Source organism: Amborella trichopoda, chromosome 10 (assembly GCF_054954075.1).
Source record: "Amborella trichopoda isolate Santa Cruz 75 chromosome 10, AtrichopodaSantaCruz75HAP2 v2.0, whole genome shotgun sequence".
Taxonomy (NCBI): Eukaryota; Viridiplantae; Streptophyta; class Magnoliopsida; order Amborellales; family Amborellaceae; genus Amborella; species Amborella trichopoda.
The window spans coordinates 32,443,444-32,515,532 of record NC_142345.1 but is presented as its reverse complement, the minus strand read 5'-3'; the positions used below and the strand labels follow the sequence as shown (position 1 = coordinate 32,515,532).

At 34.5% G+C, this 72,089-nt stretch overlaps 4 protein-coding genes and 1 long non-coding RNA gene across 9 annotated transcripts; 2 read left to right on the top strand and 3 right to left on the bottom strand.

The window, feature by feature from the left end:
• The first annotated feature begins 1,438 nt into the window (after positions 1-1,438).
• On the top strand, positions 1,439-9,762 carry LOC18446725 (zinc finger MYND domain protein). Of its 2 annotated transcripts, XM_006856835.4 has the most exons (7): positions 1,439-1,875; positions 3,883-4,023; positions 4,115-4,480; positions 4,756-4,998; positions 6,922-7,014; positions 8,957-9,157; positions 9,291-9,762. In XM_006856835.4, the coding sequence occupies exons 1-7, from the start codon at positions 1,555-1,557 to the stop codon at positions 9,504-9,506; spliced, it is 1,581 nt and encodes a 526-aa protein (XP_006856897.1). In that variant the 5' UTR covers positions 1,439-1,554; the 3' UTR covers positions 9,507-9,762. The 2 variants fall into 2 exon arrangements, with proteins under 2 accessions (XP_006856897.1, XP_088704893.1); XM_088848767.1 differs by lacking the exon at positions 1,439-1,875 and having other exon boundaries at positions 3,974-4,023; positions 4,100-4,480.
• A 12,045-nt stretch (positions 9,763-21,807) lies between these two features.
• LOC148780154 (uncharacterized) lies at positions 21,808-22,476 on the bottom strand. The gene has a single exon (XM_088850557.1). The coding sequence runs from the start codon at positions 22,474-22,476 to the stop codon at positions 21,808-21,810; it is 669 nt and encodes a 222-aa protein (XP_088706683.1).
• Positions 22,477-37,394: 14,918 nt separating this feature from the next.
• Positions 37,395-43,334, top strand: LOC18446727 (xyloglucan endotransglucosylase/hydrolase protein 2). Its single transcript, XM_006856837.4, has 4 exons — positions 37,395-37,630; positions 40,719-40,819; positions 41,946-42,139; positions 42,753-43,334. The coding sequence occupies exons 1-4, from the start codon at positions 37,444-37,446 to the stop codon at positions 43,135-43,137; spliced, it is 867 nt and encodes a 288-aa protein (XP_006856899.2). The 5' UTR covers positions 37,395-37,443; the 3' UTR covers positions 43,138-43,334.
• A 1,959-nt stretch (positions 43,335-45,293) lies between these two features.
• Positions 45,294-51,170, bottom strand: LOC18446729 (polyamine oxidase 1). Of its 4 annotated transcripts, none has more exons than XM_006856839.4 (10): positions 51,055-51,170; positions 50,268-50,517; positions 49,998-50,144; positions 49,679-49,740; positions 49,223-49,548; positions 47,919-48,068; positions 47,543-47,797; positions 47,326-47,407; positions 45,650-45,782; positions 45,294-45,448 (listed from the first exon to the last, which is right to left on the bottom strand). In XM_006856839.4, exons 1-9 carry the CDS (start codon positions 51,059-51,061, stop codon positions 45,652-45,654), a joined length of 1,410 nt encoding a protein of 469 aa, XP_006856901.3. In that variant the 5' UTR covers positions 51,062-51,170; the 3' UTR covers positions 45,294-45,448; positions 45,650-45,651. The 4 variants fall into 4 exon arrangements, with proteins under 4 accessions (XP_006856901.3, XP_088704891.1, XP_088704890.1 ...); XM_088848765.1 differs by having other exon boundaries at positions 50,011-50,144; XM_088848764.1 differs by having other exon boundaries at positions 50,294-50,517.
• An 8,674-nt stretch (positions 51,171-59,844) lies between these two features.
• LOC148780153 (uncharacterized) lies at positions 59,845-71,464 on the bottom strand. Its single transcript, XR_016041984.1, has 2 exons — positions 69,456-71,464; positions 59,845-61,077 (listed from the first exon to the last, which is right to left on the bottom strand). It is a non-coding gene; the product is annotated as an uncharacterized LOC148780153 (long non-coding RNA).
• Between the last annotated feature and the right edge of the window lie 625 nt (positions 71,465-72,089).

Below are 72,089 nucleotides of genomic sequence, written 5' to 3'. Positions count from 1 at the left end.
GACCCAAAATTTAAAGGAAACTTAATATTAAACACATATCACCCCTTTTTTAATCAGTTTGCCTATGACACAAATATTATTTTTTAGCCTTTAAAATTACTCATCCAAGGATTAGGTGATTCTAAGCTTGAATATAAAATAAAGAAAAAAGGTTTATTTAAGGACGAAGACTTAAAACAATCAAATAAATGCGCACCTCAAAAATTCATTAGAAAAGATTTGTTTGGATGCTCAAAAACCAAGGATTCGAAATAGTGCATATTGTAATGCTTTTTCGGACCGTCAATTTTCAATATTTTTCAAATGTTCATAGATCTATTCAATCTAGACTATTTTTGAAGCTTTAAATCAATGTTATTAAATTTGCTTCGTTTTGGGCGAAGAGGCTGAAGCCTTCGGATTTTAGGCATAAACAGAAGAGAAGCGTAGCCTGGTGTTACCATCCAATCAGAGTCGTACCGCTTTAGGCTGCTTCAGTCAAATTCGGACCGCTTCGGGTTTGCTTTGGTCGGCTTTGGCCAGCAAAAAAATAGCTATATAAATGTCTTTTTTAATTTCAATTTTTTTTATTAATTTGTATATATTTTATATATAAATATTTAATTTATTTATATTAAATTAAAAAAAATTCGCAGTCTTTTCCCAAATCAGCCGAAGCACCAAATTGCTTCATTCTCATCAGACCGAAGAAGAATCTGAAGCGAATCTAACAACATTGTTTTAAACTTTATAATTAGATATAAAATATCACAATGTTTATCCTAGTCATTACGATTTTTAAAGTATCGTAATGTTTAGCCTGGTCATTACGGTACTTACTTAAAGAATCGTAATGTTTAGCTTGGTCATTACGGTACTTACTTAAAGTACCGTAATGTTTAGCCTGATCATTACGGTACTTACTTAAAGTACCGTAATGTTTAGCCTGGTCATTACGGTACTTACTTAAAGTACCGTAATGTTTAGCCTGGTCATTAAAGTATCGTAATGACTAGTCATTACGGTAATACGACTAATGTGAAGCTATTTTGATAAAAAAAAAATCAAAATTGAGAAAAAAAGGTGTGGACAAAATTTAGATTTATAAAAGTTGAATTTATTTTTCCAATTAGATAAAAATTAATATATATTTTTGATAATTTCCTTATTTTTAATAGTATTTGAAGGCGCGCCTTATTTTGATGGTTTAGGGCCTCGGCCTTATACAAACCACGCCCATTCCTCTTTTAAGGCGATGTTTTACCAGAGGGAGCAAGTGAATAAAATTCTCCCGCGGAGCATACACGTGCATTACATACATTTTTATGAGGAGTACATGGCATTTCGTTCCCCACGTGGCAACGATCTGTCATTGGTGCAATCCCAAAAGTCAACTTTTATCACTTCCAATTTCAAATCAATTCACCGACTTTTGTCCTCTCTCTCTCTCTCTCTCTCTGAGAAAGAAGAACGTGTCTTCTTTCAATCTCTCTACTCAAATTAGGGCTCCTCCTCCACCAAGATTAGGGTTTTCCTCCATGTGACACACCCCTGTTCTCCCAAGCTGCAGAACCCATGTCTCCTCTGTTGCCAATTTTGCAGAGATGGATTCTTTTTACGCTAATTTTGGTGGTTTTCAGTCGAGAATTAGGGCAAGCATTGAAGGTTCCTTTTAGGGTGAAGGATGTGTTGCCTGTGTTGCCTCGTCAAGTTTCATGGCCTGTGCTCAACACCCTACATAGTGCAGTTGATCTCTTGCCGTATTATGTTGGGTCTGTGACCCCTCAAGGTGAAAAGGTTGAGTGGAAAGGAGCCTGCTTTTATGGCAATGAAGCTCACCTGAAATTCACAGATAGTGAAAAGGATGAATTGGGTGGAGGGGTCATCTATGTGAAGGTTTTGTGCTCTGAATCTTTTTTTGTTTCTGGCTCAACTTTTCTCTTGTTTCGATTATATGCTTTTATGAATGACATCTTCTGTATTTTGGTTCAATTTTCAGGTTTCTTTGGATCATTTGTTTCAATTTTTTGGTTCAATTGTTTGGTTTTTTGTTAAATTGGTTGTGCTACTGTGGGTCAATTTCAATAGTTGTATCGGAAATTGGTCTATGCTCTTCTCCCCTCTTTTGGCTCGGCTATTCTCTTGTTTTTCCAATTGTTCGGTTGTTTGTTGGGTGGATGATGTCGCTTATTTTCCCTTTCAGTAGGTGTATTGGAATCTGGTTTAAGCTTTTTACGGTGACCATGATAGGGTGTTGTTTGGTTTCTCAAACATGTGGAACCTCGCATCATGCTTCTAGGGGAAAGGTGTGGAACTGCCATTAAATACATAATTATTAATTTTTGAAGTGTTTGACATTAAATACCTAATATTGGTGAAATAGTAGTCTAATCAGTAAATATATGTGGGTGGCTTGCCTTGCCATCCAAACATAGTCAATCCAGTAAATGGAATATAGGGTGCAATTAATTTGGACTTGTACTGTCTCTCTGTTAAGAAGACAAACCATGTGGAGCTCACAAACTTGCCTCGGTTATTAATCAGCACCATGAAGCATCTTCGTCCTGCATGTTGTTCATTGTGGATGTCATGGTGTCAATTGCAATATCTTACGATACAATGCCTCTATGATAGATGGGCAATTCCATCAGATTGCATGTATGTCCTTATCTTTGTCCTTGTTCCTAGAGATGTTGTTTGATCTCTTTATACTTTGACAGTGCTGTCGTGGGTAACATTTATCACCATGAGGTTATTGTGACTCTGAAATCAGGTGTTATGCTCCCCCAAAATTAAGGAATTAAAGATAAATTTGCTGGGACTTGGAGACGAAGAATGATAACTTATATTGAAAGAATAATTGAGGATAACATGGCCACTTTGAAGGGAACAGCTACCACCTTAGTGCTTTTCTCAATTTCAAAGCTCCTAATTCGAAAACCCTCTATTTAATTTCTTCTAACCTAAGGAACATAAATGTTTCAACATTCAATCTGTTTTTTAAACCTAAACCAACTCCAATATTATCAACTGCCATAGATTAATAACCAACTCAAAAAATGAATATTAAATAGGTCTCTAAATCAATAACGAGGTCTGTGACACACACACACACACACACTCTCATAGGTACTTTTGCCATGTGCCCCTCTAATGACCATCTTAGAGAAACTGCAAAAGTTTCTCCTCATTTTTTGAGAAGTAATGCCCTTATCCACGTGTTACAAAATGCTTTTGAATATAAATTTTTTGTTGATTTCCAAAGGCAATGCTCATAATACGCTATAAAGTCAGGGATGCAATTTGGCATTCAAAGATGTACCATAGATGGATGTATATGCAAAGCCTTTTGCATGAGCTTTTTATTGTCCATGGCAAATGATAGAAAATGCCCATACCCCAAATTATTTCTAACATTGAGTTGAGGTATTTATGTTTCTTGTAAAAGGTTGTGACTCATCCTAAGTTCACCATAAGAGGTTTGCAAGTTAAGAAATACTATATCTACTGTATGTGTTCGTTACATATGGGGATCTCCATAAGAGGAATGGAATATAAGAAATACCATATCTACTCTATGTGTTCATTACATATAGGGATCTGCATTCATTTATTTGAAATTCTTAGATTCCTATATTAAGTCTTAGTGTCATATAGTGTTCTATTGGAAGAATGGTCTTTTTGATAATAAACTGACGTTGGGGAAGTTTGGTTTTTCATAGACTAGTTATGTTGCTTGAGGCTCTGTTTTTTTTTTTTTTTTGCCGAATGAGTTCAATAATTCTGCTACAAATTATATAGAAAGTTTATTTATTTTGTGATGTCTTTTGAATAGTCCATGCTAATTCAAATTTCTATGCTCTTCTTAAACTTCCTTCTGTTTTGTTTTTTCTTACATCACAGACTGCTGAGGCTCACAGCTGGACCTGTATGGACCTTTATGTATTTGCAACACCCTACAGGGTCACATGGGACTACTATTTCACCGCCCGTGAGCATACACTGAAGATTGAGTCATGGGAAGAGTCTGCAGAGCTCGAATATGTTTGTTCCTGTTCCATATCTTCTCATTTATATTATTTGTTGTAATCCCATCCCATAATGGATGATGTTTCATCAGTCTTGATGTGACCAGGTTAAGCTGAATGGGATATCTGTATTCCTTATGCCATCAGGAATGCTGGGAACTCTTTTATCCATGATTGATGTCTTGCCGCTATTTTCAAACTCTGGCTGGGGCCAGAATGCGAATCTTGCGTTTCTAGAGAAACATATGGGCGCAACATTTAAAAAACGTCCAGAGCCTTGGATTGCAAGCATTCGTCTGGAGGATGTTCACTCTGGTGATTTTTTGGCAGTCTCAAAAATTCGAGGTCGTTGGGGTGGGTTTGAGACTCTAGAAAAGTGGGTCACAGGAGCATTTGCTGGCCATACTGCAGTTTGCTTAAAAGATGAGGAGGGCAATCTTTGGGTGGGTGAATCAGGGCATGAGAATGATAAGGTAAGATATTGATGACCTGGTCTCAGATGGTGAATTCTATCCTCCTTTTGTAAGTTGTGGTAGTTTCTAGCCCTTTATCTTGAAATCAACCTTATTTATCTTGAAATCAACCTTATTTATCTTGAAATCAACCTTACTTTTTTGCTGCTTCAATTTATATTGTTAGTATTATGCATCATAATTCATCTTTGCTCTCATATGATGAAGCTGCTCCGATTATTTCCGTTTTGCATCATGGTTCCAGTGGATTTTATTGCTTGACTTTGCTTATGCAGGGGGAGGAAATAATTGTCGTAATTCCATGGGATGAGTGGTGGCAATTGGCACTTAAAGATAGTTCAAATCCACAAATTGCTCTACTTCCTCTTCATCCTGACTTGCGTGCAAAGTTTAATGCTACTGCAGCCTGGGAATATGCTCGGAGCATGTTGGGAAAACCATATGGTTACCATAACATGATCTTTAGTTGGATTGACACTATAGCTGACAATTATCCTCCTCCTTTGGATGCTCACTTGGTAATGCATTTTATTTGTGGTAGTCGAATGGTTCTAAAAGTTCTATTCAGTATATGATTTTATGAGCTTCAGTAATTTCCTTTGGCTGATGGAAATGCCCATCATGGGATATGCTATATCATAGCAATGCTAGTACTATACTAGGGTTACTCCTAGTTTATAATTTGTTTATGTAGGCTAGTTTTATATTGTTGCTTGGTTCTGGGTTTTGTACTTACATGAAGCATTCTATGCACTGAACCGTGTTGTATGTATTTTCACCTACATGACTCATGTGACATTGATGGCTTTTGTCATTTTCTGTAAGTATTTTCTCATTTGTATCTTAGTATCGTTGAATGGACATGGCCTTGAATTTATGGAAAATAACTGTGGTTCAATCATATAGCCATGGGTTGGTCATAACAATTTGATAAGTTTGTGGAAATTCATGAAATATGAAAATTTGTTAAGAATCATATGGACAAAAGTAGTGAACTGGAGACATTCACCAAAAGAAGGTAGAAATTCATGAAATATGAAAATTTGTTGAGAATCACATATACAAAAGTAGTGACTGGAGACATTCACCAAAAGAAGGTAGTTGCATCTGGGTTATTTTTAGTAAATTTATTATTTATCTGCATTCATATATTTGAGAAATACAATGTAGCAACTGTAAGGACCTGTATGTCAAATCAGTAAATAATATGTAACAGTTATCAATCGGAGATATCTTTAGCTTATCTACGAAACAGAACCCAGTTGTTTCTGTGAGACTTGATGGTGTGTGGCTGCAACTGTTGGTCCTGAAGCCATATTCACCAGTAACATCTAAAGCTTGTATTCTTTCATGTAGTACAAACTTCCAGTGATATTGACTTGGAATCTCTTCTCTGCTCGTGCTTTTTGTGGCCCTGATCGTGAAGTTAGGTGGTCAGTCTGAATACCTACATATTAGCTATTTGGGAGATATTGAGGGCGGTCATACTAACATAGGGATTGTTATCTGCTTTGCCTTCTTAGGGGTCCTCTTTAGCTATACAGTTTGAAATCTCTCTTAAAACATTCTTATCTACTTTAACCAACAGAGAGCACTAACTGACTTGCAAACATTCTGAGGATGTGTACTGTCTTTATCACTTTGGATTTGAGATTAAATATCTGGAGACCGTGTTCTTGATTTTTTTGGTATATTCCCAGGAAGCTTAATTAACTAGAGATTACCTATCCCAGATATGAGTTTCAATAGTCTGTTTTGATCACTGACACCTAGTGCTTGATCCGGTGTTCTTGATTTTGTAATTGCATTGTTGCTCTACTATATGTTTCTGTGTTTATTATTTAATACATGCACACACACATATATATGTTTCTGTGATTTTGTAATTGCATTCTTGCTCTACTATATGTTTCTGTGTTTATTATTTAAAACACGCACACACACATATATAAACGATCAAGTAAGAAAGTTGGGACTGAAGATGAAATTATGGCTTAGTAAAATAATAGTGCGGACCATATAAGCATAGAATCCTAGTATATTTTCATACCTAATGCTTGGACAGTGTAGTTATGTACTCTGACAATGTTACTTTTATCTTCTGAATTTTGGCTATCAATTTTTTAAACAATTTGAATGTTATTTTTTAACTGGCACTGTATTTCCATCTTTGTAGTTATGGACCATGCTAGGTTACTGTTATATTTGTACCCTTATATTCCTAATGCCGATGGACTTGTTCTCAACTGCATGCGTATGTTCATTATGGTTTTCTGTGCTTTGGAATGGTCAGTCCAAGTAGACTACCACTTTCTTTCTATCTTTTTTTCTTATTTTTCCTTTTTTTTCAATTTTTTTAATAATTTGAAAAACATGGGTATACCTCTTTTTTTCAATAATTAGAAAATTTCCTGCACTTTATGATGATTTGGTATTGTCAGGTCATTTCTGTCATGTCAATGTGGACTAGATTGCAGCCGGCCTATGCTGCAAACATGTGGAATGAGGCTTTAAACAAGCGTCTAGAAACTGAGGTATGACTTTGTCTTAGACAATCATGAATCTATTCCTTTGTTTTGGGAATTGTAGAATGCCATTTTCTTTTAGCAAATCTGGTCAAGATGTTTACTTGTTTAAGTATTGGTTTTGTAAAGGATTATATTTTCAAGAGTGAAATTGTTTGCAGATGAGGTTAGTTTTGCAGGATGCTGCAATGATTTACTACTAGAATCTAATGATGCATTTATCACAACAGCATATCATATTTGTACGCCTGGTTCTCTGGATAGTGATAGATTCACTGATGGCCTACAAGGTTGCAGTTTCTGTCCTTAAAAGGCTCGTACTTATACATCAAAAGTGCGCAATATTCAAACCACTGCATACTCGCAAATTAAATATATGTAGGAAAGTAGGGGAAGCTGACTTATTGAGAGAAATGTAGATAGGAAAGGAAACTATGTAAGATTACATATGATAGCAATCTTAGAAATTGGCATCGCATAGTCAGTATCTACTGTTAAGGAAGTAGACCTTGCCCCTAGTTCTTAATTGGAGGCCAAGAACTCCATGCTCATCTTGCTTGGTTCGTAAAGATGATGTTATTTGAAATTTCTCGTGGTGAAAATTTTCATTACAATCAAGTCTGTCGACAACCATGGTAGAATATCTGTGATCTTACTCTGTTTTCACTTACATGCTTTTAACAAAGGAAAAAGTTTATATAGAGCCGAGGTTCTAAACAATCAAATTAGAGCCTATTTGAAGGTGAGCTTTACTTTGACTGTTTGGAGCCTCGGCTCTATACAAACCACACCCTTTAACAAAAGCATTTGCTTCAACTATTCTTGGACTAAACAAGTTTTGTAGTAGGGATAATTTGATGGAACAAAACCTTAAGAAATGACTCCTGATTGTGAAGATACCTTAAAGATCATTGTTTGGTAAAGGTTCTGAGACGCGCAACAACCTTAAAAAGCACAACCTGAAATTGATACAAGTGTTTATAAACGTGCCTCGGGCTTGGAACTGGGCATAGCCCAAGGCTGAGTCAGTGTGTAGTCTCAACAAGACTCGGCCGAGTCAGGAAAAGAGCCCGGGCAAAATTGGTTAGCCCTTCGACGATTAGCAAGTTGCATGCTCGATTCCAACCAAAAGGTAGGGGCGCTCTCCCCTGACCTTGACTCACCCACAAAAAAAAAATGAAAACAAGACTTGGCGGAGTCTATTAAAAGAATCACACAGAAACCTTGGGAAGCAGTGAGATTCTGCTGGTTCCCAAGGTTTCTCTGTATGTACCAGCACCCAGCTGGATCTGAGTAACTCGGGTTAGTCCAAGTTAAATTCCATAAGATTTAAGACATTGATAGATACCTTAAACTGCACTCCTGTTAAGGGTTTGCGACACACAGGCAGCATTCAATGAGCAAGTGGCATTATGTGAAAACTAATATCAATCACTAGAGCCTACTTCAAAACTATCAGATCCTGAAGAACCACTTTGAGGGGCCAGTTATCTCTTCTAAACTCTATTATTTGAAAAGTCATGAATCACAAACCATTAACTATCTTATTTACTAGTCATGAACAACAAACCGTTAAATGACAGATAGGCTATGGCATTCACCCTTTCTTTGTATTGAATAGTCTTTTCATTTGTTAGACTCTTCGACTCAGGCACCATTTGGATGGACTTATTTAATAATGAATGTAGCCCTTTTCCACCCATTTAGGACTTGTTAGGAGTGAAGAGCAGTGCAGCTGGTGACACTTCTATTCACGGTGGAGCACTTTTATAGCCCTGCTTATTAAGAAAATCCACCAAAACAACCTCAATTCAACATAAGAAACATGTTTTTGCATATTTCCAAGTAACTCCCTGCTCTAGTGAAATTGTTGGCTGTCCAGAGGGGCTTATATTTGCTACTGTGTATGTTTTTAGTATCTGTAATTAATTTGATTGTCCACACCTTTCAGGGTTTAGACTTACATGGAATTCTTTTGGAGACTGAAAAGCGTGGAATCTCCTTTGATCAATTGCTTACTATCCCCGAACAAGATGAATGGGTGTATAGTGACGGAAAGTCCACTACGTGTGTTGCCTTTATCCTTGAAATGTACAAAGAAGCAGGCATATTTGGTCCTGTTTCCAATTCAATTCAGGTCACAGAGTTTACTGTAAGTGCTGCATCTTACCACCATAGATTGCAAATATGCAGTTAATTCTTTCAACTTCTAAATGCTCTCTCTCTCTCTCTCTCTCTGTCTCTCTCTCTCTCTCTGTGTCTCAACTACCTGTTTGCCGATGCAGATTCGAGATGCATATATGCTTCGAATTTTTGAGAATAACAGCAGTCGCTTGCCAAGTTGGTGTAGTAACAGAGATACCAAACAACCTCCATTCTGTCAGATTCTAGGGGAGTATCACATGGAGTTTCCACGCTACAACACCGTTGAACTATATGGGCATATGAATGAGAACTGCCCTTCGTTGCCACCCAACTATGACAGACCAGTGGGATGTTGAAACCCAAGTATGGATTTTAGGGTCATCGGCTAATGGTTCAGGTTAGAAGTTAGTCATTTTGTGAAAGACTGTCTTTGTCTCTCTCCCCCCTCCCTCTCCTGTGTCTATAGAAATACGAGGCTAATATTTCTGAAAACTTTTTAAGTTAAAAGTTTATTTGCCCCCATTGTTTCCAAACAAGGGGCTGTTTGTAAATAGAATGCACATCTGCCATTATGGTTGCCAAACAGAATAGTAAAAGTGACAATTGTATGCATGTACTTTGTAACCTATGGCGGTAATTGCAAAATCGAACCGGTTTACCCAGACATGGGGTTGGGGGTTCGAACCGGACTAATCAGTCAAACAGATTTTTTTTTTTCTAAATGGGTTAAAAACCTTTAAAAAAAATTAAAAAAAGAAAAGAAAACCTTAGATTAAGTGTATAATATCTTATTATACACATTTATCTTACAAAAAAAATTGAAACAATTTTTTATAAATTAATATTTGAATACTATGGTCTTGTACATGATCCCAAGCAGGTCACATAAGTCTTTTTGTTGTCTAAGTTAGAATCTTTTTTGAAGATATTTTTGTCATGTAACATCTTCCAAAAATTAACAAAAATTAACAAGTCTTTTTGTTTCCTAGATTAGAATATTCTTTAAAATATTTTTATCATGTAACATCTTTTTTCAGGAATTAACATATTCATCCCAAAGATTGCATGAAAACTTTCTAGTTTCTTTTGTACAAAAATTGTTCACATTAGGGATAGAAGTTTATGCACTTTTTCGCAAATAATAAAAGTAGCCTGATGCTATTAAATCAAACAAAAACGTCAATTAATAACGTCAACTAATAAGAAAATGGGAAGGACCTGAGGATTATTAGTAACGTCAACTAATAAGAAAATGTGAAGGACCTGAGGATTATTGAGGCTAAGTAAATTTCAGAATCCAAGACAAAGATCAATTTTTTTTTTATAATAAAAAGGTTTGAAATTATGCCTCTTCCAATACTACTATAATCCCATTTCCATTACACGATTACAATCTCAATTTCATTATAATCCCATTTCCATTACACAATTACAATCTCAATTTCATTATTACAACAATTACAATTACAATCCCATTTCCATCATTATTACAACAATTACAATTACAATCCCATTTCCATTATTTCAAATATAATTATATCGTGATATCGTGCATTTTTAAAAAAAGAAGAATCGATTTTTTTGTCATATTCATCAAAAAACATATTGTTATTATAAAATCATAATTTTAACAAAAAATATAATTTTAGTAAGCAAAATACTTCCCATATTCATCATAAAAAATAATTTTATTAACTTAATTTTTTTTAAAAAAATTGGTTTCTCAAAAACCTCTAAAACGAGTAACATTTCAAGCAAAAACGACTCTCAATGTTCGGAAAATCGAACAAATCAATACAAAAGCTTTGTAAAGGCTTCAAACGCACCAAATCTAATAAAAAAATATTTGATATTTTTTATTTAATTTAAAAAATCGTAGAAAATTTAAACCTATGAAATTTTCATGATATCAAGCAAGAAATAGATTCATATTAAAAAAATAACTCAATTATAAATTAATGTACCTATTTTATATGACAAACGAAGCCTTGATGAATAAAATTCATAAATAAATTTGATAAAAAAGACCAGTAAATTGATCCAAAAGAAGATGAATTATGAGAGAGTTTGACTTGAACTATTGATTGGATCGTGCAGGTATATGAATTTATCTGCCACATTAAAATTCACAACCAAATGTGTCTTTGTCCAACCACCGCGTAAAGCAGCAAATTTTGAGGTCAAAATCAACCCCAAATATCTTGTTTTTTAAACAAATTAAAACATGGATATGGTAACCAATTCGATTATGATTCAAAATGCTCAACTTTCATCAATAATCGTTACCTATTAAAGATGAAATTAACGAAATGGCGGATCGAATTAGGGTTCTTCGAGTAGCTCGAACATAGGTTATTCAAGCAAATTTTTGGGTCAAAATCAACCCCCTATATCTTGTTTGATGAACTAATTGAAACAAGGATATGGTAATCAATTCGATTATGATTAAAAAATCTCAAATATAATAAATAATCATTACCAATTGAAGAAGAAATTGATGAAATGACAAAAATTTCAAAAGGTTAGAAAATCAGCCGCTTCAATCCCTAGGAACTATTGTTTTTTTATCTTTGATTCGAATTTTGTTGTTTATAGACAGTCAATAATGGTTTACAACACTAAAGCACCAAAAACACCAAAAAATGACAAGGAAGTTGAATAAGAAAAGCAAGAAAATTTGATTCACAGGTCTTGCTGCAAGTAATGGGGTCCATTTCAAAAAACGGCCTTTATTTCATTTTTATTGTTTTTTGCCAAAATAATGTCGTTTTAACATAAAATCGGTCCGTTAGATCAAATCCGGCCGATTAGACATAAATATGGCTGGTTCAACCCCTAAACCGGCCCTAATCGGAGTCGAAACCCTAGCGGTTCCAATCTAACAGGCCGGTTCCGATTCAGACTAGCAGGTTTTGCGAACAAGGATCTATGGTTTAATGGTTTGAAGGCTATTGGAACTCGTTTCTCTTACCGGGCAATGAGGATGTTGTGAGTACAACTTTTAGGTTTAAGGTACTTGTATCTTGTCTTTTCTGGACCGGACTGGCCATAAAATTTGTGAGGAGTTTGGTTTAGTCAAAATCAGTCTAATCGTCAGTTTAATTGGTTAGAACATATTTTGCAAAAAAAACGAAGAAAAAGAAAAATAAATATAATAATTTAATAAAAACATAATTTGTATTAAAAGTTTGTCCAACTTCATTTAACAAATCGAATAAAATCGTCTAGTTTAACTGATTAAAACTGGTCAAATATTAATTTTTATTAATTTTTAACCAAATTTGGTTTTACCTTGGAGGTGTGTACCTTGGAGTAGGTTGGCTAAAGCACGTGACAATCTGATCGGTTCGACTGCTAGTTCGGTTCGGTCTTGACCATAACTTCATTTTGTAGTTGGAAAAACAAACTCATTTTAATTATCTTGATGCACACATTAGCTAGTTCAAAACCTTTTTTTTTTTTAAAGAATAAGATGCCAAAAGATTTCCTACTCCTTGGGGGGTATACTATTAGTTTACTCCCTCGACTAAAATATATGCTAGGGATATTATTTGGATATCAAAATTTGGGGATGTAATCTCTGCAACCCATTGAATAATCTTAAAAAAAAAAAAAATCTAAAACAAACCCTTTATGGACTATAAAAAATTAATGTCTCAAAATTGTATAGAAACGTCAAAATTAATTTCTAACTAGGTTGGGCCATGCATTGAACGGCCCATATCCGCCAAGAGAGCCCAAAATTCCCATATCACATTGCTTTTTTCTCTCCCTCTTTTCCCCTCTCTAAAAACCTAAACCTCTCTCTAAAAACCCTGAAACCTCTCTATGTAAAAGCCTAAAACCTCTCTCTCTCTATAAAGGATAAGGTTTCTATGAGACTTACGTTTTATTAAAACAAAATAAAGCTTTATCTCAAAGCCTCATATGGAAAACACTTTCGGTAATGAAAATCTCCATGATGACTCTAAATTCAATTTCCAATACCGACAATAAAATTTCAAATTAAAAATATGATAAATATCTTGTACATCTATGAACATTTATTTTTAAGGTGAAATGAGGGGTCTAGATAATTCGTTACAATATACACTATTTTTAGAGTTTGAAATCTTAAATTTTTTCCACAACCATAATGTTCAAGCCAAGCCAAGATGATCGATTTAAAAATTTTCTAATGCTTGGCTTGCAATTTTCTATGAACTATGAGATGCGGATTTACTTATTTTGATAGGGCTGCAGCCCTATCAAACCATTTTCCCTCTCAAACATGAAAGTTCTCTTTATGAAAACCTCAAACCTCTCCCTCATAACACACACTCAATCTCTCTCTCTCTCTCTCTCTTTCTCTCTCATGCCCATTACAAAAGTCCTCAAGTAAAGCACGCCAGTACACCAACTCTGTAGATTTGACGTTTTTTTTATTTGACCACGTAGGTTATACCACCCCTGTTGATTTGACTTTTTTTTTTATTTGAAAAATCTTCAAGTAAAACACGCCACACCACTTGGGTACCCCATCCCACTGGGGCCAGCCCCATCGTTGCAACCCTATGCCTCATGCACGTCAAGGTTTTGTCTGCCATGTTAAAGCCCATTTATATTGACTTTTCCTTGTAAAATTTTTTGATGTGGGGCTATTCGATGTCTTTAAAGCAAAGGGAGGTTTAAAACAGTGAGCTTGTCTAGTAGCGTGTAGATAACTTCGATGTAGGATTATTTGACATGAGAATTTATTTCAGGTTGCTTTACTAATTATCCCACATTGCAAATATGAATTTTTTTATTTATTTTTTTAATTTTATTAAAATATGACTGCAAATTTATGTTACGAAATTCTATATTTCTATCAACACTAATTATTATACATTAAATTACAAAAATTATTAAATCTTATATTTTTACTTATTACTTTATTTATATTATAAATTATGTAATGTATTATTTTTTATTATAATAGTAAATTAGATTTTTAAATTAAATGATATTATAAGACAAATTTCAAATTTACTTTTATTTGTATAGTAAAATGATGATAAAATAATAAAATATGAATCAATAATTCTAATTTCAATATATAATATTGTATTTAGTTAGGTTTTAATAAATGTTTGATGAGAATCTTCATACAGTGAAAAAACATTGGAATATTCGTATATTGATGTAAAAAAAATAGAAATTATTAATGTAGTACACTCATTTTTTATTGGATTTCTTAAAACAACATTTATAATAATTTTTAATATTTTTAAATTTTTTTTTAAGACCGAATCCAACTGATTTAGTCGATTCTCAAATCGAATGCCGATTCATCGATTTGGATAAGTTTTTTGGATATGCTTTTTAAATCGCTCTTTTAAATAGTCCAATCCAATGGTTTAAAAACCGGATCGGTGACCCGGATCGGGCTTTTTAAAAACCCATCCGGATCGGCGAATCGGCGATCCGGATCGGCGAATCGGCGATCCGGATCGGAATCGGGTGAATCGGTCAGAATAAAGCTTTAAAAAAATCCGAAAAAATTATTAAAATTCATTATAAATATTGGTTTTTAGGAATTCAATAAAAAATGAGGGTACTCCATTAAGAATTTTCATGTTTTTGAATGAATATGCGAATATTGATATGTTCTTTCCCTGCATGAACCTCCATTCAGCATTTAATTTACAGTATTTCGTGCTCATCCCTACACTGTTGCTGTTGGGACTCGATATGTGAATAATATGGCTGGGATAGGGTGGCCTCAGAATCATCATCTCTCTCGTTTTCTCTTTGAATAATATGGATTAAAAAAAAAAATAAATAAATTTTCAAAAAAATCTATCATGGATTAAAAAAAAAATCACAAATTTTCAAAAAATTCTATCATGGATTACAAAAAAAAATTCGATCATGGATTAAACAAAAAAAATCACAAATTTTCAAAAAATTCAATCATGGATTACATAAAATTCGATCATGGATTACATAAAATTCGATCATGGATTACAAAAAAAAACAAACAAAAAAAACAAAAAATTCAATCGTGGATTACAAAAAAAGAAAAAAATAGTTCGATCATGGATTACAAAAAATTCAATCATGGATTACAAAAAACTCTATCATGGGTTACAAAAAAAGCAAAAAACAAAAAATTCAATCATGGATTAAAAAAAAACAAACAAACATTTCAATCATGGATTACAAAAAAAAAACAAATATTTCGATCATATATTACAAAACATTCGATCATGGATTACAAAAAATTCTATCATGGGTTACGAAAAAAAAAAAAAAAACAAAAAAATCGATCATGGATTACAAGAAAAGAAAACAAACATTTCGATCATGGATTACAAAAAATTCTATTATAGGTTACAAAAAACCAAAAAATTCGATCATGGATTACAAAAAAAATCTATCATGGATTACCAAAAAAAAAAAAAAAAAAAAAAAAAAAAAAAAAAAAAAAAAAAAAAAAAAACCATACGGAATCGCCGATTCACTGTTCGGACTCGCCGATTCCGTACAGTGAATCGGCGATTCACTGTACAGAATCGTCCGGTTCTCTCTAGAACCGGACGATTTTCGATTTTTGGGCGATCCGGTTTCTTTTTCACTATTTCCGAGTCGAACCAGGCGAGTCCGGTTCGACTCGGCGTTTTTTAAAACGCTGGTCCAATCAAACAAGGCACGACATGTGTCCATCCAAAATACCTCAACAATACTTTTTCTTTTAGCCAACGTGCCTACTCATAGATGTGTTGCCCTACAGATTTTGAATTGAAAACTGTGCACGTTCCAAAGTCCATCCATTTTCGAGGTGGATTTTGGACTTAGAATTTCTGGGTTTGATTGTCACACTCATAGCATTCATGGGTATTAAAATATTGGGCGAGGTTTTTTTTTTTTTGAGATTTCAACTTTATACTCCTATGTACCTCAAAACTACTCCGAGAGATGCAGCTTCGGTGCTAAAAAGCTTTGCGATAGCACAAAAATCTGTTGTCATATTTAATTATAAAAATTTAATATTTAAACTTATATGGATTGAAACAAATTTATAAATAATTAAATTTATTTAAAATAAGCGATTTAAATAATACGTTACAAAATGAACTATTTTCATGAATTAAAAATCTTTTTTTTTCTTTTTACATGCACATATATCTCAAATTTGAAATGATCAATTTGAATATTTTTTAGCACTAAAAACCCTTTGTGATGTGTCTTTGAGGTGTGCCTTATTTCAATATTCCAAGGTTGACCCCTTATATAAACGTTTTGTTTTGTGATGTTTGTATAAGGTGTCAATTTTATACTATTGAAGTAGGGCCCAGCTTAAAACCGTACTAAGAGAAGCAGTTTTGGTACGAAAAGCTTGCCATAGCAAAAAATCTATTCACCCTTAATTATAAAATTTAAAGTCTCAAAATAATACGCATCAAATCTATAAATAATTAAAGCCTTTAAAAATGAATAATGAGTTACCCAAAAAATACCTAACCTTTGAACTTTAAAAAAGGTCTATTTTATGCCTTTGCATATTAGCTCTGTTCGCATTCTGACCTGCTGATTTGCTACTGTATATTCCAATGGTTAAGGATCGATCTACTGAGATTTATCATCAAACAGGTTCTGTTTCACCCATTTGATTTTCATTTCACTCCTTGGATATTCTCTCTCTCTAAGTATTGGGTATAAAACTTGTTTTTTTTTAGAGAGAGACACGGCAAAAAAAATTTCTCACCCTTTGCACTGACGTTGCCCTATATCTTGTGCATCCTTTTTTTTTAAAAAAAATACTTATATAGCCACTCTTTTATCCTTTGCACTAACGTGAGGCAAGCTCATCACATTGCAGTCATGAGGTAAAATAGACATCTTCTGCTCGCTCTATCCTTCTACATCAGTAGCTCTTTGTTAAAAAAAAAAACAGAAAAAAATTGTTGTGGCATTCAGACCCGGTTCAATCTATTATTGTCAAATTAGATGGATCAAACTACAATGATTGCTCCTGTCTAATGCGAAGTCGTTGGGAGGAAAGCTTCCTTTCCTTCAGCGGCACAAAGAGAACCGCAAAAGGGTTTTTAGCAACGAGGTTGCATTCTTCCCTAGTGAACGAAGGCTAGGCTTTGGAGTGAAGGTAAAGTGTAGGCCCAATGCGAAGGGCATTAGAAATTAGTGATAAACAATGCCCTAAACCATTAGAAAATCCTCAAGAAAATGAATTTTAAGCTAAACTGGATGAGTGGGAAGTTAGTAATCATAAGTTTGTCGCTTGGATTGTCAATTTTATCTTTCCCTCTATAAGCATGCAACCAGGAAACTTGAAACAGGTAAAGAAGTATGTAATTTTTAGCCAAAAGGTATTTCCGAACTAATTTTGCTCAAAAGTATGAAATTGAAATAGACATATGACACTTGGGTCAAAAGAAGGGACACTCAGTTTCAGATTTTCACTATGAAATGACTAGTATTTGGTATCAATTGGCACTTATGGAAGCTAAATGGACAATTGATGATGAGATCTGTTATAAGTATCATGATGAATCTCATCTAGCACAATTTCTTATGACATTACAAGATGATTTTGAATCAGTGTGAGCCTCTATTCTTTATCAAATTCCTCTTTTGGTTGTTGACATAGCATTAGCTGAACTTATAGCAGAAGAAACACATGATGGAACTATTGACATCTCTATTGAATATGAGTGACTCAGTTTTGGTTACTCCTCTTCTTGCTGCTGCCTCCAATTTAGTAAGAAAGATCTTTATTACAAATAAATAAACCCTTCAATGATATGCTTTAAGTTCGATGCAACTATTGCAAAGGAATTGAGCACATAAAATACAATTGCCTTGTCAAACTCAAGAAGAAGACTCATTCACAAAGTTTCACAGCAACAAAGGCTTCTTCAACTCCTTAGCGAACTCCTTTTGCAAAGACTCCCACATCAGCCATATACGTTACTACTGGAGATGTCCAGGATATGATCAAACAAACTATCTCTAGTATAAGTAACTCATCTATTGCTACTTCTACACTATCTCATGCTTCAAGTAATGCTAACACACATTTTGCTCATTGGTATATTGATTTTAGTACATCAAACCATATGACATTTGCACAAAATCTTTTATGCTCTTTTGTTTTTGTTAACGACCATTCTCCCATTCTCACTACTAATAACTCTGTGATATTCGTAAGTCATGTCGGTACTGTTGAAAGCCCTAATCTCTTAGTTTCTAATGTACTCTTGGTTCCCAATCTTTCTATAAATCTAATTTCTGTTGCTCAATTATGTGAACAAGGTTATAACATCTTGTTTTATTCACGTGGTTGTATTATGCAGGATCACTTGATGAGGATGTGTGTCAGGACAGGCTTTAAAGTTGGTCGTTTGTTTATTGCGATAACCTGAAGTTTCACATTTTGCTAGTACTTCCTCAACAGATTATTGTACCTCAGTCTTCTCTTTGTGGCATAGTAGGCTAGACTATATTTCATTTTCTTGTCTTAAGTTTTTGATATCCTCTTTAAAGTTAGGGTTAGTACAAACCAATAGTTCTCATAATTGTGTTAGTTGCAAAGTAGCAAAACATATTGTGCTGCCTTTCTCTACTACTGAGAATCTTACCACTTCACCCTTTAAACCTATAAATTCTGATGTGCGGGGACTTACCCTTGTTTTTTCAATGGGTGGTACTCGCTACTATGTCCGCGTTATTTACAATTTTTCTTGATAAACTTAGATTTATTTGTTACACAATAGATATAATTTTTGTCAAGTTTGTGATGAATTTTCTGTTGTGGTCAAAACTCAAATTTTCAAAAACATTAAAAACTAGTTCTGACTCTGGTGGAGAATATTTGTCTAAATCATTTAAATTCTCTTGAAGTCCCATGGAATTAATTAGTTATCGTACCCCGATACACCCTAGATGATGTTGCTAAGCAAAAACATCGACACATTATAAAAATGGCTAGGACCCTTCTTCTCTCCGCCTCTATTCCAAAAGAATTTTAAGGAGAGGCTGTTTACACCTTTGCATCTATCATTAGTAAAATTCAATTTTCTATTATAAGGGGCATATCTCCTATGAGAAGTTGTACTCTTCTCCTCTTAAATATGCTCATTTTCGTATTTGGTTGAACATGTTTTGCTCTTCTTACAAAAGTTGAACAAAATAAATTGTCTAAACGGTTTGCTATTTGTACTTTTTGGGTCGTGAACTTCAACAAAAAATTTTCGATGCTATGATCCTATTTCATGAAATCTTCATATCTCTTTTCTAATGTTCGCAAAATCGAATCGGAACGGTTAACCAGTTTTGGGGCTAGGAGCGGTTTGAACCGGAACTAGACTAACCGGGACGGTTAATAGTTTTAAACGGTCAAGTAGTTCTTTTTTTTTTTAAACAAAGGGTAAAAAACGTCCAAAAAAATTGAAAAAAAATCGAAAAACTTAGATAAAGTGTATACTATTATATTACATACATTTATCTTATAAAAAAAATTGGAACAACTTTTTATATAAATTAACATTTGAACACTATGAAGATATGCAAGACATTTTAGAATTTGACATTAATTCAACTAATGAAGTTACAAAGTCCAACTACGAACTGGAACAGTTAACCAGTTTTGGGGCTGAGAGTGGTTTGAACCGGACTAACCGGGGCCGTTAACCGTTTTAACCTGTCAAGTAGTTATTTTTTTTAAAAAAAAGATAAAAAACATCCAAAAAATTAAAAAAAAATGAAAAAAAAGTAGAAAAACGTAGACTAAGTGTATACTATTATATTACATACATTTGTCTTATAAAAAAAATTGAAACAAATTTTTATATAAATTAATAGTTGAATACTATGAAGATATGCAAGACGATTTAGAATTTGACATTAATTCAATTAATGAAGTTACAAAGTCCAACAAACAATGCTAGTAGTAATGAGAGCGGCGAGGGGGATCATAATATTGTTGTGTTTCACCATCAAGATTTACGTGGCGAAAAATCTGAGTAACGATTGGTGGAGTCTGTAATGCCGCAGTTGTGCCCCCTTGCCAGTCAGGAATATTTCTTGTAGTACCCCCTTGGCCAAAGTCTCCTAGACTCGTCCAGCCTTCATGCTCTCCCCTACCATGTTCTGTGTTACCCCTACTGTGTTACTCGCGCCCTGTTCTGTATTACCTCCACCATGTTTTGTGTTATGGCCATCAGCATCTTCAATATTGTTATCATCATGAATAACCAGCTTACGGCGACGGCTACGGCTTCGTCTCTCCCTTCTTGAGTAACTCCTATACCTCAATGCCTGGACTTCCTCCCAAGCCAATCTTATTAAATATTCCTGTTCATCAGGCACCACATCATGTTGCGCCCCTTCACATTCCTGGATGACTGGTTCTTGCCAATTGTTTTCCATTATCCCATCTGTTTCATCATCATGTGTCTTATCTTCATCCTATGTATAATCGTCATCCATGTCCATTGTCATGTCTCCTTCATTGGATGCTGCAACATTCACATTATCATCCATATCGGTAATTTACCTACTAAGAAAATCTTGATCTAGTATTGGGGTCCTTAGTGACACCCACTCATCGGCGAGGTCCCTTCGGAAGATGTGATCAAGGTTGATCGGCGTGTAGTCTGTGGGGGTCCTCCTTATATGTTTCTCTCTCAATTTCAAATTATAATGAACATACACCAAGTTGTGCAGCGTCTATGTCTTTAATCTATTTCGCCTCGGGGCGTGTACCCACTGAAATGTACTCCAGTTTATCTCACAGCCCGAGGTAGCACATGTTTAACTCAAAATTCTAATGGCAATATTTTGCAATTGCTTTGTTCGAATTGTGTATCGTCCACCATTGTGCTGATATAGACAAACATAGAAATTCTTAACAATAGAAAATAAATTGATTTTAAAAAAACCACAAATAGTAGTGTACTAAACTATTACAAGTTTTAACTTAAAACTAACATGGGTGCAATTTTATAGCTGTTTTTTTGGCATTGTTGTATGCAAATTCCCCATTTTTTTTCATGTACATGATAAGGTAGAAATAACAAGATGCATAAACAAGAAATTAGTACTACATAGAAACACAATTCATTATTGTAAATTGAAATTTTATTACAAACACGTTTTGATTAAGTTGCACCTATTGCATACTCTCCATCTGAGTTTCAAGATCAGGTTCAAGCCTGTAGATGCAGTTTCTTTCCCCCTCCATGATATCTGCATCATCTAAAGTGGCATTGGAGTACAAATTTTGTGGATTAAAAAAGAGCCATGCACATGGTTTGTTATATTATTAATTACGGTAACTTTTTTCGGAGTTGAGAAAGAGTCATGAATTGCGACAGTGAATCATAAATTACCTGCTGCATGGATATCCTCGTGCAGTTGGTCTCTCCACCTACGATCAATAATCTCCAATATCTCTTCATTCCATATGTTGTCATCAAATATAGCTTCCCTTGCACGTCCTATTGCATTGAGCAGAAACCCTATTGCGGGTTTATCATCAGAGTCACTTAACCTTAACACCCGTACTAAAGGTTCAGTTACAGAAACAACATGGTTATATAGAGCCCAGAACCTCCGATCGAGAAGAGTGGTTTCAACCTGCCTTCCAAGTTGACTCATTGCTGCCCTAACAGTTTGTCATTCATTAGAGCGTATCCTTGACCTTAATCCTGCCTTGTTTACCAATATCGATTGTATCGTAAGGAACGTTGTAGCGAATCTAGTAGTGGACTCCTTGACAATCTCTCGCATGCAATGCTCCCTCATCAAAGCATGAAGATACGTGTGATTGTATATAAACCTTGTAATCAACTTACTCTTCAAAATACAATATTTAACCCTCTTCAGCTTCCCTATTTTCTTGAGCATCAAATTAATACAATGGGCAGCACAAGGAGTCCAATAAAGATTGAGTCTTCTCTCAATTAGCAACAAGCTTGCTTTTATGTAATTCACAGCAATATCAGTCACTACTTGGACCACATTTTCAGGCCCAACCTCATCTACAATTTTGTCTAGGTGTGCGCATATCAGTCTCCCAGTATATCTCTTTCTTGATAAATCAATGCCAGAGTGGTAAACAATGCCCTTAGGGCAACCTATTAAAAAATTGACAAGATGCCTATTGTCAGACTTGTCCTTCCAACCGTCAGTCATGATGGTCACTCCTGTACCTGGCCAGCAAACCTTAAACTGTGCAATATGCTTATCAACATCATGAACAACAGCTTCTAAACATGGCCCTACAAGCTCCGTCGCAGTTGGACCTCTAACATCTGGCCTTGCCTCAGCTATAGAAGCTACCATTTGTGGGTAAAAGTCTGAGCTTGCAGAATTAAATGACAGTGCATTAGTATACCAAAATATGCTAATCATCTTTCTCGGTTTTTCTATAAATACACTTGCTAACGGAAATTTTAGTTTTTGTTGATGATATAGTGACTTGTGGGGATTAAGTCCAAAGGGTTTGAGGGTCATTGATGACACATTTATGGGTTCATGTCGTTGAGTAGTAGATGGCTGACTATAAGAGGATGGACGACTAAAGAAACTACGTCTCAATCTACTAGATGTGGATCTAAGAAATGAAGGCCCACATCCTCCCGTACCGGTACTACATATTCTTGAAGTTGACAGCTAATGGATACACCATCCCTTCTCCCATACATCTCTTGAATTTTCATTTGTCTATAATTAAGCTCTTGAATACTGACAATCCTAGCGCTTTCCATTTTCGCCTCAAATTCTGCCTCTTGGTCATCTTCCTCATCTATTGGACTTTCGTACCCCCTCCCTATCTCCTCTGCATTCCTTTCTCTCTGCATTTTTTTTCCTTTTCCTTCTATAATTATTTTTATCATTTGTTGATTTACTTCTGGTGGCACTTATTTACAACCAGTGATATTACCCTTTACCCAAGCAAGATGTTCTTTTAGGCGATAAATACCACCACCCATTTCTTTGTTACAAAAATTACATCGAACTCTTCCTTTGTCATTCACTTTTGTATCATACTGCAATGTCACATCTCTCCTTCTCATCTTATAATTTTCGTGTAAATTTTTCTGAACATAAAAGTTCATTAAAAAAATATTTATTTGAGAAAATCACTCTACCAATGGGACCTTGTAAGCATGGATATTTAAGCCCTACATTCTCATGAAAATGAGCAAGTTACAATAACATCCAATAGAAAGAAAAAATTATAATTAAGATGACCATGAATCACCATGCTATTCAATTACTATTTCTCAATAAAAAAACATGTATGTGTGCCTTTAGACCACGAAAGCTGAAAAAGGCATGCATGAGGGGAATGCATTAAGAAATGTGGTACACAAAAAAATGAACAAAAAATAAGTGCCCAAACCTTTCTCAAAGCACATGGTACACAATGAAATTGAATAAGAGCAACAACCTATTAAACAAGAAGTAATAATCCATATAAAGATACCTCAATTCCTGATGAGCGGTTTGCATTTCATGTGATAGTGACCCTTGCCATGAATATATATTCAAGGTAAAAAGTATTTCTCAAAAGGTTCTAAATGGATACATCAAAAGGTAAAAATACATCCACTTTCCAAAAGTTGAATTTAATACATTCCTTGCCATAATTTTAAACTATAAAGCATGCATGGCTCCAAGGAGTTCTACAAGCTAGTACAATAGATCAATTCTGTATGTTGATCAAAACTGAAGATCTGATAAGATATGCTGCCAAAACTGAAACCTCTATAAAAATAGGCTTTAAACACAATTAAAGTTGAACAACTAAATATATCCACTTTTCATAACATTTATGCATACATAAATATATGAAATATTAATTGCTGCATACATAAAGATATAAAATCTTAAGGCTTTATGATACAATTGCATAATGAAGTATAGCCAAAAGGTAGTCTGATACTTAAAGAACACTTGGAATACTAGGTGTTTTTTGAATCAAAATGACTCCACAAAATCAAATCATTCATAAAAAATGTCTCCCTAAAATTTTAAGAATACGGGGAATACAAATATATATATATATATATATATTCTCATATTCATCACAAAAAATATATTTTTATAAATATATATATTATATAACATTAAAAACAATCATCACAAAAAAAATATCAATTTCATTTTTCATTCAATAGACCCTAAAATCTTGAAAATCCCCGAAATTGACCTCCAAATTTTATTTTTTTAAAAAAAATTCATTCATTTATTTTATGCAATCAATAATCTCACACAAATATTGTTTATATATATATATATATATATATATATATATATATATATATATATATATATATTATAACATTAAAAACAATCCTCACAAAAAACAATATCAATTTTATTTTTCATTCAATAAACCTTAAAATCCCCAAAATTGACCTCCAAATTTTTGTTTTTGTTCTAAAATTCGTTCATTTATTTATGCAATTAATAATCTCACACGAATATTGTTTATATATATTCTCATATTTGTCACAAAAAACATATTTTTATAAATATATATATTATATAACATTAAAAACAATCCTCAAAAAAAAAATATCAATTTTATTTTTCATTCAATAAACCCTAAAATCCCCAAAATTGGCCTCCAAATTTTTGTTTTTTTTTCTAAAATTCATTCATTTATTTTATGCAATCAATAATATCACACAAATATTGTGTATATATATTCTCATATTCATCGCAAAACATATATATATATTATATAACATTAAAACCAAAAAAACCCTAAATTCCTAAAATCGAGCTCCAAATTTTTTTTGTTGTTGTTAAAAAATTGTTCTTTTATTTATTGCAATAAATAATACTAGTCAAATATTGTCTGAAAAATCCTAAAAAAGCTGTAAAATTAAGAAAAAAAATTAGGTTCGAGCAAATCTCTCCATTTTAATGAAATCGGAAGTCTTGAAATGTATGTATCTCTGTGAGCATTAAAATCCCCATCTTTTTATCTAAAAAAACTGAAAAACCAGGCCCAAATCAAAGGAATGACGGATTTTTCCTAAAAAACTGAAGAACACCAAAAATCGCATAAAAAAATCACCAACATCGATCTAATCTTGGAGTTTTTAATTCAATATTGATGAATTTATAGAAGATTTGAAAGTATAGTACAATAATTGAACCCAAAAAAACAAAAAACAGCAGGAAAACGCATAAAAAAGCTGCAAAAAATGGCAGATCATGGGTTCTGCCCAAATAACGGGCACTGTTACAAATAACGGCCGTTATTTTCTGGGGCGCCTTTATTTGTTATGTCGCCCGATATAATGCCAAACCTGGCGGTTTTTACAAAACCGGCCGGTTTTGTCAAAAAGTTACCGGTTCAAGGCCAAACCGGTCGTTTTTAGCTGATTTTTTTCAGGACAATGTGTTTTTGTAATAGTACACTAAAACCGAACCTAACCGAAATCACCACCCCACCGGTAACGAGCTAACCGGCTGGTTCTGGTTTTGGTTCCGGTTCCGACAGGCCGGTTTTTCGATCACTGCTCTCTTCATATAACCTTTTGGGAATACATTTCGTTTTACTCTCTTCTTAAGTTCCTCTACCACTCTCTCATCAACTAATCACAATTCATTGATCCCTTCTATGAACCTTCAAAGACTATTGCTTCCTCTACAACTCTCTCATCAACTAATCACAATTCATTGATCCCTTCTATGAACCTTCAAAGACTATTGCTAATCCAAATACTGGGTCATTTGTTTCCCCTTTAGACACTCAGGCAGTTCTACACGGTCTTTGTTCCAAAACCAACAATGGCTAGTCTTGAATGCGCCTCTCCTGAAAGTGATCCCTCTCCTCACCATGTGAGATGTTACTATGAGTACTCACATTAAGCGCTAAAATATCTTCAAGATTTCTTAGGATCATTTCTTACATTTCGTGAGCCTCAATCTCATCGTAAAGCTGTTTTGAATCCAAAATGGAAGAAAGTAATTGAAGATGAGCTTCATGCTCTACAAAAAACTACTACTTTGAATCTTCTTGGTCTCGCTTCTGACAAATTTGTAGTTAGATGCATATGGGTATATAAAGTTAAAATCCACTCTAATAGGACCATTGATCAATATAAAGCTCACCTAATCACAAAAGGATTTCATCAAGGTTATGGGGTAGCTATGATTAAACTTTTACAACTTGTAGCTGGATTTCCTCAAGAATATGGGGTGACTATGAAGAACCTTTTGCAACTGTAGCTCGAGTGACGTCAGTTCAAACTTTAATTGTTGTTGCTTTTATTTGTGTTTGGTTCATATTGTAGAAACGAAAAGTAATCCACAAAAAACAAGAAAGAAGAAACAAACACAACAGAAAGAGACAATCAACCACAACGCAAAGATATACGCGGTTCGGCAACGTGCATACATCCCCTGGAGATTAGAGCTTATTTACTGGTACTGGAGAATAGAGTTACAATTTTAACCCTTAACTTTGGATGAACCCCCAATCACAACGATACATATCGAGTCCCAAATAGATGATACAAATTATCGAAATACCCTTATACAGATATATATCAAGTCTTAGATATATCGAATCCCATGTACGGATATATCCGAAATTTTCCTTGGGGGCTGCCGCCCTCGAACCCCTGCAAGGGCCAAGTCCATCAAATCAACCTATCAAAACAACTCCTCCGAGCCCCAAGCCCTACGAGCCTTCAACCCTCCCAGAGTCGTCTTTTTTAACTCCACCTTAGCAGATCTATTTCCTCAAAATACAAGATATCAATCATCAACACATGTATCAAAGGGATGTTAAAAATAACTTCATCCATGAAGATTTGCATAAAGAAGTTTATAGAATACCTCATCAGTCTCATCAAGTTTGCAGGCTTCAATGAGCCTTATACAATCTCAACGTAAGCACTTTGTGCTTGGTTTGAGAAATTTACTTGTCATTGCTCCCCATAGTTTTATTCAAAGCCACCATGATTTCACCGTCTTCATATGTTGCTCACCTAAGGGTGTTGTTATTGTTATTGTCGTCGTCGTTGTTGTTGTTGTTGTTGTTGTTGTTGTTGTTATTGTTGTTGTTGTTGTTGTTGTTATTATTATTGTTATTATTATTATTGTTATTGTTATTATTATTATTGTTATTATTATTATTATTATTGTTATTATTATTATTATTATTGTTATTATTATTGTTATTATTATTATTATTATTATTATTATTATTATTATTATTATTATTATTATTATTATTATTATTATTATTATTATATGTTGATAATATGATTATCAAATGCAGCGATCATGATGGGATTATAACATCTAACTTTATTTTAGTAGTTGTTTAGAAATGAAAGATCTTGGCCAGCTCCATTATTTTTTAGAAATACATATGGACTCTTCTCCAATTGGCTACGTTTTATCTCAAGTCAAGCATACATCTGAATATCTCTATAAGATAGGTTTAACTGACACTATATTAGTGGATACTCCACTACAACTCTATATTAAACTACAGCCCACTGATAGTGAACTTCTATATGATTCTTCTACATGATATCAGTAACTAATTAGCAGTCTTAACTATTTAACAATTACTCGACTTGATATCAATCATGATGTCTAAATTGCCAGTCAATTCATGTCTACACTCTATTATATTCGTTATGCTACATTACTTTAGATTTTATAATACCTCTGTGCCACTCTATTTTAGGGTCTCTTTCTCTCCTCTACTTCTCGTCCATAATTGTGTGCCTATTCTTTTGTTGATTGGGTGGTGATGTTATGTATCGTTGTTGTACCACTAGATTTCTTATTTTCTTAGGGACTCCCTTATCTCCTAGAAAATTAGAAGCATGATATAGTTCCTCGGTCAAGTGCCGAAGCTTAATGTTATGGACTTGCTAATACTAGCTCTGAGATTATCAGGTTATGATGACTACTCCAAGATAAGGGTGTTTCTCAATTTGGTCCCCCATTTGTTTTTTGTGCTAATAAAAGTACTATTCAAATAGCTTACAATGATATATTTCATGAGTGGTCGAAACACATTGAAATCGATTGTTATTTCACTCGTCATCATGTTTTACAAGGGACCATTACACTTCCTTTTCTCCAGCATACCAAGTATCCGATCTTCTCACCAAGACTCATTCCATTATGTGTTTTTTCTACTTATTATCCAATCTGCAGATGCTCATTATCAAGGCAGTGGGATGTTGAAGATATGGCAAGGAAATATATCCTTTGCGACATATACAAATTTGATCTTTGTATATATTCCTTTGGTATAGATATGTGCAATACGTCCCATATAGCAACCTCTGGTATATTTATATCTTCCTCTGTTAATGAAAAGACACGATAGTTTTTTCCACCTCTCTAAGCTTTATTAGAGCCCACCATCAAAGTCCTAAAAATTCTTGGCTAGTCCCACCATTCCATCAGTGTCCAATATCATGAGTTAAATACGGTGGTGATAACCTCCTGATGACATTAGTGGTGTTCGGTGAGAGTTCAGTTCCAAATGATATGGACTAGACCTGAGTCAGGTCTAGATTTGGATCCATCGTGGATCTTATTTGGTTGGGTTGTGTCCAAGTCAAAGTCGACCTGGTCCAACGCAACATAATATTTATATATAATACATATCTACATCCATAATGTTTTTTTGCATATGTAAGATTTATAATAATCATCTTTCTTTTATCTAGACCTAGACCTTAGGGTCGGGTCCGGATCCAATAACCTAGACCCCATAGGGTCCTAGCCAGTTTGGTTTCAACTAGGACCCAATCAGGTTGGGCCAGGTTGACCCCAAGCCATTAAGTCGCCTACTATTGATGCATGCAGCTCCATGTTTTATTGGGGAATGATAGGGTGCTCCTCCTGAAACACCATATTTGTATTCTGCCTACTTCAAGACCACTTTTCAAAGGGGGGGGCCTTAAAAGTTCAAGATCACTCATGGAAGAAAAGTTTGAAATGCAAATGACTTTCAATTAATTGGATGAAGTATTGTAGGCTCTTGATGTTCATTGTTATGGAGGGGCATCCTGCAATGCAAAGCCATCTTCCTAATGTAAACAAGGCAAACAGAGGAAAAGGGGACACACACTATAGCTGCATTAGAGATGATTGGGGAGATGTGCCTCTCAAAATCAAGTATCCAGGATCGTTTCTTTAGAGTTGCTAACCCACAGGCAAAGTTAACAAAGTTGCCTCAGCTGCTGGTTTTAACTCTTAACCTAGGGGACCCCCTCCCCATTGGACTACCCCACCCACAAGAAAAAAAAAGAAAGAAAACTAACTTGCTGATCTAATGCGGGCATGTGAGATGACGGAATGTTGTCATTGTGGAACTTTCGCAGAACATATGTTTATTTTTTAATATTTAAATTTACTGTTAGACAGAATGATGCCAAAATATTCAAAGATAAATAGAGAATTTATCTCTGAATTTATTTTAAAAAATTCAAAATTAAAATTTCTATTTATTTTTTGATATTTTGGCATCATTCTTTTTAAAATTTTAAAAATTTAAAAATTCAACTATTAAACAAAAAATAAATTTTTTAAACTAAAGAGAAAATAGCACAAAATGTGAATTTCCATCTTTGAATATTTTGGCATCATTTTTTTTTTAAATTTAAAAATTCAACTATTGAATAAAAAATAAAATTTTTAAACTAAAGAAAAAATAGCACAAAATGTGAATTTCCCATCAATCCTATGTTGAAATGTCAAACGGGGGCAAAATTAGATAAAAAAAGGCTGGCAGTAGGAGGGGGTGCTTTCTGTGTAATTTGGCAAACAATATGATCAAATGGTAATATTGGGGAGGAAACCTGGTCCCTACGTAATTTTATCCATTCTAAATGGCCAATTCGAATCTAAAAACTTACCTTTAACGTGGTCATAAAATCATAAAACAAGTAAAAATAACTTTGTTATAAAATCACTGAGCAAAGTGCTTAAACTATCTTGAAATAAATCAAAGTATTTTCCAACACTCACCTACTAACACATAAAAAACTTTATGTATTCATGGATGGGAAAGGTTTCTATACTTCCCCTACAGCATAAAAGATCCAGCCGTCCAATATTGATTAAGTGAGCCACTCACCGTTTGATCTTAGATTCGACGCTTCAAAGTATTTTATTATTAATTTATGTTATAAAAATTGTATGAATATAAAATTTGGTACGTGTCATCTTCCATTGATGTGCACCTACAAAAAATATTAAAAATAAATTTTTGATAAAATATAATGACCAAAATACCCTTCAAAACTTTCAGGGGTATTTTGGTTATTTTACTTTTAAAAATATTGCTTTTATATTTTTTGGATGTACGAGTTTAATAGAGGATTGGATGACCAAAATTTAGTGTTAAAATATCTCATAGAAAAAAACTTAAAAATAAAATAATGTAGAGATGTGACATTGTGATTAGAGCCATTTTAGCCCTCCATTCAAAATGGACGGTTGGATAAAGAGAAGCATATACGTTTTATGTGTTAAAGGAAAACATAAAAAAGCTTGCCCTTCATGGATTAGGGAAAAATAATAGCCTGAATCCCTAAAAATGGTACATCTCGCACAATTTAAGGAGCTCCGAATCCGCTTTATAGGAGAGGAAATGGATTTTTAGTCTTTTCATGTCGAAAGTGGGAAGGATGAGGTTTCTCCGGCTTACACACGCACACACATGCACAATCGGAGAAATAACACGTCTTCTCTCTTATCCACACGCGTGAGCAAGCATGGCATTTGTAATATCTTATATAAACATCACATAAACTGTCTCTTCTCTCTCTCTTGACGTGTTAACAGACAAAAATGAAACCCCATGGCAACAGTGATGTTTTCCATGGATCATCACAATGGTCATGTCTTAACTCTTAAATAGATCTCTCTCTCATCCACGTAAGAACTATATTTGATGCTTTACATGTATCTGTCTATCAAGGGTGGCAGCAGGCCGGGCGAGGGCGAGGGCGAGGGCCGGGCCAGCCTTGGCCCTGGCCCGGACCTTCTAACCCTAGGGCCGCCCAAGCCTTGCAAGGGACGAGCTGGCTACAAAATAAAAGAAGGAAAAATAAAAAATTAAGAAAAAAAAAGGAGGGTCCACCAAGATGGACCAACACTAGCCCTAGCTTGGACCTTAGACCACAATTTGTAGCCCAAAACCTGCTTTTATAGAGCTGGGCTACCTGCCCATTGCCATCCCTATCTAGGGGTGGCAATAGACACGGACCCAACCCAAATATTATTATTATTTATATATTATTTTAATAATATTTAATTTAATTAATATTAAATAAGAATAACTATATATTTTAATTATAATATTTAAATAATATATAAATATATTTAACATAATATTTCAATATATTTAACTATATATTTTTTATTTTTAGTTCGGGTTTGGTTCTAGGTCTAGTCAAGTTCAGTCGGGTCAGGATTCCACAAATTTTTTTAGTCTAGATACGGGTTCGGGCCTGGCCCGACCCGTTGCTACCCCTTACACTATCTTTATTCACATATACAACTTTCATACTCATTTGGCACGCCTTTCTGTCAAAGCAACCTACAGCGAACCTACTACCAGCATGCATGCAAGGTGCATGACTATGCACACACACACACGAGGCAAGCTTTACTTATGGGTTCAGTTTAAGCACAAGGAGATATACGGTCATGGACATCACATTATCGACTGAGAAATAAGCATGCACCAGCGACCCGGATATTTTTCAAATATATTAGGATGCATTGATTCATTAATTTCCTTTCCAAATTGACATAGAGAGAGCGAGAGTAAGATCAAACCCGCATACGTGTTTGTCAAGCACTGAACTTGGACCTTCAAGGTCCAAATTTGTCCCAAAAAGACTTCGGGCTTTGAAGATGATGAGTTGATCATATACTTGAAATGAAGCCCCTGATTTTTCCAATAATAATTTTCAGACTTAGGAGGTTCGAAATTACCCTGCACTTCAAAAACAACCTTTTGACTTTCTTAATCAAAAGTTTGTACTTACTTCGCTTTTCTCTTTGGGAACCCAACAAATGTTTATTGGAATAACTTTGTACCATCAAGGCTCGATATTTGTTTTTGGAAAAAATAGTTACCCCAAAGTTAAGTTTCAGATTTAAAGGTCTGAAATAAGAATAATGTTAGTCAAAAGAATTTTTTTTTAAAAAAACAAGCATGAATATAAAAACACAAATTTAAGAGAGATTTTTTAAGGGAAATTAGGGGGAGATGTGTGTAGATTTATCAAAGGATGAGGTTTGTATAAGGCATCACCTTGAAGCAATCAAAGTAAGGCGCAACGCAAAACTATGCCGAAAGAAGGAGTTACGGTACTGAAAAGCCTTGTGATGAGATGAGAATCTACAAGTCCTAATTATAAAATTTAAAACTAAACAGATGGTGCAAATTGAGCATTTCGATAAACAAATAAACATTTGAAAATAGATGATCTAGATAATATATTATAAGATACTCTACTTTTATGGCCGTAAATTATTTTTTCCTTTTTTCATACCCATATATCTTGAGGCCGAGATGATTAATTTGGGGTTTTTCTAACATCATAACAAACCTTTTCTGATGGTTTTTGAGGTTCGCCGAACTTCAATGGCATAAGGTCAACACTTATAAACTTTTTGAGTGATTTATGTATGGACCCTAACATTTTAGGTAAAATTCAAAATGCTCTGCTTATAGGTAGAATTAAAAGGAAGGTCGGCCAACCCACCTATTTTTTATTTTTTTAAAATTGCCCTTAGATCAACCTGATTTTTTTTTTATAGTTTTTTGTTGGTAAGGCAGTGCCCCAAGCTTTAAGGCACTGCCCTACTAACGAGAAAACTAAAAATATATTAAAAAAATAAAATTCAGGTTGACCAAGAGATAATTTTAGAAAAATAAAAAAAGTGAGTTGACCGGCCTTCTTCGTGATTTCAGCCTATAAGTGGAGCATTTCATATTTTACTTAAAATTTTAGGGCCCGTACATAAATCACTCAGACTTCTTCCTTCTCTGTACTAACCATGTTATTTGACTTAGATCAACCTTTTGTTGAAGGACTTAGTTTGATCGAACAGATCAGGCCAAGGAAAGGGAGGCGACAGCCCTCCTCTCCAAGGAACAAGGGGTCAAAAAAAAAAAAAAAGACAAGAGAAAGAGTAAAAGAAAAAAGAGAAAGGAAAAGAAGAAGAAGAAAAGGAAATGCATTACCATTGAATGGAATAGGCATGGTCACCAACAAAAAGTGAAGAGAGAGTTGCAATGCAGAGTGAGAGGTTAGATCCTGTCTGGCATTACAACAAAATAGTTGGAAAGGGGAAACTAATCCACATGTTCTCCTAACAAACTCAGATGTTCGCCCCTCACTACACTAACGCATTTGCTTTAGAAGTTGCAAGCCTTTTCCCAGGGGGGGACTACACATCATCCTAACCAAATACGTATCCTAACCAAATACGTTTCCTTGGATAAGACCATGGACCATGAGACTTGAGGGTTGGGTCTGGGCCGGGCTATTTTTTCCTGTGAGGCAGGCCTAGTCCGAGGACCATGGCCACTGAACACCGGTTCTGATCTAACCGGCTGGTTGTGAGTTGTTTCGGTTTTTGCGAGTTTGGGTGATCCGGCTGAGTATTTAAAAAAATTATAAAAAATACCAAAAATTAAGGAATTTGTTTGTAATGCATTTATTATTATTATTATTATTATTATTATTATTATTATTATTATTATTATTATTATTATTAGTACTATTATTATTATTATTAGTATTATTATTATTATTATTATTATTATTATTATTATTATTATTATTATTATTATTATTATTATTATTTATTTTTATCATTTTGACAAAGGTTGGAAAGGTTGTTTTTGCCATAAATACTTATTTTACATTATCCCATATATTTTTTTGAAAATTTCATTAATACTCTTGGACACAAATCGATTTTTAAAATCTTATCTTTCACTGATTTAAATTCAATTGGATGTTTTGTTTAATCATGCTTTAAATATATTTTTCATAGTTTTTTTGAATTTTTTTATTTTTTTAACACTCTTTTGACAGGCAAGGACTTGTCCGGTTAGGCCAGTTAAACCAGCCGGTGTACTGGTTACTCAAAACCAGCCCTGGTTTTCAAGGCCAGTTCGATTTTTCGTACACCAGTTTAGACACAAAATTTTAAATAAAATTTCTTGAATGTTGTGACACACTTTCATCTAGTGGATTTCACATAGCTAAAAGTGATTTGTGACCTCTTTATACCAAAAAATCAATGGTCTCAAAATATGCAATCCCCTTCTAATTTATGATAGGCCTAGCATGGCCTACCCCGTCCAAAGCAGCGCTAAGGACGGGTCTTTGCTGGGCCTGAGCACCCAGGTCACACCGGTATCTAGCCCGATTCTCTCTAGGAATGTCAATTGGAAACTTTCTCTCCCCTCATAGAATGTCGTTCTCTCTTTCTTTTTCTTTTTTTTTTTTTGGTTCCTAAGCTATACACGCATTATGATACTCAAACTTATGAGACATTAATGTAGGTCAATTCTCAAATCCAAATGCATTATTTCCACTTAAATGACATATAAAAGCACGAGCGTTGCATGAAATTGGTATTTATGCCCGCATAACATTGAAGGATGCAGATTCTGTGATTGTTTCTGATTCGTTGTTTTAATCTTTGATTCGTTATTTCTCTATGATCTAATAAAATTTATTATTCTTTTCAAAAATAAAAAGAAGCATTGAAGAATGCAGGCGGCGTAGGGGTGGCAACGGGTCGGGTTGGTCTGGCCGGACTCGGAGCTGAAAAAATGATATGGGACCCGGACCCAGACCCAAACTCACCTGAACCGAACCTAGACCAAAAAATATAGTGTGGGACCTAGACCCAACCCAAAAATTAAAATACTTATGTAGTTAACTATACTTAATGTATTTTATATATTGGGACCTGAGAATGTTATTGGACTTGAACCAGCACCCGGACTTGGACCCAATATGCCAGGTCCAATTTTTAGACCCATACCCAAACCCAAACCCAGATCAAATCTATCCCTCAGGTCCTGAGTCAGATCTGGGTCCATTGCCACCCTAGCAGCAGGCCTGTATTTATATGTATACATGAGAAGCGACTGGATAGCGCATGCGCATGCACATATGTGCGCCTGATACATGAACCACCGGGATTGCTCTTAAAAGCAACCTTCTAAAAATGTGCCGTGAATCGTTAGTTCCACATTCAACGGGTTTGAATAGGCAATTCCTGATCTGGATCAGCATTATGTACTCAATATAAAATATAAAAAATTATCTTAATTAGAAATTTCATGAACTTAATATAAACATAAAAAAAGTCAAAAAATTTCCGGGTCAAATCCGTGATTTTTAAACAACAACAACAAATGTGAAAAAATTTTCTGTTCATCCATGAGCATACTGTGTATTTGCTCTCTCAAATAAAATCCAAGAATATCTTTTAGACATTAAATTTTGGGGATGTAACCTCTAGAAACTACTAATAACTAACCTCAAAGAAAAAAAAAAAAAAGTTACGTAGGACTCTTTACATGATTCAAAAAAATTAACATCCCAAGATTAAACAAGAATCGTCCAATATTTGAAGTGCAAGATCTAATATTTCAGAACTTAAAATCCAATTCTTTTTCTTGGAAACAATCATCTCCAATTCTTTAGATGGATCCCAAGATTTTGGATCAAAAAGATCTCCAAAGTTATTCTTTTACTCAAGGGAATTGTTGTCCAGTATGCCTTGTAGAAACATGCTATACGCACACATATGTGTATGTATCGTAGGGAACACATATTCTCTTGTCAAAAAAAAGAAAAATTGCGGGTTGTTGATCCGGTTCGTATTTTTGGTTTAGGACCAGTTTCGCAAGGGAACCGTTAAAATATTGATCCGGATATTTTGATTACATGCAGAGAGACGTACCCTTGCCAATCTACACTAATGTAGTAATGTGTGCCTGACTCGGTTCCCACTAAGCTATGTTTCTATACTATTGTGGGAAATTAGGCCCGGCCCTTGGCCAAGACGTCATCTCAAGTCCAATCAAGGCAAAAGAGTTCAAAAAATAACAAAAATCATCCAAAAAAAGAAAAATGTGTCTATAGTAAAATTAAACATAACACATCTAAATGAGGTAAAGAAAGTAGTGAAAAAAAAAGAGATTTTGAAAAAATCAATTTGACAGGTGTATTTTAAAAATAATCCAAAAAGAAGAATAAAAATGTATAAATAAGTATTCATAGCCAAAACACTATCTAATCTTTATCAAAATGATAAGAGCCATAAAAAAAAATATTAACAAAAAAATGTTATCTTTTTAGAATTTTTATAATTTTTTTTTTTTTAAATCACCAAGTCGGACCACCAAACTTAAAGATACTCAGACTCGCTACGGTGGCCAACGCGAGTTACTAGGGTGAGTCCGAGTTGGCTATGTGTAGCCTCATGTATCCCATTCACGTGTTTTGATGTGAGAGAGAGACGTTACATAAACGTACAAGTGGTTAGATACTTAGATATGGTCATACACGAGAGAAATAGACAAATGGATAGAAAAAACAGTACCTATTGTACAAGAAGGTCACAATTGTTTATAATTATGTGATATGAAAATTTGGTAGCTTGGGTGTATTGTGAGAGAATTTAGAAAGTATTTGCCAGTGTCTATGAAGTATACATGGTGGAATCTTCATTTTTCAAAAAAGTGATTTAGCGAGCCAAAAATACAAATTAATAACAAAACCATTTCACCAAAAGGTTATTATTATTATTATTATGTTATTTATTTATTTGACATATTACTACAAGTTTTAGGGCGTATTGGATAGGTATTTAACATTTGTTATCAGTGTAATCATTGCGACCTATGTTCAAATCTCATAAAGGGCTACCTGTGGAAACAGCTACCTACGAAAAGATCTACCCGAAGAAATAAAATCAATGTGAGAGCCACCAAAGAGTGAGAGCGGCTGAGGACGTCAGCTATGGAGCATGATGGCATGTTACGATCCTAGGTGGTTTAAGGGCCTAACTTTCGGCATTTCAATCACCCAAGAGTTTTGGGCATATCGATCAGGTACCTAACATAGTAGGTCAAGAATTATTGGGTCACACCATTTGTGCTTCTCTCCCAACTTCACACCTATAAAAGGAGTAGTTGCTCCATCACTTCTATTCATATTGCTTACAATACTTTTGTATGTGCACCATCATCTGGTTTTCATGGCTTTGCTCATTGTGGTTTTCTTTCTCCTCAATTTGAAGGCTCTTTATGCCCATTCAGTAGAGACCACAAGCTTGAAAATTTCAAGTGTTTTTGATGATAACTATGCTGTTACTTGGGGGAGCAACCATGTCTCTTTCTCCCTCCAAGGAAGAGAGATCAGGCTTTCCATGGATAACACTTCAGGTTCTCTCTCTCCATAACGGATTTCTTAAATCACTGGATGCATGCCCCTCATTCTCTCTCTCTCCAAAACGAATTTCTTAAATCACTGAGTGCAGGCCCCTCATTCTCTCTCTCCATAACGGGTTTCTTAAATCACTGGATCCCACACTCTTCATCATCACTAGCAAATAAAAACAAGGAAAAGAGCGAGCAACATAATATAAAAAGATTGGAAAGTTTGAGAATTTCATATAATGAGATAAGGTATGGATTCCAAAAAAATCCATTTTGTGACATCGACATTTTTTCTTTATTTAAAGGCCTTTAGCTCATACCAAGGTTTCATGTGTAGAGGCCAAAATGCTCTCCTTTTCTTTAGTGGTATTTGGGAGAGGTTTAGCGAAGGTATGCAATATTCATCATCCGAGTCTTATTCTACCAATTTGGGATTGGCTACGAATTTTTTTTATGTTGTTCCGTTTTATCAAGGGTCATACCATCAGTCACTCCATAGGTCACCATATCTTTTCTTATTATATCTATTTATACCGATTAGAGCATCTCTCTTGCCCTTTTATATCCGTTCTGTCGAACCAAATTATCACTCTCAACTAGTGCTTTTTTAAGTTGATGCTACACATAAATAGATCATCTAAGTCTACTTGCTCTTATTTTATCGCGTACTGGAGCAAACCCTATATTGCCAATGAAGATAGATAGTCTTTTCTTTTAAATAAAGGAAAAGTTTATATAAAACCAAGGCTCTATTAGAGCCCACCTCAAAAAGTTCACTAGAAGAGGTTATTTTGATGTCCAAGTATACTCAAATTGATCATTTTGACATCAAGATGCATGGAAATGAGAAAAAAAAATAGATTTAAAGTTTTGGAAATAGTGCATCTTGTAAGGCATTTTTGGACCGTCAAGTTTCAACATTTTCAAGTTTTCATAGATCCGCTCCATCTACACTATTTTTAAAGCTTTAAATTTTATAATTAAAGATGAAAATATATTTTAAGGCTATCACAAGGATTTCTAATATTGAAACCATATTTCTTGATACTATTTGAAGGTGTGCTTTAGCTTGATTGTTTAGAGCCTCGGCTGTATACAAACCCCACTCATTTGTAATTGGGAAGCATACGATACGACATTTTTCGCAAACAGCAATGAAGGCATAGAGTTGCACTAGTATTAGATGGCCTGCTAGTATTCACGTGTGCAGCTCAAGATTGGAACCCCGCTTATTAGCAAAAAGTTGTCAATATACGGTCTTCGAGCAATGAACTTTAAATAATAATAATAATAATAATGTACGGATTGGATTTCAACGAGTTTATATGATATGGGTCATATTATTACAAACATTATGCAAGGATTACCTCATCTTGTGGCCGTTTTTTTTTTTCTAGACTTGCCCACATGTTTGGCAATCCAATACGGAGCAGGTGGGAATATTCAATTTTTTGGATATATATATATATATGGTTTCTATAATGTTGCAACCTCAAACAATCCAGTTAAGACGTACCTCCAAATTTTATCATAATGTATAATTTTGTTGTAAAAAATTCTTGGGATTATCTTAAAATCTATTTTCATATCTAATTAGAAAAAATTAAACTCCAAAAATAATTAAAATGAAGGAGATCCATAAACATATGAAAATCTTCAAAATGGACGGTCTAGATAATGTGTTGCAAGATGTAACATTTCTAATACTCAAAACCTAACCGTTTTTTTTTATATATATATTCATACATCTCGATGTCGAGATGATCAAATAGAGAGTTTTTCAACATTAAAACAACCTTCCCGATAGAATTTTGAGCTGCATAAGTAATTCTATATTTTAAGGTTGTAACCTTATATAAACTTTTCCTTATATATATATATATATATATGAGCCGAGGCTCTGAACAATCAATGTAAAGCGTACTTTCAAATAGTGTCAAGAAATGTGATTTCAATACTAGAAATCTTTGTGATAGCCTTAAACTATATTTTCATCTTTAATTATAAAATTTAAAGCTTCAAAAATAGTGTCGATCAAGCAATACTATGAAAACTTGAAAATCGTGAAAATTAACAGTCCAAAAATGCGTTACAAGATGCATTTTTTCCAAAACTTGAAATCCATTTTTTTTTTTTTTTCTCATATTCATGTATCTTGATATTAAGATGATCAATTTGAGGATATTTGAGCATCAAAACAACCTCTTCCAATGAAATTTTTGAGATGGGCTCTAATTTGATTGTTTAGTGCCTTGGCTTTATATAACTTTTCCCATATATATATATATATATATATATATATATATATATATATATATATATATATATATATATATATATATATATATATATAGAGAGAGAGAGAGAGAGAGAATTTATATTCTTATTCTGAAATTACAAATAAAAATGAAATAAAATAATTGAAAATGTAATTAAATATTTCTATCTATTAGATATTTCAGAATAGAAAATATTTTGTTATGCTAAATTCTATTTCAAGAAATTTTATTGAAAGCAATATATTCATATACAAATAATAATAAATAAAATAAAAAATAAGTAAAGTTAAACACATTACATAAGTTCTATTATACCAATTAAATAGTAAAAATTTAAATAACAATAATTATTTATAATAGGTCTGTTAATTCTAATGTGGGATAGCCTAGGAAGCTAAGTTGTCTTATATTACAAACACCGTGTTTGTAGTATTGGACAGCCCTGAGTAAGGGATATTTTGTAAGTTGAGTTGTCTGGTATCACAAACGCATAACATCATATCTATTTCATGTTGGTAGCACCTAACTGGCCCTTACTACTAGAGAAAAATGAAAACTTGCAGGATTTTCCATCCGTTCGGTGATGAAAATGCCGGATAGGTGCGAAATTCTGGTTATGGCATGCATGCCATGAAACTGGGTAAAGTTAGTCTAAGATAGCATTACCAGGACATGCAAACAAGGTCTTAGACTTCAATTAAAACATGGTATTTTGATCATTCAAATGTTTATTTTCTTCTAGAGAGAGGCTTGGTTCTCACAATTCCTTGTCATGGTTTGTTTTTGTTTTTTTTTCGTTTCTCTCTCTCTCTTAGGTTCTGGTTTTGGCTCAAAAGCCATTTACTCAACTGGCTTCTTCCATTTGAAGATGAAGGTACCCAACAGGGATTCAGCCGGAGTTGTCACTGCTTTCTATGTAAGATTGTAAAAATCACAGTTTTTTCTTTCTTATAAACCCAATATCACTGCTCAAGTTTCAACTATTTGTTTACTCATACTCAGTTTTGAGAAGTCATTAGGTTTATGTAATGGCTAATGGTTTACTCATACTCAATTTGAGAAGTGATTAAGATTATCTACATCCAAATCTTAAACTAACCTTACCTACTAAGTCACATTGTTTAAAGAATCACCTATCGGACTTGGAACTCCCCGGTGTCAGACTGGATCGGGAGGCCAGACAATCCAGAATCACCAGAGTCTCCTAGTTTTTCTATGGTCGTCTAAATTTTTTTTATTACAGATCCTCTGAATCGGACAGGGGGGCTTGGGCATGGACCCCTTTAGAGTCGAGCCCAGTCTAGACTTTTTTAACACTGCTTACTGAGAATCACCTTTGGGTTAATGCGGAAATATCTTTTCAGATGAGCCCTCCTTTAGTGTGTGGTTTGTATAAAGCTGAGGCTCTAAGTAATCAAAGTAATGTATACCTTAAAGAAGTATCAAAAGATGTTATTTTAGTACTAAAAATCTTTGTGATGGCTTGAAAATTTATTTTCATTTAAAGCTTCAACAATAATGTATATCAAATAGATCTATAAATACTTGATAATCTTGAAATTTGGCAATAAAAAAAAATGCATTATAATTTACACTATTTTTAAAACTTGAAATCCATTTTTCTCATGTCCATGCATCTTGAGATTAAGATAATCCATATGAAGATTTTGAAACATCGAAACAACTTCTTCTAGTGAATTTTTGATATGCGCCTCACCCTTATATAAACTTTTTTCCTTTATTTAAGCCCATTGGTGTAATATTCTTTTGTGAAGGCCATGGGGTTGAAATAAAGCCCTGATAGAGCATGAAATGTGAAATCATAAGTGGAGGACTCTGTTTATCTACCATTGGCTTTTCTTTCAAATTCAAAGAATGATTAGATGCTTATAAATCCATTGCATCTCCATGTTTCCTCCATTTTTCTCAAGTTTCATATATGTCAAAAAATGGTTCATTATTTCCTTAGTTTTTTTGGAGATAGATACTTGTGCTGCAATAACATAGGGTGAAGGTTTACTTATGCTGGATAAGTGTAACAGTTGTCTTCCCACTCTAATAACCACGACGAGCTGGATTTTGAGTTCTTGGGTAACCTTGAAGGTAAGCCTTACACTCTCCAGACCAATGTTTTCGTTAATGGTCATGGGAACAGAGAACAGAGGTTCCATCTGTGGTTTGATCCAACTGAGGACTTCCATGATTACAGAATTCTATGGAACCCTTACCAAATAGTGTATGCTCTCTCTCTCTCTCTCTCTCTCTCTCTCTCTCTCTCTCTCAAAGCATCGCACAAACACACATCAGTGTTCAAATAAATGAACAAGCCTTGAAAACCGGCCAATGGTTGTTTCCGAGTAACTGGGAAACCGGCTAGTTTAACCGGCCAAACCGGGTAGGTCTCAAACAGTCCAAAAAGTGTTAAAAAAAACAAAGAATAAAAAAATGTGAAAAGTCCGGCTAAACAAAGCACGTCCAAATGAAAATGAAAATTAGTGAAAATAAAGGGATTTAAAAAAATCGATTTATGTCTAGAGGTACTTTTGAAATTTTTAAAAGATGAAAAAATATAAAAATAACTATTCATGGCCAAAACACTGTCCAATCTTTGCCAAAATCATAAAATCCTTAAAAAACATATTACAAACAAGTCTCTTATTTTTTTGGAGGACTTTACATAATTTTTTTGAATTTTTAAAATTACCGGACCACCAAAACTGGATCGGTCAGTGCCCAATTCCGGTTTGACGGACAAGTTCCCAGTTGGACCAGCCGACGGCCGAGTTTGATAACACTCACACACACTCTCTCTCTCTTTCTCTCTCTCTCTTATATTTTAGAGCTTGTAGGTTCTTTGTGGATAAAAGGCCCATACGAATTTACAAAAACATGAGAGAAGCAGGAGTAGAGTATCCCTCTCAACCTATGCAGATCATAGCCAGCTTATGGGATGGTGATGATTGGGCAACTGATGGGGGAAAAGTAAAGACCAATTGGACCTATGCACCTTTCTTTGCATATTTTAGAGGATTCAATGTCAATGGTTGCCCTGTGCATGATTCCAACCCTCAGGACTGCTACTCTTCCAAATATTGGTGGAATTCAAACAAATATAGAACCCTAAGTCCTCCTCAACAAAAGCTATACCAACGTGTGAGAGACAAGTATTTAAAATATGATTATTGTAAAGATAGAAAAAGGTTTCCTAAACCACCTCCTGAATGCCCTCAATAAAACCACTCTTTGGACTCTCTTGAATTTGGGGACCCATCTTCTTTCCCCAAAGTTGAATTGCATGATTTCCTCCATGTATAAGGAGAGCTTCATCATGAATGATGAATTATCATTTTGAATTATGGGTTGTGTAATAAACTCATGAAAATGTGCCACATCACTTTCTGAAATTGATGATTCCTTTTGTTTTGTGTTCATGGAGGTATGGCTAAGCTTCTTTGGCTCGATCTGGTCCTCCTTTTTTCGTTTTTTTTTTTTTTTTTTTTTTAACTCATTTGATTTAATGTTTAAGGACTTTTTAGTAACAGTTATTGTTCCAGATTCATGTAACCATGCCAAAAGAGAGATATTATGGAAAAGGGCTTCACAATCTGTAACATAAACCATGTCGAATACGTACAAAACAAAGGGTGCAGTTTGCATACGGACGCATCCGTAGGCATAGAGGTAAGGTGCACCTTCAAATTTTATGATGGTATATAATTTTGATGTAAAATGTTGTTAGGATTATCTCAAAATCTGTTTTTATATCTAATTATAAAATTTAAAATTTTAAAAATGGTTAAAATCAAGTAGATCTATAAACATATGAAAATCTTGAAAGTGAACGTGTAGATAATATGTTGTTGTAAAATACATTTTATGAGACTTAAAACCTTTTTATTTTCATGGTCATACATCTCGATGTAGAGATGATCAATCAAAAGGTTTTTCAATATTAAGACCACTTTTTCTGATGAAATTTTGAGGTGCATCCGCTACTACATTATAGGGTTGCATCCTTATATAAACTTTTTCCCAAAACAAATTCAAGAAAGTGTTGTCATCAAATAAAACTTTCACCCCTTCTCCTCCATAACTGAAAACACATAAAGACCCATAAAAGAGAAACAAAATGAACATGATAACATGTGGGCTATTTAGAATTACACAATTTATAAATTCAACAAATTTTCTCCTTTATTTTTCTATTATATAAGTAAATTCTACTAACAAAGTACCAATTACAATACAAAACATAAAATAAAACCAACTACAATCTATAGGTACACTCCTACACCTAATTACATGGGGGAGTTCTTTCATGCGAAAACAAGATTGAGGAGAGAGAAGGAAAACGAAGCCATCCAAGCCATGGATCACTAGTTAACCTTGCTATGAAAGTCCTGTAACAGTAATCAGCCGATGAGTTAAGAGCATTAGAGAGCCCCAAAAGTTTCGTGGTTCTGAAAACTCTACCAAGTATTCCAAACCCATTAGGAAATGAAAAATACAAGGAAACGAGATAAAACATCTCAATATCAAAGACCCTATCAAGACCCAATTCATAGTTTTCTTCATCTGATCCCCCAAAGAACAAATGACGAAGCTCCAGCACCCTCTTCCTCATCTTTTTTTGGATCTCTTTTTCATTACAAAGAACCAACTTATTCTCTGAAACTACATTTTCTTCTTTAAGTTCTTTGCAGTAGCCATCTCCCCATCCAAGAACCAACTCACTAAATTTCAAGCTCGAAATTTGCCAGAAAATGGCATACTTCCAGTTAAATTTGGAGAAATGGTGGCCTTCAACAAGATCACATAGGGTTTGGAAGGTTGATTAGGGGACAGAGGTTTAAAAACAATGTCTTTTTTAAATTTGTTCAGATCAACAAAATTAATAAAAAAAAATGAATAAAATATGAATAATAGAGTGAATTTCTGTGTAGTAAGATAAGTTTTGCAACCTTAAGTCAATGAAAAAATGAAAATTGAAAATAAGATTTATGGAGATATTTTTCTTTTTTTTTATAATCCCCCTAACATTTTTAGTTGGCTTGTTTCACGTGCTGCATTTTTTGTCCAACACTTTAATCTCTCCAGTCCTTATGAAGTTGTTTGTTATCCAGGAGATCATACAAATTTTTTTCCTTTTCTTGAACCCTTGTGCACATGGTTTTATCTTAATTTTAAAGCATGAAAATTCGGGTTCAGATTTAAACTATAACCAAACAACTGGTGGGATTTGGGTAAATAGTTCTTTCTTTTTTTTTCTTTTCTTTTTACTTTTCTCCCCTTTTTGAATGTGGGTCAATCCAACAATTCTTTCCAAGACAAGCTTGCTTTTATCTCCAAACTATCATCTCATGACATGCATCTCAAGCCACCCATGAATGTCCCTCTCAAACTGGACTGAATTTATTTATTTAATCATGGGATTCCACAGGAAATAAAAGTATGTAGCAGAGTACATTTCCGGGATCTCAAGCAGCAGGTCTGAGTAGCCAGTAAAATGAGATCTCAAAGCTATCATGTCTGCTTTCCTCAAATCCTGAATAGGCAACAAAAGGTTATTAGATATGTACGACTCTCAATACAAATGCTATTATCTAGTCATACATCAAAAATATGTAAACATGCATATACAAATACATGGATCAGCATGCACACACAGACGACCCATGCATCTATGCATATGGACAAAAAAAGTCGCGTACTAAAAATTGGATGTGATCTCTAACTGTTTATTTACCTTCATTGATAAGGCTGCCAACTGCTTAAGCTACGGGTTCTACCAAAAGTGCGATCCAGGTTTCTCCTCTTAGGGTCGAACAGGCAGAGGTTATATTTTAAACATTCCAATAGCAATGAAGCAGTATCAATGCCTGTCCAGAGGGAAGAAATGCTTAATTAGAATAACACGAGTCTGTGTCGACAATGCACATGAAGTTAGCATCAAATGGTTTCCACTCGAAACAACAATGGACTAATAGAAATGGAATGCCATGAAATGCACATGTTCCAGAATGTTCATCACATTGACTAAGATAATACTTAATAACCAGTCCCCTTCTACATGATTAATGGCACACTACAGTAATGGAACACTACAGAAAACAACTATCCATGGTATTAAGTATTACATGTTCAACAAGGAAATAAACAGATCATCCTCTTATTCCAATCAACTATCTAATATAACATTATGTTACTACATTATTCAGGTTTAACAACATATGTTTAATAGGAAAATTTGACAGAGAAAATATATTGAAATAAACGCCTGAGTCATATCTAAAACATATCAGATTCCTTAAATAGCTAATTGTCAAATGACAACCATGCCCTCCATCAGTTACTGCTTGATGGATCTCTTCATAATCAAGGAACAGACTCTAGAGAACATTACAATCACGGATACAGAAGGGGCTACTGTTATTCGTCCAAGTCCAAAACTTTCACGAGATAAACGTCATCATAGTTGGCAGGGCTTAGACTGCTTTGCAGATATTGGTACTGCTTCCTAGGATCATGTAGTCTTTCCTGATATGGGTTAGCCCTTCGAACTCTGGGTGCCATCTATAAAAACTTTCCCACTGATGAACACATGTTTTGATTTATCGATATACTTTTGTTTCATAGGACCTCTAGATTAAGCAGTGAAAATAAAAATTTATGTATTGCCTACATACCTCTTATAAAAAATATATATAGAACATAAAAAAAACTTGTAACAAACCATGCAACAGATCTTCAAAAGATGGGTTTGAACAACTCCAGAGGATTAATATTTTTAAATTACAATAGAGATACATCCACTTTCCAACTAACACATTTTCATGGTCACCAGATCATAAGCAGATACTGCCAATCAGATTTGTAATCATTACCCATATAATAGTAATAGGTACACGTAATGTATGTATTTGATGAAACAAGTTACCAAAAATAGAATAGAGTTGATCAAAAACAGAATTGAACGATAGGAATTAAAAGAACTATAGAAGTGTAAAGGAGAAATTTAAAGATAAGTGAAGACCAGTACTCTGAACATGAACAACAAATGGAAATCAGTATAGGCCAACTGAGAAAATGATGAATAGTAAATGGAAATGAGGGCAACATGGCATCAGTTGACCGTAAATACCATCACTCTTAAAAACTGAAACAAATTTTCAAATAAAGAATTTCAGTGTGTACAGGCCCTCGAGTGCCAGGATTTAAAACTGAAATTCAAATCCAAGGACCAGATTCGATTCAGATAAGAGTTAAGATGATGGTAAATCTGAGTCAACTCAGGCATTAGTTAATAGATTTTAAATTCTTGATTCCATGAACATCGTAAAATTTCTTATGCCATTTTGGTTCATAAGGATGAAACCTAGAACAAGCCCTAATTCCAAGGACTACTGCAAAAGTGAGACATACCTGAAAAATATGCACCATGGACATACCCATTGAATTTCTTGCTGGTATGCTCCCCAGTAAAGTATAGGGGACCAACAGGTGCCTACAAAGACAGATCATTATATCTCTTAATTCAACCATGATTGATGAACGAAATTGTTCAAGTATTTTACAAAACTAATGGCTATAGTGCATACTAAAGAAAAAGAAAGTGAAAAAATGAAGGTATCTAACTCACCTTCAAGTCGTCAAAGTCATCTTCCGTAACCCCTATAGGCCAATTGGTATAAGTTCCTCGATAAAGAGGATCACTCCCCCATCTTGGAATGAGAATTTCCTCAGCATCAGGAATTTTACTTCCAAAAATCTTTCGAAGGACCACCATAGCCTCCTGCTTGGTTAAGTGGTCAGCTTGCCTCTCAATGCGCCTCGACTCATCATCAGTGACTACAGCCATAAGCATATTCGAACCCGGGTACTGATTCTCTAAGTTCTTTGGAAAACCAATAATGACAGGTATTCAGTCACTTCCAATCTTCAACAATATATGCTTACTTTAACTCACATATTAAAGATAACATTAAAAAGCATTGTGTCTAGCAGCATTTGCTCACCATCCAATAGGTAAAATAACCCCTTCTTTCACTTGCATAAGCAAAAGCCTCTGTGCCTGGACCGGTCGGCCAGAATTTGTACGGGAATTTGAGGAATATCTTAGTGAAGATCGCCATATCAAACTTGAATATTGATAAGCGCTTCCATCTCTAAAATAAATTTCATACATTATATTAGCCAGATTTTGTGTGGGGATAAAGAAATATAAGAAAGATTATCATATCAAACTTGAATGCTTATAGGAATTTCACCTCTAGAATCCATTTCAATGAAATTCCCATAACAGATAGCATGTGCACAACTATATGGATGAATGAAATCACACACAGACACATGACATAATATGTTTCATCTTGCTAAATGTGAAACTAAGTTCTAGGAAGATTATACTATTAAAAAACTTTGCTGATTGAAAAAGAATTACCAAATGCTCTTGGTAGAATGTCAGTAAAACCTTTACTCTTTTAACTCCCCCTTAAGACTTGGCTGAGGTCAAGGCCTAAACCCTTGAAGTTTATCCCAAACAAGCTGACCACCATTTTTTTTATTACATCACTAAAATCCAAGAAATTCAGGGGAACTGTTTTGTCCAACAAAGATTGAGATATGCTTTACGATATTCAGAAACCCAAAAATAATCAATAAATTTCCTTCTTGTCCCTAGTATCTAAAGTGTTTCCAGTAATTCCACAATTCACATCACTCTAGTTTCCAAATAGATAAAATATCATTAAAATGGATAGATGACCAAAAAATAATTGAGGTGGTCAAATCAACTAATTTATAAATAAAGTGGTAAGTTGACAAAGATCATTTCACTCAAGTACCTGCTCAACCATTTTTTTTAAAATATTATCCAAAATGTTCCTGTTCAGGATTTGGAGTCCCGAAGGGTATTTTTTGTAATTTCACCCAACTTGAGCAGCCAAGCCAAATGAGAAGGTATTTGGCTGAAATGATCTATTACAACAACCACTCTGCTAATGAATTCGTTGATTTGACTACTTCAGCAATTTTTGAGGTTGTTTGACCATTTTAAAAGGTTCAAAATATGACTAGATTATGAATAATTACATAAAATGTTTGACATCATGTAATGAAAAGCTTTTACAAAATGAACTATCAGAAATTATCGGGCATAAATTTAATGCTTAATCAATTTTACTACATTTATTCGTTATTAATAGTCAAGCACTGGTCTTCAGCTACCATCACCAGATATTTCATTTTCTTCTTCTTGGTTGGTTAAACTAACTTTGCATTTCATTTTTCAAGAAAATAAGCATGCAAAAGCATCCCTTACTGGCAATTCAGGTTTGAACCGAATAAGCTTGCTTTGAAGGACACCAATGCTAACGGATAAAATGGCATGATCTGCATTATAAACACTGCCATCTTCAACCAAGATAGTCACACCACTTTCTCCATACTGGATTTCACGAACAACCTTCTCTAAATGGAGGCGTTTATCAGTAACGTTCCCAGAATTTGTTTCCATGAATTCCCCTGCTAATCTATGGACAAGGTACTCATATCCACGTTCATCTGCAACAAACTGTTCATCTTCCCCATAATATGACATGGTAGAAATAGGTTCCACATTCTTTAAGCTTGTGATTCTCGGGGGCTCTAATTAAACAAAAAAAAAAGGTCAGAAGAATTTTAAGAGTACTTGTCACAGAAAAGGAAATAGGAAGTATAGGGGGCAAAATGGCTAGAAAATACAGCAGTACATAACATGGTATGAGAGTCTGTGGACCTGCAATTTCTGCATCATAAGACAAGTAGTCTACAGCGATTTCCAAGGGTGTTTGGGGGACACTGCAAAATCAAAAAGGCATGTTACAGCAATTACAACATGCAAAATCCAAAAGGCATGTTACAGCAATTACAACAAATCTAGAGACCGATAATTTCAACATCCTAATCCACATAGTTTACTTCTATGTGGACTTTGAAATTGCTAGTTCCATGAAGAAACTCCAATTGAATAATTCCCCAAATAAAATGGAAATTGCTATTTATTTTCCATCATTAACAAAAAAGGAAGAAAAGAGAAAAGATGGATAACAGCTTACTATCCAAACATACGTTGTGCAGCAAATATTGATAAATCTTCTTCATTGTTTTCTCTAAGTGTTGCAGCCAAGGCAGCACTGAAATTTGCAGCAGCTCGTTCAAGATCAAAAGTAGCAGACACCACAGATTGAGGAATGTGGGTACCACTGAAATTCAAATTAAGTATCAGTAAACTTACATTTGGCAATTTACAAGCTGTTTATTGTATAAGTAAATAAACAAAAGCAGACACGGGTTTTGAAGGAATAAAGATGACAAGTTAACTGAACTCAGAATCATAGAAATTTGCAGAGACATTGGAGTGATCGGTAAAAAAGGTTCGAAGACTGCAGTTCTTCGCAAGCTCCCAAATTGGGTTCATGTGAGGACCACCAAGACCCTCAACCCAATTGGCCCCAATCTCAATGGTTGTTCCTGCAAAGTTTTTCTTATGCATCCTCCCACCTATCCTATCACTCCCTTCCAATATCAAGTAGTCATCAAAACCACTCCTAGACAGCGTTTTTGCAGCCATTATTCCTGCAAAAACAAGGAATCCAAAACAAACTGTCTCGATGAAGAAATAGAAAATTTTAAATTCATAGCATCAAATAAAGATCCCAAAAATGTAACAAGATGATAGAAGTCATGCTTCAAAAGAAATCTCCATGAAATGAAATCCAAAAGACACTGCAAACTGTAAGACATGGTCCCTTGAAAAATATCAGAAAGCAGAGGAGCTATCTAAGGGAAGAAATAGAAAACTTTCAATTCATAGCATCAAATAAAGACCCCAACAAAAAAACATGATGATAGAATTCATTCTTCAAAAGAAATTCCATGGAATGAAATCCAACACAAAGAAACGCATGGTCCTATGATACCGCAAACTGTAAGACAAGGTCCTTGAAAATATCAGAAAGCAGAGGACATGACTAAATCCTGAAGAACTTCATAACTACAAAAAAAAATATCGACCTTTGCAAATAAAGTGTAAATGATCAAGCAGAAGGAATACTGAAAACTGAAAAACAGATACGAGAAAAGGAAGAACAAAAGAAAGGATGAGAAACTAACCAGACATGCCTGCACCAACAATGATGACTTTGGGAGAATTTGCAGCTGCATGATGATGTTGGGTGATGAAGAGAGAGAAAATGAAAAAACTCAAGAAGCAGAAAGAGAGAGAGAGACGATGGGCGTACTCCATTACTACTGTTCCTCACTCTTGATCGTGAGTAGATAAGGGCGACGTCGTTGGACCCTGCTGTTTTATACATTTGCTCCCGCCGGAGCACAGATTCTTTCTCCTCACTTTCGGCTCGGCCGAGTTACGCCGGCCGCTGATTTTAAGGACACAGGGTTTCTATGAGTCCTAGGACTCATATGTAGATATGCAGCCCTTCCTTTTTATCTATTTTTAGATTGATTTTAGACCTAAGTTTTTAGATATATATAGTATCTAACATGGAGATTATTAAATACGTAAAAAAAAAAATTAAAGCTATAAAAATAATGTTTTGGAAAACTTTTACACAATTAAATTTTATTCTTTTAAGAGGGACTGCAACTTTACATCCATCTTAAAGATCGCAGATGTAAAAATGTGTTCCCCAACTCACATAATTCAAAATTTTAGAGAATAACCATTTTAAGCAAGTAGGAACTCGAAAAAATAAATAAAATTTTAAAAATAGATTAAAAAAATTTCGACATAGTTTTAATAACATAAATTTTAAATTTTCGAAAAAAAAAATAAAATTTTAAAAATAGATTAAAAAATTTTCGACATAGTTTTAATAGCATAAATTTTAACTTTTTTGGGGCTACCATTTTTTAACATCCATCTCCAAAATAAATATTACGCTCGTAAGAGGACGCAAATGAAGAAGTGTATCCCCTAATGCACGCTACATTTCCAAATTTAAACTTGTCAAGGTTAGGAGATCAATGTAACATAGGCGTGCTAATTGATACGCAAGTGGTTAATGGAGGGTAGCTTAAATAAGGCATTAATAAGATATGAGAATCCTTTCATAAAATGATGCACCATAATTTTGAGAAAGGGGGGAAATGATAGGTTCATTCATATACTAAGACAAGTAAAAGGGAAAATCAAGAATACATATCCATTGTGCATATATTTAGTCATTGTGCATATCTTAAGTCCTAATAGTAATTAAAAGTCCTAATAGTCTTGGACTTGTGTCACAAATATAAATGGACTTTATTGCAAATATTATTGTGTCTTCAAAATAAAAGGGAACACGTGGGCTCATAATCTAATGTTTTAGAACTGATATTGGAAGGCCATTAAGTGCAGGCAAATTTAATGTTTCCCTCTCCCTCTCACCAAAAACTTGGCCTCTCCCTCCATTTGTCCCTACAGTACCTCCTTGTGCAATCTCTCTGTCTCCCTTTTTGTCCTTGCGCGATCTCTCTCTCTCTCGCTTTTTGCTCTTAGCTGATTTTTTCTGGTTTCAAGTTTATGATCAAATTTTACTAATTTGTAGTCATTGGTGTTCTCTCGGAAGGAAGGTGGGAACTGAGATAATGTTTGAATCAATGTAAGAAAAAGTAGGCGGTTTAAATTCTATTCGCCTAATTAGACTCAGTTAGATCGGAACTGGCACTGGCCAGTTCCAATTTTGGCTAGTTTTGGTTAACTGGCTGGGTATTTAAAAAAAATTATATAAAATCTCAAAAAATAAGGGATTTTGTTTATAATGAATATTTTAGTATTTTCCATCATGTTGACAAATATTAGAATTTTTTATTTGGCTATTAATACTTATTTTTATATTTGTCCATCTTTTTTAAAAAAAATTCAAAAATACCCTTGGGCACAAGGGATTATCTAAATTCCATTTTTCATTAATTTTCAACTTTATTTGGATGTGTTTTATTAAATCATACTTTAAATATACTTTTCATATTTTATTTCATATTTTTTATTTTTCAATACTTTTTTTACTGTCCGGGACTTGCCCGATTAAGCCGGTACAACCGGCCAATTTACTGATTAGGCTAATTGAACCATTTTCAGCCCCAATGTTTGGCTAACTATTCTGGTTCGATTTTTCCTTTACGGGTTTGAATTCCATATTTCGAAGAATACTTTTGACTGTTAGAATTCCCATGACAGCTCCTAAGGCTCTTCTCGTATTATGCAGTTGAATAGTCCCTTTCTTCTTTCATAGTTTCGAAGTTTGAAGTTTTAGGTGGGACGATAAGGCGAGTTGGATTCGGATAGCCTTTCTCTCACATAGGTTTCCAATTGTTATCTGGCTCGAGCCTCTTTTAGACTTTAGAAGCTTTCAAAAGGGGAAGGATTTGGGAAACACAGACTGCTATCGGATTATGATTTAATGAGGCAGTTAAAGTTTTTGAAATCACAAAAACAATGTTTTGTAGAATCCGAATCAAGGTTGTTCTTGAGATGGAGTTTGAAAAACTAAAAGATTAAAAACCAAAAAAAATTAAGAATGGGAGATTTTTAAAATGGGGTGGTCAGCAATTTTTATTGATACATCCATCCTTTTTAACTAGTTAGAAAGTTTCATTAGGTAGGAGATTTTGTCTTCACAAAAATCTAATTAGAGAGCTAAATTTTGAAATTAAATTTCAGCCCCTTATGCTGAGAATTCTTTAAGATTTTGATTTCTTTTGGAGATTTTCCCTTCTGATAATATTCTTAATTAGAACTAAGGCGATTCTAAAATGGATTTGGGGACTATGTTTCCTTGAGCTTTCTTTGCCCCTGATCGATGGTCCTTGCCATTACAATCTAAATGGAGATATTAGGGTTTTCAATCGAACCTAAGCCTTGAAAAGTTATTGACACTGCAGCCCCTAGGGCTTCGGTTTCTTGAATATTACAATATTTTTGTCTCCCCACAGTTTGTTTTTTTTTTTTTTTTTTTGGATTCATTTGTCACAGCTGCACAAGTGTGCTCTTTAGGTGTTCAACCTAGCTCTGTTTTTTTTTTTTTTTTTTTTTTTTTCTTTTTTTTTTTTTTTTTCACTTTGGTTATTAACGCAAACATCTACAAGTTATGACAGGAGCCGAATTGGGAGCAGATCATAGAGAGAAGTTGCTCGAAACATGGAGATTGCTGAATTTTTCAAAAACGGCCAAAAAATAACCATAGCTCCTTAATTTGTGGAGTTTTTTCTAAATTTTCTATCAATTAATGCACGGATGATTCCTCAAAGTTTCATGGTGATGAGTCATCAAATAATGACCAATAAAGGGTAAAACTTGAAAGAATTTGAGAGAAGCATGAGAATTCTTCCAGTTTTGATACAAAATCCACAAATTTGAGCATATAACTCCTTCAAATCTTGGAGTGTTTTTATCCAAATTTTTTGTAGAATGATCATGGTAAGATGCCCAAAAAATGAGAAAGAAAATCGAGCAAAAATTAAAAAAAAGCGCATCAAACAAAGGGAATTCGACTTAGGCATGAGAGAAATGCAATTCAATGGCAAATGAATAAAATTTCCCAAGTTTGGCCCTCCCAAAATGGTCATTTTCAGTAGCTCAAGCTAAGTTTTGATAAATCCACCGACCAATGAGGCCCACTATTGATCATCCACCCATGTCCTCAAGCCTTCAATATAAGCCTATGAACCCTAATTTTCATAATGGTATGAAACTTTTGTTAGGGAATAGAACTTGTGAGAGTGCGTAGGAACTTAGACCTACAGTGAAAAGAAAATGCCCATACCCAAATTACCCTCACTCAAATTCCAAGAATAGTCTTAAAAAAATAACAAGATATTAAAAAATCCACAAAAATAAAAAATACTCAAAAACCTAAAATTCATTTACTGCCCCTAACAAATCCCAAATAAACAAGTGAACAATATCGAAAACTAGAAAGACCTTCTAGAGTAGATCAACCTCGATACGGAAGATTCATTGCTGTCTAGATCTTCAAAATAAATGCTTCTTATTGCTCCCAATAAATAGTGTCAGGTCTGGAATGGTCCTTTGTTCTAACATTTCTTTTGAGAAAAAGTTTATATAAAGCTGAGGCGCTAAACAACTAAATTAGAGTTTATCTCAAAAATTTCATTAGAAAGAGTTGTTTTGATGCTCAAATATCTTCAAATTGATCATCTCGATATCAAGATGCATGAACACGAGGAAAAAATAGATTTTAAGTATTGTAAATAGTGTACGTATTTTTGGACTGTCAATTTGCAAATTTTCGAGTTTTTATTGATATATTCGATCTTATACTATTTTTTAAGTTTTAAATTTTATAATTAAAAATGAAACTATATTTTAATGCTATCACAAAAATTTCGCGTATTGAAACTACATTTCTCGATACCATTTGAAGGTGGGCACTAATTTGATTGTTTTGAGCCTCGGCTCCTGCGAACCGCACCCTTTCATGCAAATTGATAACCACGTCATGCAGCTTGAAACCGTGTAACCGAATGCATGAACGTTGTGACCCGTACATTACGTGGCCCCTAAATTTGGTATTGAGAATTAAGAAATAAAATTGCTCTTAATTTCCATAGTTTTGATATCAAAAAATTAGAAAAACAATCTAACAAATTTTAAATATATTGATATTACAGACTTTGAATATTTGAAATTTTGGATAGTAAGACTACGTTCCATTTTTAAAATAATCAAATGTTATTTCTACTTATGTAACTTTTTTTCTTCTAATTTTTAAATATTAAAATATAAAAATAAGATTCTAAAAAATGACATAAATCTCGTAAATGGCACACTTACAATTGTAAAATAAATAATGAGTGAGAAAATAAATCTGTACAATAAATTGTTTCTTAATTTCATATTTTCAAGAACAAAATATTTTAAAAACCTTAATTTCTAATTAGAAAATATCAAATTTTCAAAAATAACAAAATATTTTGGAATTGGATTTCCAAAATAAAGATTTATTTATTTTTTAAAAATAACACAATTCTTAATTTTTGAATATTTTCTTAATTTCAAAAAGGATTCAAACATTAGAAAAATATCAAATTTAGAGTGAAACACATAAAACTTTGGCTGCAAATAATTAATTAACTTTTTTTTTTGATAGACATTTAGAGTTATTATTAATCAAGAGATTACAGAGTTTGAGACCACAATCTCTGGTAAAGCAGAGCCACCTTTCGCAAGACAATCAGCCACAACATTAGCCTCACGAAAGATATGAATACAAGAACAGGAAAAGGACATGGACAGGTCGCAAATCTGCGGGGTGGTCTTTGGATCCTATTACATTAATTGATAATATTAAGCGAATCCCCTTCAACTACACACTGAGAACCCACCATTGTATCCACAAAAAGCTTCAGACCATTGAAAAATGCCATCAACAACTCCATGCCAATCTCTAACCACACCTCCAAAACCTGCAATAACCGGTTCCCAAGTGAACTTCCATCAAAATTAAGTTTGAAAATCCCTTCCGCAGGTGGCACCGAACGACCCTTTGATCTCCACTTTGCTATTCCCAAATGAAAGAGGTTCATTAAGTTTCTCTTAACATCCACCTCCAACAAATCCTTACCCACTTTAGTAACAGAGCAAGAATGCCACAGAGAATGTAAAAGTTTCTCTAAGACTCTCTCAACTGGCAGGCCAATACCATCGAAGACTCTCCGACTTCGGTCCTTCCAAACTTCCCATAATATCATGCACCTAGCAATCTGCCAGAGCACCTTACCTATTTGAGGCAACCAACTCACAAACAAATTTGAAATTACCCCACTAACAATGGCAGGCATTATCAGATTGGTCCTCAACTTATCAAAAAGCCAATGCCAAATTTTGCCAACGATAGAACAATGGAGAAACAGATGAGGGCATGTTTCTCCATCATTCTTACACATTAAGCATACATTCGGTAACACTCTTCCTCGTTTGATGAGATTATCCACAGTGAGCACCTTTTCTTGGACGGTCACCTAAAGAAATGCCTAAACTTTCAGAGGTACTGGCCATTTCCAAATACTGGCAATTTTAGGCCAAGCCCATCTCCAGCGACCATGAAAAAGAAGGTGGTACATAGACTTTACCGAAACATGCCATCTAACTCAATCTCCCAAACTATTGCATCTTATGCCTGACGCGGCACATAAATACCTTGCAAAAGGTTAAGCAATCTCACATATTCATCAAAAATCTGCTCAGTAACTCTATTATAAGGAAGAGAAATGTTCCAAACACTCTGATTATCCCGTCTATCAAGGAGGTCAACAACAGTGGCATGAGGATTCTCCACCCTCTGAAATACCATTGGAAATAGGTATTTCAAGGGTGAATTTCCCACCCACTTGTGGTGCCAAAAGGAGATATTGCACCCATTGCCCAGACTCCAATGAATATCCCTATGGATTAAGGGCTTGCAAACATTGATGGCTCTCCAAGAATAAGACATACCCCTAGTTCCTTTCCTCAGCCCAGCCCACATATCATAGCTATCTCTGCCATACTTCGAGACTACCACATGGTACCACAACTGATATTTGAAGTTTAAGCTCCACACAAAGTAAGGCTTGGTTAACAAGTTTTATCTTCCTAATACCCAAATCACCTTCCCTCCTAGGTGTGCAAACTCTATCCCACCGAATGAGATGATATTTCTTGAGGTTATCATTAGACCCCCAAAGGAAGCCCCTCATAAGAGTTTCAATTTTTTTCCATACCCGAGGAGGAATTTGTAGCAGCGAAACTTGATAAATGGGCAAGTTTGACAAACAAGCCTTCACTAATGTGATCCTTCCTCCAAAAGACAAATATTTGTATTTCCATAAATCCAGCTTCACTTGTATCCTTTGGATTACTTTATCCCATACTACTAATGGAAGACAACCATCTGAAATTGGCAATCCTAAATAAACAATTGGAAAGGATACCTTACATCCCATAATCTCAGCGAACTCCTGCAACACAGAGTCAGTACAATTTAAGCCAACAACTGCAGCTTTAACGAAGTTGACCTTGAGGCCCAAAGGCACTTCACAACACTTCAAAAAGATGGCAACATTGGCAACATGAGCATGTCTAGCCTCACAGAACAGTAGAGTATCATCTACAGATTGAAGATGTGAGATACACGGACCACCGTTAGCCAACTGGAACCCCAAGAAGTGTCCTTTAGCCTCAACATTCTACAATAAGAAGTTAAAGCACTTAGCATAAATGGTGAACAAAAATGGGGATAGCGGGTCGCCCTGGCACATCCCCCTAGAGGCGTGAAAGAAGCATGATGGGCTACCCTTAAATAGCACAGAGAAGTGGGCAGACGATAAACACCCAAAAATCCAACTTTGTCATTTGTCCCCAAAACCCATGTTTTTCATAATCTCTAGGAAAATGCTCCATTCCACTCTATCATATACCTTTTCCATGTCCAAATTAATAACAATCCCAGCTTCACCAGTCAAAACTTTCGAGTGAATGCACTCCTGAGCAAACCAGCACACTATCAGTTATCATCCTATCCTTAAAGAAGGCAGATTAAGGTCCAGAAATGATAACCGGCAGCATTACTTTAAGTCTCTCAGCTATGACTTTAGCAATAATTTTATAGAGACTCGAAAGTAGACTAATAGGTCGATAATCCCCTAGGTTTGAAATGACAGTCTCCTTTAGGATGAGCGCAATAAAAGGCAAATTAACTCCTTTAAAAATCTCACCATTGCTCAAGAAACTTCGCACCATCTGGAACACCTCGTCACAAATCAAATTCTAGAATTTATGGAAAAATAATAAGGGGAAACCATCAGGGCTAGGTGCTTTATCACCAGGCAGGAAGAAAACTGCTCTTTTAACTTCTTCCATCGTCACCTCTCTTTCAAGAGATGTAACTAATTCTGGAGCGAGACATTTAAAGCCCACTCTAGTTAGTCTAGGTGTAACCCTCATCTCAGTAGTGAATGCTTTTTGAAAATGACTCAACTGCACTAGCCATACCATTATCATCATCCGGGTCAATGTCATTTATTAAGAGGCCAGAGATATCATTTTGTCGTCTCTTGGCATTTGCAATGGCATGGAAGAATTTTGTATTCATATCCCCTTCCTTGAGCCACTTGACCCTGGATTGTTGCTTCCAATAAACCTCCTCAACCCTGCGAAGTTCCTGTAACTCCAGAGATTTAGAACTTCTCTCTAAAATCAATTCCTCAGATAGAGTTCCAGAACATTGAGCAATAGCATCCACTTCCTCTAAACTTTTAAGAGCTTCATCAATTTTTTGTTTGAGATGAACTCACGTATCAGATTTCCGTGCAATAAGCTTGTGTTTAACATTCAAAAGCTTCTTATGCAATTGGAAATCTATAGAGCCAATTGTAATAGAATTCTCCCAAGCACTTTTGATCAAAGCACACACCCCTTTCTCTTTTAACCAGCCAGCCTCTAATATGAAGGGCTTAGGACCGCCAGAAAGGACTTTGGTACATAATAAGATAGGGGTATGGTCAGAAGAGAGTCTAGGCAAAACTCTAACTGCCGCCAAAGGGAAGGACTCAGACCAATCTCTACTCACCAAGAATCTATCCAATTTGGACATGGACAAATTTGTCAAGCTACCATTTATCCAAGTAAAAGTAGTGCCTGAGATAGGCAGATCAAGCAAAACATGGGACTCAATAAAATGATTAAACATTCACATGGCAGCAGTAATAGAGCCCCCAAAGGTACTTTCATCAGGCCACCTGATAAAATTAAAGTCCCCACCCAAGCAAAAAGGGCAGAATAAACTGGAGATACACTCAGACAAATCATTTTAAAAAACCTCCTTTTGGCCCACAGAATGAGGACCTTAGACATTCACCAAACCCCACTGAAAATCAGCAGGACCCTTAAAACCAACCATCAAGAAATTGTCTTTTTTAAAAGAACAGAAAGAAGTCAAAACAGTGAGATCCCACAACATCCACAAACCCCCAGAGGCACCCACTGCAACCAAACCCAAAAATCAACTGATCCAGATCCCCAAACTTCCCTGACACCAAAGATAGTAGGACAGGGAAGCTTGGTTTCCTGGAAAATCAAAATAGCAGGTTTAAAAAGAGAAACTAAAAATAAAACGTCATTCTTACGATTGAGGCCACCCAAACTTTGAACATTCCAAGAGAGAATATTCATCAGCAAGGTTTGGAGGAGGATGAACCTGGATCATCCTTGCTAGCACCAAATAACTTCTTCTCCAGAAAAGCATCCTTCTTCATCAAGTTGGCCGAAGCTTCATCATCGTCCGAGGAAGGATCCGTGCTGGTTTTAATGATCCGGTCTTCATCAATCCCCACCCCTCTAGCAGTCGGGGCAAGCCGCACAGGACCACTGGCCTACAGGCTAGCTGATGATGTTGTGCCCTTCACCAGTGATTTACCTTTAGCCTTCGACTGTTTCCCACCACTCTTGGGGGTCTGATCCGGCAGTGCAGCCTTCACAACCTCCTCAGCCAATGAGTCCTTCTTCAATTTTACTAATTCCTCTACCTTATTTTTTGCAAGAATTTCTTGAAATACCACTCTTATGGGAACCTTGAAATCCATGCCACTGTCAGAGACAATGGAGGATATCTGGCGTAAATCAACTTCCTGCAGAAGAGCACCACAAGAAACCTCCACTGGGGACAAGCCAGGAGCATGACTCAGTCATACACCACTCTCCTCTAGAATAACACCAGGCGACACCACCATCAAACCAGAGCCACGAGCAGGAAAAGCAACGGTACTCTCATGCAAAGGAATAATAGAAAGATGAAGAAGTAAAGGGCGATCTTCCTGGTGGATGATATTGAGTGGAATTGTAACATCCACTTCCTCCAACACCTGATCAAATGCAGCAACCCCTTCATGGGAATCTACACACCCATGGCCACCATAAGTCTCCTTCCCAGTAGGTGAATGAATATCCCTGTCACGCCCCAAGAATTTACAATACTGATATTCCTGAGATGTGACAGTCAAAACATAAATACATCTCTTGATGAGACAAATTTACAGTGGTGAATTCATTCAAAGTAACAAAAGAAAGTTTAAGTACAACTATAATATCTTCCAAAGTTGATCCTGATGAGCACCCAAAATGAAACCGCAGTTATCCTGAAAAATGTTTACCATATTTTGATGAGTTTGTCTACTCAGTAAATGATCATTATAATTCTAAAAATAATCATGGTTGAAAGATATCAATATTTTCAAAAAGGAGATCTATTAACAGAAATGCATTGACAGTTTCACTTTAAAAAATGCATAATTAAGTATAATCCGAATAATTGAAATGCATAGAATATTTTAACGGCAGTGCATAATTCAAAGGATTTCACAAATTACCCTACTGGCGTCCCAAGTAGGTCACCTATATACTCCATCAGCTTCCTGATGGGTCCACTTAATCCCTATCGACATCCCAGATAGGTCCACTTAATCCCTGTAGGTCCACTTATACCTCACCAACGTACCGGATGAGTCCACGTAATCCCTACCGGCGTCCCAGATAGGTCCACTTATACCTCACCGGCCACTTGCATACTTAAAGTATTTCTAAATCTCTTTAAACATTCGAAAGCAGCAATATCATGTACTGAACATATCTGAAACCATTAATAACAATCACTTTCAATAATATTTCTAAAATAACCAGTCAAATATTTTGGGCTCAAATGAAGAAAGGTAGCAGTTTGTAAAGACATTCTAGCATAATTTCCAATCTAATATGTATAGAAAAACTCTTATAGAAATTCAAGAATACAGAATTATCACAATTTATGGGATGTCAATTTGCAAATAAACATTTCACAGATAATGCTATAATTAAATGCAAAAATATCAGTTTTCAAATAATAAGGAAATCATTTGCACATGAATTTTACAATGTCTAAATATTTAAAAACAGTAGAAAGAAATCTCACAATTTTACTAAAGCAGAAATATCACATTTATTTCTAATAATTTTACAGTATCTAAAATTTTCTAACAATAGACAAGAAAAATAAATAAATTTATTTTTCTAAGAATTTACAGCATTTAATATTTCTAATATAGATAAAATATCACGATTTTATTAAAAAGATTATTTTTCAAAATAATGAGGTCTCTTGCGCATAAAATTTATCAGGCCTAAAATTCATGATAATAAGAAAAAGTAATTATTTCATTTCATTTTTAAAAAGAACGGATTATTTTTCAAGATAATGAAGTCACTTACATTAACTCCGAAATTGGGGGAGCATCAGTTCCATCCCACACAAAAACATCGGTACTTTCTATAGAGACTCGATGTGTATAAAGAATCTTTTCCAGGGAAAGAAAGCATATAAAATCAACTTAACAGGGATTGTGATTTACAGGAGCAATTGCATAAACTGGCCTTCACCCGGAGCAACCATCATCACACTCTTTGGGTGGGTTTCAGTTGCACTTCTTATCTCTTTTTAGCACTGCTGCTTCTCGAGGGTACACACTTGTCTTCAAGATGTACTGATATAAGGCATCTGATTGTAACAGGTTCTTGTGACCTTATACAAATTGTCTGTTTGTAATAGGCTCTAGTGACCCATTTCCAATGAATACTCAAACTTTGCTTCTTTCATGACAGTGAAGAGGAGAGAGAGAGATTGTCGAATAACGTAGAAACACCTGAGATGCAAGGTGCTGTACAAGGAGTGTTAACATAAAGTTTTAAGATGGTGGACCTAAGGTCCACCCAAATAAAATTGAACCCTCAAGTATATTAACAATAATATCGTTTATTTATTGTTAATATAAAAGTAGCAATATCTTAACGGTATAAAATGATTATTATTATTATCATTACTAATATATAATTATCATTTTATTTATTTATTTTGTATTTATTTCTGTTAACACCATTAATATTATTATTATTATTATTTTGTTCCAAAAATTTTAGATCGTCACAATCTCCCCCCCTTAAAGAAATTTAGTCCTCTAAAATTGTGTACCTGATTATTGAAAAAGATAGGGATATTTTTCTCTGATATCGTCTTCTCGTTCCCAAGTCGACTCCTCTCTTGAATGGTATTGCCATAATATACGGACCAAAGGAATCTTCTTGTTACGCAACACTTGTACCCTTCTATCCAGTATCAAAATTGGCTACTCAATGAAGGATAGGTCATTCCTGATCGGTAAAAGTTCATATTTCAAGATATGGAATGGGTCGGGTTGATATTTTCGTAGGGATGATACATGGAAGACATTATGGACGTTTGCCAATTCGGCTGTAAGGCAAGTCTATAAGCGACATCTCCGATTCTTTTCAGGATTTCAAATGGTCCGATGTAACATGGGCTCAGCTTTCCTTTCTTGTCGAATCTCATAATGCCTTTTATTGGAGAGATTTTTAGAAAAACTCGATCACCTTGCTCAAATTCAAGATCTCTCCTTCGTTATCGACATAACTCTTTTGCCGACTCTGAGCTGTTCTGAGCCTTTCTCGAATTAATGTTATCTTATCTGTGGTTACCTGAACAATTTCTGGCCCCAAAAGCTTTCTTTCACCAACCTCGTCCCAATAGATGGGTGACCTGCATTTCCTTCCATACAAGGCTTCACATGGTGCCATCTGAATAATGGCTTGAAAGATATTATTATAAGCAAACTCAATCAGGGGTAAATGGTCATCCCAGCTTCCTGTAAAGTCAATGACATAGGCCCTCAGCATATCTTCCAAGGTTTGGATGGTCCTCTCCTATTGTCCATCAGTTTGGGGATGAAAGGCAGTGTTAAGGGTGAGTCTCGTCCCATGGTTGACTATAGCCTAGCCCAAAATTTAGACCTAAACCGGGTATCCCTGTCCGATATAATACCAACCGAAACTCCATGCAACCGTACTATTTCCTTAATATACAACTGGGCCAATCGATCCAAAGTGTACGTCGTGCAAATCGGAAGAAAATGGGCAGCTTTGGTCAGCCGGTCCACAATGACCCAAATGTTATCATGTCTTAAATTTGTTCTAGGCAAGCCAAAAACAAAATCCATAGAGATGTGCTCTCACTTCCACTCTAGCACGAGTAAAGGCTGCAACAACCAAGCGGGCCTTTGATGCTCAGCTTTTACTTGCTGGCATGTTAGGCACTTAGACACAAATAGTGCTACCTCTTTTTTCATATTATTCCACTAAAAGGTTTTCTTCAGGTCCTGATACATTTTAATACTTCTGGGATGTATCGTATAACGAGAGTGATGTGCTTCTTCCAAGATTTCTCTCTTCACACTTTCATCATTCGGAACACAAATCCGACCCTTGAATCTTAGCAAATCCTCATTACATATAGAGAATTTGTCTCTCTTTCCCAGCTTCACTTCTTCTACAATTGTTATAAGCTGATGGTCTTTCTTTTGTACCGATCGAATCTGTTGGATTAATTGGGGTTCTACATTAATGTTGGCAATCATACTTACCACACCATTAATGGATGGAGCCAGATGCCAATCCATTATTTCTTCTAACAATCTCATTTCTTGGATCTTTAGATGAGCTAAGACTCCTGTAGATTTTTTACTTAGAGCGTCGGCCACAACGTTAGCTTTTCCTAAATGATAATGAATTGTACAATCATAATCTTTTAAGAAATCCATCCATCTTATCTGCCACATATTTAAATCCTTCTGAGAGAAGAGGTATTTCAAGCTCTTATGATCTGTGTATATTTCGAATTGCTCACCATATAGATAATGCCTCCACATTTTCAAAGCGAATACTATTGCAGCCAGTTCCAAGTCATGAATTGGATATTTTGTCTCATATTCTTTCAACTGTCTGGATGCATATACCACTACTTTCCCATATTGCATTAATACACAGCCCAAGCCTTTATGTGCAACGTCACTATAAATCACAAATCCCTCACTCCCCTCAGGAATAGCTAAAACAAGTGCTGAAGTTAATCGAACTTTTAGTTCTTGAAAACTCTCCTCACATTCACTTGTCCACTCAAATTTGACATTTTTCTGTGTTAATCGAGTCAATGGGGTTGCGATTCGAGAAAATCCTTCTACAAATTTTTCGTAATATCCTGCCAATCCCAAAAACTTCGAACTTTAGTCACATTACTTTGTTGTTTCCAATTAACAACAGCTTCAACCTTTGAAGGATCAACTGATAGACCTTCCTTTGATATGACATGTCCTTAAAATGTCACTTGTTCAAGCCAAAATTCACATTTACTAAGTTTGGCATACAATTTCTTTTCTCTTAATATTTACAATACCATTCTTACATGTTGCTCATGTTCCTTCTGATTCTTGGAATAAATTAAATATCATCGATGTATACCATAATAAATTTATCCAAAAAAGGCTTAAAGACCCGATTCTTCAAATCCATAAATGTAGCTAGTGCATTGGTTAATCCAAAAGGCATGACTAAAAATTCATAATGGCCATACCTTGTTCTGAAAGCTGTCTTGGGAACATTTTCACCTTTAATCTTAAGCTGATGATATCCAAATCTAAGATCAATTTTTTAAAACACTTGTGATCATTGTAATTGATCAAATAAATCATCAATTCTAGGTAATGGATACTTATTTTTTACTGTCACTTGGTTCAACTGTCTATAATCGATACACAATCTCATGGTCCCATTTTTCTTTTTAACAAACAATATCGGAGCACCCCAAGGTGACACACTGGGCCTGATAAAACCTTTATCTAATAATTCTTCCAATTGTTGTTTAAGTTCCTTAAGTTCTGCAGGTGTCATTCTGTAAGGTGCCTTAGAAATTGGGGCTACCCCTGGCAATAATTCAATAGAGAATTCAATTTCCCTATCAGGCGGTAATCTTGACAATTCTTCAGGGAAAACGTCGGGAAATTCTCAGATAACCGGAGTGGTATCCAAATTTATCTCTTCCTTCCTATCTTCTTTGATATAACCAAGAAAGCCTTGACACCCTTTTCGAAGGAGGCGATTAGCTCGAATACAGGAGATTAAATATGATGGGGAGTCTTCTTTGATACTATTGAAGTAAAATACTAGTTGATTTGAAATACTAAAGGTAACCATTTTCTTGCAACAATCAATACTTGCATGGTATGTAGAAAGCCAATCCATGCTTAAGATTACATCAAAATCTTGAATTTCTAGGAGTATTAAATCAACCAACAGTTTTTTTTTCTTTTATCTTTATTACACAGGATTTGTACACTATATTGGTGTCACTTGAATTTCCCATCGGTGTGGCTACCTCTAGAATGTATTCTAATTGTTCTGGTTCTACCTTTAAGTGGCATGTAAAGTGTGGTGACACAAATGAATGAGTAGATCCAGGATCAATCAAAATATGAGCTACTTTTTGAAAAATAATAAGAGTACCTTGGATCACTGATTTTGAGGCCTGAGCATCTGGCTGGGTGATCGTAAATACTTATCCCTTCATTTGAGGCTTTTGAGCTATCTCTCCTTACTTTGGAAGATGGTGCATTTGTAAGCTAGGACATTCTATAATCTGGTGCCCCAATTTTCCACATTTAAAACAGGCTCCAGTATTCCAATAACAAGGGCTCGATCCATGCTTTTTCCCACATTTTTTACATGGTTCTATTGGGCTTTGAAGTGGCAAGAGCCTTGGCTTCTTGCTTGCCCTTTCAAGCTGTTGTCGATTAGATGGTGTGGGTCTAACCTGACTTTTCTGATTTTTCATCTTTTGGAAATCTTCGAAATCTTTTTCGATAATTTGGGCTCGATCCACTACTTCAGCATAAGTTCTCAATTTTAAAACTGATATTCTGCTTCTAATAGCTGATCTAAGACCCCTTTCAAAAATTTTCACCTTTCTTGCCAAATTGTTAATCATATGTGGTGCAAACCTGGCCAATTCAGTAAACTTGGCCTCATACTATGCTACTGTTCGATTTTCTTGAATTAATTCCATAAATTTCATTTCTTTTTGGTCTCGAATAAAATCTGAGAAATACTTTTCATTAAATGCTTCTTGAAATACCTCCCAAGTCCAGGGTTTATTTTATTTGACCAATACTCTTTTTGCCATTTGCCACCAATGTTATGCTTCTCCTTCTCATATAAAAACTGCCAACGCCACCTTCCGATCATCAGAACAATTCATTATCTCGAATATTTTCACCAATTGCATAATCCATCCCTCGGCTTCCAGTGGGTTTACAGCACCCTTAAAAGAAGGTGGGTTCAATTTCTTAAATTGTTCGACCTTACTCCCACCATTTCCCTTAACTGACTGCCAAGGTGAATTGCTTTTTTCCATCTGATGTTGCATTGGAGCAACCATATTTTTCAAGGCTTTTTGAATTCCTTCCATATTAGCTTCAGCTATTCTGGATCTTGACTTCGTCTCGGTCTGTACACACAATAAATGTGCTTTTAAGTATATTCTTTTTAAATTTCCTAAGAATCTTAAACCTATTGCTCTGATACCATAATTGTCACGCGCCAAGAATTTACAATACTGATATTCCTGAGATGTTACAGTCAAAACATATATACATCTCTTGATAGGACAAATTTACAGTAGCGAATTCTTACAAAGTAACAAAAGAAAGTTTAAACACAACTACAATATCTTCTAGAGTTGATCCTGACAAGCACTCAAAATGAAACCACAGTTATCCTGAAAAATGTTTACCATAATTTGATGAGTTTGGCTACTCAGTAAGTGATCATCATAATCCTAAAAATAATCATGGTTGAAAGATATTAATATTTTCAAAAAGGAGATCTATTAACAGAAATACATAAAAGTTTCACTTTCAAAAATGCATAATTAAGTATAATCCGAATAATTGAAATGCATATAACATTTTAACGGCAGTGCATAATTCAAAGGATTTCACAAATTACCTTACTGGCGTTCCAAGTAGGTCACCTATATACCCCATTAACGTCCTGATGGGTCCACTTAATCCCTATCGGCGTCCCAGATAGGTCCACTTAATCCCTGCTGGTCCACTTATACCTCACCGGCATACCAGATGAGTCCACGTAATCCCTACCGGTGTCCCAGATAGGTCCACTTATACCTCACCGGAGAACCGGATGAGTCCACTTGCCTACTTAAAGTATTTCTAAATCTCTTTAAACATTCGAAAGCAGCAATATCATGTACTCAACATATCACTTAAATTAATTTCACTGAAACCATTAATAAAAATCACTTCCAATAACATTTCTAAAATAACCAGTCAAATATTTTGGGTTCAAATGAAGAAAGGTAGCAGTTCGTAAAGACATTCTAGCATAATTGCCAATCTAATATGTATAGAAAAACTCTTATAAAAATTCAATAATACAGAATTATCATAATTTATTGGATGTCAATTTGCAAATAAACATTTCACAGATAATGCTATCATCAAATGTAAAAACATCAATTTTCAAATAATAAGGCAGTCATTTGCACATGAATTTTACAATGTCTAAATATTAAAAAATAGTAGAAAGAAATCTCACAATTTTACTAAAGCAGAAATATCACATTTGTTTCTAATAATTATACAGTATCTAAAATTTTCTAACAATAGACAAGAAAAATAAATAAATTTATTTTTATAAGAATTTACAGCATTTAAGATTTATAATATAGATAAAATATCACGATTTTATTAAAAAGATTATTTTTCAAAATAATGAGGTCGCTTGTGCATAAAATTTATCACGCTTAAAATTCATGATAATAAGCAGAAGTAATTATTTCATTTTATTTTTAAAAAGAACGGATTATTTTTCAAGATAATGAAGTCACTTACATTAACTCTGAAATTGGGGGAGCATCAATTCCAGCCCACACAAAATATCGGTACTTTCTTCAGAGACTCGATGTGAATGAAGAATCTTTTTTAGAGAAAGAAAGCATATCAAATCAACTTAACAGGGATTGCGATTTACATGAGCAATTGCATAAACTGGCCTTCATCCGAAGCAACCATCGTCACACTCTTTGGGTGGGTGGGTTTCACTTCTTATCTCTTTTTTAGCACTGTTGCTTCTTGAGGGTACACACTTGTCTTCAAGATGTACTGATATAAGGCATCTGATTGTAACAAGGTCTTGTGACCTTACACAAATCGTCTGTATTTGTAATAGGCTCTAGTGGCCCATTTCCAATGAATACTCAAACGTTGCTTCTTCCATGATAGTGGAGAGGAGAGAGAGAGAGATTGTCTAATAAAGTAGAAACATTTGAGATGCAAAGTGTTGTGCAAGGAGTGTTAACATAAAGTTTTAAGATGTCCATCTAAATAAAATTGAACTCTCAAGTATATTAACAATAATATCGTTTATTTATTGTTAATATAAAAATAGCAATATCTTAACAATATAAAATTATTATTATTATTACTATTAATATATAAATATCATTTTATTTATTTGTTTTATATTTATTTATGTTAAAATTATTTATTTTATTTTTTATTTATATTATCTTTTATTTATTTATTTTTGTCCTAAAAATTTAGGTCGTCAGAATTCCACCCACCGTCGTCCACATCAGAGCCATTCAAATCGTCATCCACAACGACCAAAGCCATTCAAAGCCTCATGCGCAACCACCATTCCAAATGGATTCACAGACAGAGGGTCGAACGCAGGTCATTGAATTCCACGCCCTACCTCGATGAAAAAGAGGAAACATCTTTCGCACTATAACCGACAACAACTGGACAGCAAACCTCCTCCGAACTTCTGTACGAAGGATGAGCCACAAGAACCACCACCGCCTTCCTGCTAGAGACACAGAATGGGGACAACTTCCAACGCTTTCCCCCAAAATTCCCCAACGTGAACACCGGCCTGGCTGCCACGTGCTCAAACGCTTTGGGCAGCACCTCAGAAGACTTCCTATCCAAATTGCCAACCGTCCCTTCCCCTTCCGAAAGAAAATAGGCTGAGGTGGTGATACCTCGCGGACTACCCCAGTCCGATGGTCCACACCAGATAAGCCTGTACTAACATTAGCAGGAATATTGGGCACCACGATCTCCGATGTATCCGTGAAACGCCTAACCAGTACCCATATTTTCGAGTCTTTTGAATTTTGAACCTTTCGCTTCTTTTTCTAGACTTCCGACGGTGTTGGTGAGTTGCTACACTTTCTCCTGGAGAAAGCAATACCGGTTGCCGACGGGAAACTTTTCTCCTCAGAGATGATACAATCGCCATTACCATTAGCAACCACAACAGGTTTAGGCAGCAAATCCCTTTTAGCTTCAGAGGAGATAGTAATGGAAAAAGACTCATGCCCCACCATAAGTCGGACCTATTTTGGGATTGGAATCCCACTAAATTTCCAAACATGAATCCTTAAATGACGAAGCTTAATCCCAAACAATGACTCTCTATTAATATCACATAACTCACCCCAACAATTTGCCAGCAAACGACAAGTTTCATCCGATCACGCATGGAGTGGAACACCTGAGCATCTGATCCATCCTCAAATAAGAAGAATGGGAAGAAGGTTTTCATTGATCTAACGAAAGCTGCTTCCCACGAATTCTAACGAAACGATTTGATAGGGCCCTCAATGAATCCTCTTTCGAGCGAAGGAAAAAAACCTATCTTATTCTTCCCCAAAACTCTGACCGTCGGGGTATAATATAGACGCCAGCTTCTCCTAGCCCAGTTGCTCAACCCAAAAATATCGTTTGACAGTGGGGAGAAGGAGCCTACCACTGAAAGCTCTATCTGAAAGCAAACCAGCTGAGAGATCGAACCGCACCGCTGCTACCCGTAGCAGAAGACCATCCTGTTCATCACCATTACCCTCTCCAGCCTCCATCCTGGACAATTGGTTTCATAACCTTTAAATTCAACAGATGAAGCTCAAACTTTATGCGCTATAATTAATTAACTTTGAATGAGCAAATATGCACACATCCTAAAACAGTACCCGTTGAATGAGCCTTTTTTTTTTTTTGGTACAAGAAAAGTTTTAGAGTGAATTCCTTAAATTAATAAGGCAATGAAAACTTCCATTAAATAAAAGTCGTTGAAATCCTTAAAGATAAGCCCTGCAAAAAGTTTAAATATTTCATTTTTACGTTTTGATAATTAGTATGCGGTAAATTTACAAAATGTATTCTTTAACTTTTGAAGAATCTTTAAAAATAAATTATGAAAATTATTTAAAAAACTAAAAAAACGAACTACTCATATAAATTAATGTTTTACTACAAAATTAATCAAAATAAGACAAAAGGCATATTTTTAAATTTTGAAAATCCAAAATTAAGAATTTTTGGTTTTCTAAAAAAACATAATTCTTAATTTCTGATTTTTCAAATCAAATAATTAGGAAAAGTTTTTTTTTGTTCTGATAAAATTCATACCAATTTTTTTAAAAAGATAGATTTCTAATTTTGGCCTAAAAATAATATAGTGAAGTATCAAATTAATTTACATTTGTTCTTCCAGAAGTTAACACTTTTGGATTTAGGATATTTTAAACAAAAATTTCAAAAATCCAAAATAAAAAATAAAAAAAAATAAGTTTTTCCAAAATGTCGGATATTAAATTTCCAAAGTTAAGAAATATGATAGAAGAAAATTCTTTATTTACAAATTTTCAAATTATGATCATCAGAAATTGAAGAAATCTTAATCCAATTTCTTGCTTATTCAATATAAGCTAACTCCAAATACACGGAACATACTCATTTAATTTAAATTCTCGGTTCATTAATTATTTATTGTTGTGCAATACTTGTCTATAACTACCAAGAATTATTGGAATTTAAATGTGATAAAGAATAACATGTTTAATTTTTTTATTTTATGATTATAAAATAACTTAATTTTTATTTCGGATTTTCCAATTTCATTTTTTTTCTAATTTTTTAATAATGAAATCCAATTAAGTTATTTTTATAGTAATATTGGGAATACAAAATAAGAAAAAAAAAATTAAGTTTTTTCTTAATTGGAGATATTAAAATTCCAAAATTAAGAGATGTGCTAATTTTTTAATTAAAATTCTTAAATGTAAAAATTTTAAGATTATGAGCATCCAAAATTGAAGAGACCTTAATCCAATTTGTTATTTTTTATTTTTTACTTTTAAAGTATGTTTATTCAATATAAATTAGCTCCAAATTCATGCAACTGAGTCATT

Coding starts and splice junctions, on each gene's coding strand:
- LOC148780154 (XM_088850557.1), bottom strand. CDS start 22,476: ATGGTAGCTTCTATAGCTGAGGCAAGGCCAGATGTTAGAGGTCCAACT.
- LOC18446727 (XM_006856837.4), top strand. CDS start 37,444: ATGGCTTTGCTCATTGTGGTTTTCTTTCTCCTCAATTTGAAGGCTCTT. Junction 37,631..40,718: donor TTCCATGGATAACACTTCAG/GTTCTCTCTCTC, acceptor TCTCTCTCTTAG/GTTCTGGTTTTGGCTCAAAA. Junction 42,140..42,752: donor TGGAACCCTTACCAAATAGT/GTATGCTCTCTC, acceptor TAGAGCTTGTAG/GTTCTTTGTGGATAAAAGGC.
- LOC18446729 (XM_006856839.4), bottom strand. Junction 48,069..49,222: donor GGTTCAAACCTGAATTGCCA/GTAAGGGATGCT, acceptor AATTTATTTTAG/AGATGGAAGCGCTTATCAAT. Junction 45,783..47,325: donor CCATGGTGCATATTTTTCAG/GTATGTCTCACT, acceptor CCCTCTGGACAG/GCATTGATACTGCTTCATTG.
- LOC18446725 (XM_006856835.4), top strand. CDS start 1,555: ATGTCTCCTCTGTTGCCAATTTTGCAGAGATGGATTCTTTTTACGCTA. Junction 1,876..3,882: donor GAGGGGTCATCTATGTGAAG/GTTTTGTGCTCT, acceptor CTTACATCACAG/ACTGCTGAGGCTCACAGCTG. Junction 4,481..4,755: donor CAGGGCATGAGAATGATAAG/GTAAGATATTGA, acceptor TTGCTTATGCAG/GGGGAGGAAATAATTGTCGT.